The following is a 72089-nucleotide window of genomic DNA, read 5'->3' on the forward strand; positions in this document are numbered from 1 at the left end:
TGGACAGTTTCAAGTACTTAGGATGCATATTCTCACAGGATGGCAACGTAGTGAAAGAACTGGAAGCGAGATGTAGCAAAGCTAATGCAATGAGCGCTCAGCTACGATCCACTCTCTTCTGCAAGAAGGAAGTCAGTACCAAGACTAAGTTATCTCTGCACCGTTCAATCTTTCGACCAACTTTGTTGTATGGGAGCGAAAGCTGGGTGGATTCAGGTTACCTTATCAACAAGGTTGAGGTCACGGATATGAAAGTAGCTAGGATGATTGCAGGTACTAGCAGATGGGAACAATGGCAGGAGGGTGTCCACAATGAGGAAATCAAAGAAAAACTGGGAATGAACTCTATAGATGTAGCAGTCAGGATGAACAGGCTTAGATGGTGGGGTCATGTTACACGCATGGGAGAAGCAAGGTTACCTAAGAGACTCATGGGTTCAGCAGTAGAGGGTAGGAGGAGTCGGGGCAGACCAAGGAGAAGGTATCTGGATTCGGTTAAGAATGATTTTGAAGTAATAGCTTTAACATCAGAAGAGGCACCAATGTTAGCACTGAATATCGGACCATGGAGGAATTTTATAAGGGGGCTATGCTCCAGACTGAACGCTGAAAGGCATAATCAGTCTTAAATGATGATGATGATGATGATAACATAAAGAAGATGACATTGATAACAGTATCAATATCATAAAAATATGTACTTATTACAGAGTAATTATTCATATATCACTTTATATATCATAGTAACACAACTAGGATAAATACTGAGTGGATTACGGATATAATAAATATTTTTTACATACTGTATAAAGTAATCTGCAAGCCTAAAAAGTCTTTCCCGCTTCACAATCCCATGCTTCACAAAGATTTGCTGTTAGAAAAGTAACCATCAGATCGAGAATTGCAAAATATAGGCCTGTAACATGACAGAATCACATAAACTTTTTTAAATTTCGAGATACAGTTAGTTCTATTTAGAGACTGCACCTATAAATCATCTATTATATGAACTGTAGGGTATGTAAGACCATCGCGTCCCTTTCAAAACGCTGTCGGATAATCATAGTTATAAATATAATTTTGATGATTCTGACCATTCCATATTAACATCCACTATTGCAATTATTTACCTACTCCTCCCCAGTATTTAGTAAGAGCTTTTGTCTGTGAAATAGCATTTTCAGGAATGTAACAATATACTGCAATTATATATATTGTACACTCTTGTAAGCGTAATGCAAGTTTTGGAAAAGCATTGTGTATGAAAGTAAAGCTGGGGGCTACCTGATTTTAGATAAATGCTCTCTCAAATATAAGGTTGCGAACCAAGAATAAAACTTAGTAACGCGATATGACTGCAAAGTGTTTTTAGAGTCTCAGAAAGGCAGCGAACACTACTTTTCTTAGTGGGCATAACAAAAGAAAAATTGGATATGAGTGAACATGAGTAAACGTGTGATATATCTTACAAACTGTAAAAGTGTTTAAGCGACATGACTTGTACCCCCATGCAGTGCAGCAGGACAAGTGGACCCAATCTGTTGTAATCATGCACAAATAAACACAAAAAAGTCAAATAAACACACTTTATGTAGACAAAACACACTGTGACTGACAACTATATAACCACCAAGACCTACCTTTTTGGCCAGTAACATGGAAAGAAATGTGAAGTATGAGTTCTTAGTTATTACTTCTCTTCACCTAAATTGCAATAACAAGATTACAACGCTCTACTAGTTGAGGAGGCGGTAAAATGTTTCACTTCAAGTCATTGTATTCCAACTGCTGAGATCAAATAGGCTTAATTCGTTTAAACATGAAAATATCCGGTAATAAAAATTTATTCGAAAGAATACTTTAATATTATTTCATTCAAATGACTTCAATAAAATCAGTAAATCAAAGTGGCACATGTATTACAAAGTCCGAAAAACATGTGAAACACAGAAATCCAAACGTAAGTAAATCAACATATGAGTAGTACAATCCATACAGTTCACTAAGTATTTACTAAGTTTCACTGATAGAGGGCGTGACTAAGTTCACGGCACTGCCATTCGGATGAATTAGTAGCAAACAGATTCTGACCGAGCCTTGAAACATACTCACTTCACAAAGAGACTAAGACACGATATCCACTTGTGAGACACTTGTCCAAAGCGCGAAAGTTACAGCAACTACGAGATGCGAATCAAACACATAGTTCAGCACGAACCACACGCGCGTTGAGAATGAGTGCGTCCCACTACCTCACCGTCCAGAGACCAGCAACTCGCGCAATTCCACTGCAAACACGACCTTCTTCCACTCGGTCGAACACAAAGATTGCTTACTTAAGCTTAAGCCCCAGGACCTACTGTGATATGATTGGTCGACTCACTGAGAGCAAAGAACACTTCCGATCAACCTCACAACTGCCCCAAGGACACCTAAGTTGATCGTAATCGATACAAGATATAGTACTGCAACTTAACAGTAGATCTGTGGTAAATGTTAAGCGAAAATGATTTAGCTGTGAAAATATCACATTACATATTGACAGTTGGCAATGTAACAGACAAATTTCAACCTTTAATCGTGGATAGCGATGCACACGGGCAGTACTGCTCCTTAGATATTTTGCATTAAATGCATTCATCAATACGCACGGGAACCCAAAATATACTGTTTATTTCTAAATCTGTCTGAAAACCCGTCCGTATGAAGTTTCCATTTTCTTTCGGGTAATAAGAGATATAAGTGACTAATAAAACAATGAAAAATGTCACTGTTGTAGAAAAACCAGATATTTTCGGCACGCTTTGTTCGTAACTAATAGGATAGTGTACAACCAATAGAACGACACAGAACGCTCATTACCATATCATATCAGTGTTCACAGTCGAAAAGAACAAACCACTTACTATAACTTACCCCTCCGGTGGATAACTTCCAACGCCTCCTGAAGCCTCTCTACTATTCTTATTGGATGTGTGCGCGTATCTGTTACCGTTTCCCCTGAAGCCGTTCTCTTTCTTTTGTACTGGCACCCATTGTTGGTTGTGGCTGCACTGCAGTTCAGCAGATTGATACTTCTGTGGAAGCACCATTTAACTTTTGTCGTATGAGGTTAAAGCCTCGTAACGTTCACTTATAGCGAAGGCTTCGTTACCTGAGGTGTCTTGAGAGAAAAAAGTTATTTTCCCCTCATTCAAGTATGTCTTGCAACAGATGCTAAAAGTTGATTGAACCAAGGCGACAGATTCTGCTTTTTTACCGGTATTTGAAACGGTGATACTTTGGTTTTCTGTCGATGTTTAGTGATTAAAGTAACCAGAATGGTGTATTTGCTCTCCATTTCTTAAAGCAGTTACTGTTCTTAAAGAATATCACGTGTATCTTTGTCAGACGTAAAAAATATCCCTTATATTTTCACTTCAGCATCTGATTTTTCTACCTTTTTACCATACTATTAATTACCAAACTCGAGGTATTGAAATTTCTACATCTACATCTACATGGTTACTCTGCAATTCACACTTAAGTGCCTGGCAGAGAGTTCGTCGAACCATTTTCACACTACTTCCCTACCATTCCACTTTCGAATGGCGCGTGGGAAAAAGGCACACCTAAATGTTTCCGTTCGAGCTCTAATTTCTTTTATTTTAATATGATGATCACTTCTCCCTATGTTGGTAGTGTCAACAAAATTATTTTCGCATTCGGAAGAGAAAGTAGGTGATTGAAATTTCGTAAATAGACCTCGCCGCAAAGAAAACTGCCTTTGTTTCAGTGACTGCCACTCCAACTCTCGTATCATATCAGTGACATACTGTCCCCTGTTGCACGATAACACGAAACGAGCTGCCCTTCTTTGCACTTTTTAGATGTCCTCCGTCAATCCTACCTGGTAAGGATGCAACACCGTGTAGCAATATTCCGGCAAAGGACGGACAAGTGTAATGTCGGTTGTCTCTTTAGTGGGTTTGTCGCATCTTCTAAGTGTTCTGCCAACAAAGCGCAATCCTTGTTTCGCTTTCCCCACAATATTATGTATGTGGTCTTCCAGTTTGTGTTGCTCGTAATTGTAATTCCTAGGTATTTAGTCGAATTGAAAGCCCTTACATTTGTGAGATTTATCGTATAATCAAAATTTATCGGATTTCTTTTAGTACCCGTGGATGACCTCGCACTTTTCTCTGTTTAGTGCCAATTGCCACTTTTCGCACCATACAGAAATTCTTTCTAGGTTATTTTGTAACTAGAATTGATAGTCTGATGATTTTACTAGACGGTAAATTACATCGTCGTCTGCAAACAATCTGCTCAGATTATCACCTAGATCATTTACGTAAATCAGGAACAGCAGAGGGCCTATGACACTACCTTGCGCAACGCCATATATCAACTTCTGTTCTACTCGATGATTTATCGTCTATCACTACGAACTATGACCTCTCTGAGAGGAAATCACGAATCCAGTCACACAACTCCATATGCACACCGTTTGATTAATGGTCGTCTGTTAGGAACGGTATCAAAAGCCTTCTGGAAATCTAGGAATATGGAATCGATTTGAGATCTCTTGTCGACAGCACTCACTACTTCATGCGAAAAAAAGAGCTAGCTGCGTTGCAGAAGAACGATATTTTCTGAATCCGTGTTGCGTATCAATAAATCATTTTCTTCAAGGTGATTCATAATGTTCGAGTACAGTATATGCTCCAAAATCCTACTGCAAATTTGGGTCAGTGATATGGGTCTGTAATTCAGTGGGTTCCTCCTATTTCCTTTCTTGAAAATTGGTGTGACCTGTGCTACTTTCCAGTCTTTAGAAACAGATCTTCCGTGAATAGAGCGGTTGTGTATGACTGCTAAGAAAGCCGCTATTGTGTCTGCATACTCTCAAAGGAACCTGTTTGGTATACCATCTGGGCCGGAAGACTTGCCTTTCTTAAGTGATTTGAGTTGTTTCACAACACTTAAGATGTCTATTTTTATGTCACTGATGCTAACAGCTGTTCTGGTTTCGAATTCTGGGATATTTACTTCGTCTTCTTTCGTGAAGGAATTATGGAAAACTGTATTTAGTAACTCCGCTTTAGTGGCACCATCATCGGTAACATTTCCATCGCTATTGCGCATTGACGGTATTGACTGTGTACTTTACATACGACCTGAATCTGTTTGGGTTTCCTACCATATTCTGAGACAATTCTTCATTGTGGAAACTATTAAAAGCATCTCGCATTAACGTCATCACTAAATTTCGAGCTTCCGTGAAACTTAGCCAATCTTGGGGATTTTGCGTTCTTCTGAATTTGGCATGCTATTTTCGTTGCTTCTGCAACAGTATTCTGACGTGTTCTGTGTACCATGGTGGATCAGTCCCGTCTCTTATTAACTTATACGGTATGAATCCACCAATTGCTGTCGATACTGTAACTCTGAATTTGAGCCATATCTGGTCTACACTTACATAATTAGCTTGGAAGGAATGGAGACTCTCTCTTAGGAAGGCATCAAGCGAATTTTATCTGCTGTTTTAAATCGATATGTTTTGCGTTTATTTTTAGTGGTTTTGGTTGATATGGTTTTGAGCCTCGCTACAATGACCTTGTGTACACTACTCCCTGTATTCGTCATGACGCTCTCTATTAGGTCAGGATTATTTGTAGATAAGAGGCCAAGTGTGCTTTCGCAACCATTTACAATTCGTGTGGGCTAATGAACTAATTGTTCAAAGTAATTCTCGGAGAAAGCATTTAGTACAATATTGGAAGATGTTTTCTGCCTACCAACGGCTTTGAACTTGTATTTTCGCCAACAAATCGAGGGTAGATTGAAGTCTCCACCAATTGTAACTGTATGAATGTGGTACTTATTTGTAATGAGATTCAAGTTTTCTGTGAACCGCTCAGCTATTATATCATCTGAATCTGTGAAGTCGGTAGAAGGAGCCAATTATTATTTTGGTACCGCTATTGAATATAACCTCTACCCATAGTAATTCGCTGGAACTAACTATTTCAACTTCACTACAAGATAAACTCCTACCAACAGACACAAATATTCCTTTCTGAACACGGTTTGCGCCTCTGTAAATATTCCGGCAGAATTTATATGTGGCTACAGCCAGCTTTCTATTCCTATAATGATTTCAGCTTCAGTGCTTTCTATCAGCCCTTGAAGCTCTGGTACTTTTCCAACACAGCTACGTCAATTTACAACTACGATACCGACTGTTGCTTGGTCGATTCTCGTCGTTAATTTGCCCTGTACCCTTTGAGACTGGAGCCATTTTTGATCGATCCCGAGACTGTCTAACCCCCCTCCCCCCCCCCCTTCAAAAAAAACGCCCAGTCCACGCCACACAGCATCTACCACCCGTGTAGCCGTCTCCTGTGTGTAGTGAACCCGAAACCCCACCACTATATGGCGGAAGTCGAGGAATCTGCAACCTGCATGGTCGCAGAACAGCCTGAGCCTCTGATTCAGACCCTCCACTCGGCTCTGTACCAAAGGTCTGCAATAGGCCCTGTCGACGATGCTGCAGATGGTGATCTCTGCCTTCATCTCACTAGCAAGACTGGCAGCCTTCACCAACTCAGATAGCCGCCTGGAAACCAGAGAGAATCTCTTCCGACCCACAGCGACACATGTCATTAGTGCCGACGTGAGCCACCACTGGCAGTTGGCTGCACCCTGTACCCTTCATGGCATCCGGAAGGACACTTTCCACATCTTGGATGACTCCCCTCTGGTATGCACATGGTGTTCACATTGGATGTTTTCCCGTCCTTAGCTGCCATATCCCCAAGGGGCTCCATCACCCGCCTATTATTGGAGCTCCCAATAACAAACAGTCCCACCCTCTGAGCTTATCCGGAACTCTCAGGAAGACCTGTCACTGCCGCAACAGGCGAGGCCGCCCTCGCTGGCTTAGAAGTACTTTCAGCAGTGGTCAGCACCTCAAACCTGTTACGGAGGAGTAAGGGTACAGCCATGCAGCTAGCACCTACTTTCGCCTTCCGCCCAGAGCTTCGCGATCCCGCCACGGGCAGCCAGTCACCGTCAGGCAAGTGTCAACAGATAGCGACGTCCGAATTCGAGGACGCAGTGGCACCAGAGATCCCAGGCGATGCTACAGGTTCCAGAGGCGTCAAAGCCCTCGCCTCGTGTGTCCCAGTGTCACCGCCGCCCAGGGCAACAGCCTGGAGCCTGTCGACCGCGACCAACACAGCTACCAGCTGTTTAGGGACGGTGGTATTAGGAGTACTACTGTCGACCGTACTATGGCGTCTCAACCGCACCCTTGAGGCATCGCCGATTTTGTGGAACAGTCAGAGCTCAGCGTACCTTTCCCTGCACGAAGCACTGTCTTGCTATTGCGTTCAGTAACGTCCAAGCGTTTCCATCCGCACTCCTTTGTCCTCGGTTAGAGAGTCATTGTTCAGACTTCGCGTGGAACAGCCGGATGCAGCAGAGTTACACCAAAAATTGAATTTCGCAGGTGTTCAGAAAAATATGGTTTTTTAACTTTTCCATGGAATTGTAAGGCAAAGTAAGCGATCAATCGGCTTATTCGCGGAGGGTCGGTCTAATTACACATGGAATAAGTGGGAAAATCCAGTGTTGTCATTCTTAGCCGTTAGCATCCACTGGCGGACTGTATTGTTACTTAAACAATTGTTAAGGCTTCCGCTAACTATTATAGTGTGAGAGCTTAATTTGGAAACCCTATGCAGCAACCGCAAAGATCAGTGCGAAAGTCGAGTGTTATGAGCATAGCGGGGTCTAGCCATTGTTAGGGAGAGTGGTACTTACCGATCTCAATAAACTATGTAAGATGTATGAACTGTTATCCTATCAGAGGCAGCTTTTGACCCAATCCGAAAAACTAATGCCTTTAACGTAGGAAAGAAAAGCCACATTTTATCCCGTTAGGCAACACAGTCCGCTTTCATACAAAACATGTTATCCCTGTTAAACGTCCCTTGCACACGTCCGATCGTTGAAAGAAAAACAGTTTCAGTCAAGAGTCAGGAAAAAAACTGGGAGGGGGGAACAAAGTTTACAGATTATTTGCATTTGAACGTGGGAGGTTCAAGACGAACTACTTTTACCTCTGACAAGGGTATGCGCAGATTTTTTCCGGGAAGGCAAGGTACATATATTGTTAGGTTTTGTGTAACTGACTAGATGACTATGAAAAATGTCGTGCCCCGAAAACTAAATGTGACAAGAAGTACACAAAAAATATCCCGTATTAAAATTTTTATACTTATTTTCTCAGAAATTTGAAAATATATTACTTTGGTACCAGAAAAATAAGCATATTTCAGTAGTGTAAGCGAAGTACACCTTTCTATATTATTATCGTGGATGTGGATGGCACCTTTTGCATTCAGCTATCTTAAACTACATCGTCATATGATTACTTTCAGAACACCTAACGAGTTATGAAATAAAGCTAGAAAATAGTCGAAAAAATAAAGTTTTCAATGTCCATAATGTTTGGTTTAAACTAAAAATTAAAAATTTGCAAAAGGAAAGACAGTGAAAATGAGTGAAAAAATTTTGGGCTGCAGCAAAAATTCCATGTCAATATTCCTCAAAGTGGAGAAACAGAAATCAGGGCCTTACAGGTGCATGAGATTTGAACAAGCAGTTTTTAGTTTTCTTATAAAACTTTAGAACTGTTCATATTTTTTTCAGGTTTTGTATTTTTTAGGATTGAAAGCCATAAATGAACTTGGATAAAATGTGCCGTGATAGCTAAATTTTGTTGTTGTTGGTTACCTAAATTGAGTCCAGGTCCAGTATACGGATAGATTAATGAGGGAAACCGTAAAATCATAATCGAACTAGCCGGCAGGGTCACTTTCAGCATCCCGTGGCTGCGCCGAGGTAATCCTCGTCTCTCCGGTTTGTTAAATTATTGCTCATCGTGCGAAATGGAATGCAGAATTCATAGTTCTGGGACTGCATGTGGTGGTACGCAGCATTCATAGTTTCATAATGTCCCAATTTGGAGAGCAAATTTTTTTCGAACAAGAAATTTCACACTGTTTTCCTTCTATTCTGATGCAGAAAATGGTTTCTATTTTTTAGTATGTTTGGGTTAAAAATGAATGTACACACCTACAATACAACATGTTTATGTTGTTTCGAGTGTAGTTCAATGACTCTCTCGTGTAAAACTGAATGCGGAATCAGCAGTCCATTGTGAATTTTCTTGTCGCGCACGGAAATGGTAAACTAGTGTTGGGATTCCGTTGTGCATCAAGGGGTAGAAGGATTTCATGTGGCATTTTGTCTTGGGAACGGCGACCAAATCCGTACTCCTGAGGTGTTAGATCAGCTCATTTCTACGGTTCAGTAAGGGGTTAAAGAGGAAGCGACACAAAAAGACTGAAGACATTACTTCGACACCGTTATGTTAAGGATCGCATCAGCCTAGACTGCAGATCAGCACCGATATCACTGAGGAATTGGCATAATTTTCTTGGAAAGTGCGACAGTTACAATAACTCAGGATATATAGTTATTGCTAAAGTTGCACATTTCTCGTCAGAGTCGGCAAAAATCTGCAGTTTAGTGGAATCGCAGACAACAATTGCTAGAAATTCGAGAGAATTCTGTAGTAAATGAAAATTCTATACCCAGACTGTTGGAGGGCAAGAACCCGCTCATGTCCCCCTTACGGACGTCTTTCCCTCCGGGAAGGCGGAAACAAATTAGTGAGCTATTTAAATTTTTCTCATACAGACACACAGTCTCAAGATCAGATCCATAATATATAGCATTGCACCCAGCAAGCTTTTCGTTTTGGGCTATCACAATGGACTCGCATTCGAGAGAACGAAGATTCAGATTCCCGTCCGGCCATCCGTAGTTTGGTTTTCCGTGTTTTCTCTAAATCGCTCCAGGCAAATGCCGGAATGGTTTCTTTCAAAGTGAACGAGCGATTTAGATCCTCATCCTTGATCCATTCCGAGATTGTGCTCTGTCTCTATTGTTTTCGATGCCGACAGGACGTACGACCTAATCTTCCTTCCTTGTTCTTATTTTCGTTTTAGCACATCAACCGACGAGCCATCGGATGATTTCCGATCTGTGGTAGCTGCTCTTCAAATTGTACATGGGAGAAGTAGATACTATTAAGCTGCCGAAGGCCACTATTACTGTAGAGTTTCCTTGGCAGCGAGGGAAAGTTGTAGGCCGTATGATGTGAAAAGTAACTTTGTTCAAAATTAATACATCATAGACACAGGTCACAGTGTATTCATAATAGATCTAATCTGCTTGCCTCTTGCGGAGACACTCAAGAGTAGACTATTGGATGCGAAAGAAGTCCCTGGGTCTCAATGTTTGCATCGGTGCCAGCACTGTGCTGACGTTTAGTTGGGCGTCGCGTAAGATCACTATTAGTTCTTATCCAAGATTGAAAGACGACATTGGGCGTGCACAGTGCGCATTGTGTTACAGATCTGTGGATACTGCGTCTTCACACTTGGTAAAACCTGCATCAGAATCGGGAATGTCTGGCGCTCGCTGTCTCACAACTGCCAGAGCAAAGTCACATAAAAGTCTGCTGCCCACGAATAGTTTCAATTGCGAGCTTTCAGCTACAAAAATAGAACAGTTAAGATTTTATCACTTATTGTGAAGCGCGGAGAATCACTAGTCCAGCATCAGGTCGGCTGTATTATTTGATCAAATTAGAGACAGGTCCCAAATGTCTTTCTGTGTGTTGCTCATTTCATTGATCCTCGAATGTAAAGAACTGTTCCCTCATCATTTTTCTTCTTTGCACTACCGGGAGTCTGCACTAACTGATTCGACTGCCGGCTACCTGAAACGACTGAACTTTTCCGTGTTGCAAACTGTTTTCATTTTCTTTCCCTCGGTTGTCATTTTTATGGCGAAGGGTTTACCTGGTTCTGCTATTTGCTGCGGCATTTATTTTTTCTGCAGGGTAATTCGATGTAGGTTTGTCTACAGGTTGGAAAAACTATTCGTGCGCGCGATACGTTATAAAATTCGCAGAGCTTTCCGCATTCTCCACGATGTCGTTCACGTGTACTAGGATGCAGCTCCTAAAAACGCCCAACGAGGAACCCTACGTTCTTGCGTGCTGCACGTTACTGAGAACGTTCGAGGTCACTTGAGCAAAGCTAAAGGAGGCGTGGTCGGTCGCTTAGATATATAGCGTAGGCTGCCTTGGAACTTTTACTGTGAGTGGGGGATTTTAGTAAGTTTTAGAAGCCGTTGCGAAGTTGTTACGCCGGTACGGTAGACGTTACATAAATGGCGCACGTGCCCACGGAATGGCATTCTGTTACCTGCAGGTCAAGTTCCATTTGTAAAGCCGGCCGCGGTGGTCTCGCGGTTCTAGGCGCGCAGTCCGGAACCGTGCGACTGCTACGGTCGCAGGTTCGAATCCTGCCTCGGGCATGGATGTATGTGATGTCCTTAGGTGAGTTAGGTTTAAGTAGTTCTGAGTTCTAGGGGACTAACGACTACAGCAGTTGAGTCCCATAGTGCTCAGAGCCATTTTTAAGTCCCGTCAGAGCCTATTGCCCCCGTGAGTAACGCACTCTCGACAGTTCTCAACATACCATTCCTTTATTGAACTGACAAGGAACTCCTTGAGTGCGAGGTCGCAAATGGCCAATGACGTTTAAGGCATTCAACACTCCACATATTCTCTACCACGTAACCACAATATTGACAGCTAATGGCAAGAGGGGGCGGGAATGAAGGTATAGGTATCCAATGGTTAGCACAGTATGAGGCTAAGTAGCGTAGTTTATCTGCTTAGTCTACGAGTAATTTACAGGAGGACTGTAGCGCTACAGTGTTGACACACAGAAGAGCAATGGCAGTGATAAATAAAGCCAACTTTGAAGTTGGAAAAGAAGAGAGAAAGTAAGTAGCAGATGAAATATCGGTGTTTCTGCAAGACGAGTCAGTGCAATGTGTGGTGTCGTATACGCTCATTTGTGCGGACAGTATATATGAGGGCAACAGTGATGACGATGCGTGCTTCACAAGTGAAAATGATACTGGAGCAGGTGTTGAGCCATCTCGTTCGTCATTTTGTCGGACAGGGAGCCACGAATCCGTGCCAGTGAAACGTCATATAAGACAATCGTTACCCAAGGAGCGGGAACTAAACATAATTATATACTTTGAATATGATCCGCAGCACGGTGAAAGAAAAGAACAGATTTCGGAAAATACTGCAGTAATATAATCGTGTAGTGCATCAGCAAAATTACAGTTATTCAAGGAAACACAAGCTGCACTTGTTAAGAAATAAAACTGGTGTTCGCGCGTTTCAGGAATAGTCGATACGATTTGCAGCATGTGCATGATAGTGACTTATCACGTGATGCACATAAAATTGCGCGCGACGTAGACTACAATGATTTCAATGGAAACGGTGAATGGTTTCATTTCTTCAAACAATACTACAGAGATGTGTGACGTAAATTAACGAAATTTCAAACAAAGGGTCAACACGACGATGCACAGCAAACTGTGGAGTCAGCCCGAAAAAATTAGGTTAGACAAACAAATTTATCATATGTTTCAGTAGGGATTTTGTTTTCCAACTTCGACCAATCGGATTCTGAAGAGGAAATTCAGATGAAAGGAACCGTGGCGATGACAAGGTACCAAGAGAGTTGTATCAAGATCAACACAAATCAGCGCCTGAACGCATTCGTATACAATTATTGCGACTGCTAATCTAGATGGTAAATTGGCTTGAGAGTTATTTATTTTTCTGCGAGAAGTTGGAGCTGCCCTGACCTCAACGATCCTTTCTCACATCCATGATCTTGTAAGAGCAGTAAGAAATATTTACATCATAGCAAGCAAGAGTGGGAAATCGAGCGTAAGACAACTATGATAAGACCACTGCTTTTTGCAAACAGTTGGGTCCTTGGGTGCTTCAGAGCTGCTGAAATATGTGTGACATTGCAACTTATACCGCCTGAAACTACTGGACAAATTCAGCCTCTGAAGCTTTGGTTTTTTCGTGCCTATAAAACATTGTCATATATCTGCCGCTACGCCTCAAAGCGCAGAAAGTTTCACTATAATCTCGAGACAGACTGTTTCGCATTCGGTTGCATGATATCGCATTCCATCAGTTCTCATCACGCCGTCACACCAATACAATTCCATATGCGTTGTTTCAGAGTGGATACCTAGATGACCGTCCAGCACGATTTTTAACTCCCAATGAGTTCCCCTTCGATCTTGATGGTGCCGACTCTTTCTTTATCACTATGTGACGTCATTTTTTATTCGGTGTTCATGGTGCAAGTTAATGGGTTGTCCTTAATGTCGACGATCCACACTATGTGATCAAAAGTATGCGGGCACCCCCAAAAACATACGTTTTTCCTGTTTGCTTTGTGCTGTCTCTTACTGCCAGGTACTCGACCTCAGTAGCCATTAGACATCGTGAGAGAGCAGAATGGCGGTCCGCGGAACTCACGGACTTCGAACGTAGTCTGATGATTGGGTGTCACTTGTGTCACACGTCTGTACGCGAGATTGCCACACTCCTAAACATCCCTAGGTCCGATGTCGTAGTGAATTGAAAACGTGAAGGGACACGTTCAGCACATAAGCGTACGAGCCGACCTCGTCTGTTGACTGATAGAGACCACCGATAGTTGAAAAGAGTCGTAATGTGTAATAGGCAGACGTCTATCCAGACCATCATACAGCAATTCCTATCTGCAGCAGAGTCCACTGCAAGTAGTATAACAGTTAGGCGGAAGATGAGAAAACTTGAATTTCCTCTTCGAGTGGCTGCTCAAAAGCCACACATCACGCCGGTAAATTCCAAACTTGGTATAAGTAGCGTAAAAATTGGACGATTGAACACTGGAAAGACGTTGTGTAGAGTGACGAATCACGGTACACAATGTGGCAATCCGATGGCGGGGTGTGGGTACGGCGAATGCCCGATGAACGTCATCTGCCAGCGTGTGTAGTGCCAACAGTAAAATTCTGAGGTGCTGGTATTGTTGTGTGGTCGCGTTTTTTATGGAGGAGCTTGCACCAGTTGTTGTTTTGCGTGGCACTATGACAGCACATGTCTACATAGATTTTTCAAGCACCTTCTTGCTTCCCAGTGTTGAAGGGCAGTTCGGTGATGGCGACTGCATCTGTCAACACGATCGAGCACCTGTTCATAATGCACGCACGGCCTGTGGCGGGGTGGTTACACGACAATAACATCCCCGTTATGGGCTGGTCTGCACAGAGTCCTGACCTGATTTCTATAGAATAGGCCTCACCGACCAGCATCGTTACCTCTCCTCAGTGCAGCACTCGGTGAAGAATGGGCTGCCATTCCACAAGAAACCTTCCAGCACCTGACAGAACGTATGCCTGCGAGAGTGGAAGCTGTTGTCAAAGCTAAGGGTGAACCAACACCATATTGAATCCCAGGAGGGCGTCACGAACTTGGCTTTTCCGACCACGTGTCCGCATACTTCTGATCACATAGTGTACATTTTGTGAAATGTTATACAGACATCCCATGGAAGGCTGATCTCTGCACCTCCAGGATATATATTTTCCGTCACCCTTCTGATGCTCGATAAGTCCATGGTAGTTTTGTGGAAGTATGTTTCATCAAATGTCTTGCGAACAGATGAGATAATTCTAGTAAATTATGGGCTGCAACCTGGAATCTTATGGTTGGCTGGATGATTCGGGGGAAGGGATCAAATAACATGGATGAGGGAGAGATGGGGTAGGAAATCGGTCGTGCCCTTTCAAAGGAACCATCCCAATGCCTGAAGCGATTTAGGGACATCACGGAAAACCTAAAATAGGATGACCGGATGCGCGTTTGAACCGTCGTCCTCCGGAATGCGAGTCCAGTGTGCTAACCACTGCGCCACCTCGCTCTTAAATTTACGGGCCACTTGTTTGTGCACGCGGAGGTGGTACCCAATATGGTCTCACCCGTGTTCCAAACTTTTCTGCTCATGGGAGCGTGTGGCCAAGGATTCAGAGTAAGTATAGCATCATCCTTCTAAAACCTGTGTAGCACGATTGTGACTTTGTGACACTTAGAGTTATCCTGTTGGAAAATGCCACCGTATTCGGGGAAGATATAAGGCATACAGGGATGCAGGCGGCTGCAATAAGGTTCGTGCAGTTCACATTTTATATCTTGGCTTGGATAACTACCAGACGAGCCATGGAAGCACAGTTGAATGACCACCGCAGCATAATACTGGCACTGTACCCTGCATTCGTGTTGCGGTGCATGATACGAGCGACCGTTATACTGTGGAGGAGGAGGAGATAAGTGTTTAACGTCCCGTCGACAACGAGGTCATTAGAGACGAAGCACAAGCTACGTTTACTACTGAGCTTGTGTACAGAACGGGCGCTGATAACCTCGTTGTTGTGCGCCCTGAAACACTAATCATCATCATCATCTCGTGTATAAAAGGAAACACAGAACATATAACGAACCGCGTGAGAATCGTCTATGTGTGAAAGGATTTCATTCGTTTTCGGTTCCAATTAAAACGAACCGAACGGAGTCAAATGGAACCGCATACGCGTGACAAGATGCCTTTAACGCACCTTTCGCCAGATACTGGCGAGGATGGCTGGCGACGTACAGTCGAATGTATTCTGATGCAGTCTTCTCGAGTCGTGATTTCCTGTCGTCAGACGATTAGTTAAGAGCAGTTTTGCAGATTTTTGATCAAATTGTTTACCTGGCGGTGCATTAGCTGCTGAGGGTTGCTCTGAGGTGAAAATTAAACTATTGGAATACAAAGTCCTCTAGGTTTTATTGTTCGTAAAATTATTTGCAGAGTCGCCATCGGAACTGTTAGTACAATCCCTTCTTCAAAATTTATTTTCAATTCTGTATTTTCCTTTGCCTTTCCTTTTCATGCCTTTTATGAAAATATTAATAAATACAATATAGGGAGCATTATTTTGGTTTATTTTCAATGAAAGTAACGTAAAAACTGCCAGCACAGTAGGAAGGGCTGTGTTTCGCCTCATTCACAAATTATTCCCTAACGCCACTCCAAGTGAACTTTCCTATGATCGGGTTGTAGATTCGCTGGCTAACTATTACGACAAACAAGTGACTGAGGTAACAGGTGGGTACCAATTAAATGTTGAATCCTGCCTTGACTTCAAATATGTGGGGTCTCGGAAGCCTGTCTTCTCGGATCGCTAGACAACAGTCAAAAAAATCGTATTAGTTAGTTTTGTTACGAAATGAACAATGAAAATAGTTATCTCTGACAATAGCACAGAAGTTTCGCAAACAAAGCGAGACATACAGATAAGAAATCTCTTCAGTATATGCAACTGGCTCTGAGCACTATGGTACTTAACATCTGAGGTCATCAGTCCCCTAGAACTTAGAACTACTTAAACCTAACTAAGCTAAGGACATCACACACATCCATGCCCGAGGCAGGATTCGAACCTGCGACCGTAGCGGTTGTGCGGTTCCGGACTGAAGCGCCTATTACCGCTCGGCCACACTGGCCGGCTCAGTATATCCAATTCCTAAGTCTCTGGCGTTGAAGTGCCTAACCTTGGGGCTGCTGTAGTAGTGGGCCGTGACTAGTCGGCACGGCGCATATGTCCTCTTCGCATAGAGGTCTCTGCTGTCTAATGACCTCGTTGCCGATGGGATGTTAAACATTAATCTCTTCCTTCTCCTCCTCCTTCTCCTCTCTCGTCCCTTGTAAGATAGCGAGCCATGAATCTAGGCCCTAGAACAAAACAACATCCGTAACAAATAGACAATAATATGAGGTGGGAAACTCGCGGACAGAGGTAAGATGAGCCAACCATCGCCAATTAACATGAAATCATCATCTTCTTAGGATTTTAGCAAGTAGATCATGCATGTAGCCAAATTTGGCAGCGATACCAGTTTCGTTGAGGAATAGTAACTACGTAACATTGTAAACTATGGTTGTCCTCTTGACAGACATTACGCTACAGAATGAGAATCGTTTGTGACACCATGTCTATTTTCCTTCTGCAGGTAGGATGACCATCTGCTCGATCTTGGGTTAAAAAAGATCACACATGGGCAACGTGAAATAGCTCCACCTTCCACCTAAACTTGGACTCGCTGCACAACAATGCACAGTGTTAACTAATGTGGCCAACAATATATAGTGTCACCAATGGGCAAAGTACTTTTATTTGTATGATTTTTTAAAGTAATCTAGTTTAGTGTACTTCATTCAACGAATAAACTGGTAATGTGCCACCATCAAGACAGAATGAGTAATAACAACGAGAAGTAAATTGTACGCGAGATTCATTAGCAAAAACTGTTTTGAATCCGAAAATGGGAATGTATAGTATATTTGTAGAATCACCACTGAGGATGTTTTGTAAGTAAAGTCGAAATGCGTCTGATCTAAAACGCTGTCAAACCGTAACAGCCCTTAAAACGGAAAAAGCAAGTAATAATCGGTATGCAACAGCTAGTCCACAAAATGGGCATCGAAACAAACTCCTTACTATTCTCTTTGATTTATCGACCGGATGGCTGTCAAGCAAAACATGTCTGTTACTTGAGAATTATTACGACAAGATCAGAAGGTCGTTGAAACATAACTTGATTCACAGTCCTGGCACGGACAATCTCTGCAGTAAGCGTATCATGTGCAATGTTTTCTGAGTGAAATGACCAAATTCGATGGCAGAAATCCACTTTTTTTTGAAGACTTGTCTGCACAGTTTATAATGAAGACAACAACAAAGTCACTTGAAAGTTCTTCACCAGAATTGTTAATGCGTCGCTTGAGGGAAGTACCTTACAAAAAAATGGCTCTGAGCACTATGGGACTCAACTGCTGTGGTCATCAGTCCCCTAGAACTTAGAACTACTTAAACCTAACTAACCTAAGGACATCACATACATCCATGCCCGAGGCAGGATTCGAACCTGCGACTGTAGCAGTCTCCCGGTTCCGGACTGCGCGCCTAGAACCGCGAGACCACCGCGGCCGGCGAAGTAGCTTACAGAATATTGTTACAACTCATTACAAGTAGAGACGAGGCTATTGTCCTTCATATCAGCGTTCCGGCCCCTTAAATTCTATGACAGTTCCTGCTCTCGATCCCCTCCCCTCACGACAGAAAAACAGGAAACTACGGACGAAATTTTAGGAAGGGTTGTTTTGACTCATTATTAAGGTGACGGAAGCAGAAGGAATTTGTTAAAGCAGTTGTGATCTGGTGTACATGAAGTGTGAAAAAGTGACGTAAACTTTCAGACAGCAATGAAAAGGATGAAACTCCAAGATATTTAAGGAACAATGAAGAACTCTCCCTTCATTTTAATTTACTGTGATTTATCTTGGCACTTTTATGTTTTACCGAGGAAGGAGGTTGCAAATTTACATAATCAAATCGTTTCCCCGTGTCAGATTCGACCGCGGAATAAAAATGGTCGAATTCTGATGGCCCGCAAGACCTAACTTATGAACATACCAAATAAAACTTTGCCATTTTCTGTCAAAGTATTTCACATGTACGCAACGTTTTTGACGAACAAACAAATATCCCTTATTATAAGAACTGCGTGTCGTACACAGTCTTAGTGCTATACTTGTCGTCCAAGAGAAAGTGTAACTGTAAATTACTACTATAATTGTTTCTTGTGTTTATCAGTACCCTCACAGATGTTACATGATATCAATTATGGTTACAAAATAAAAAAAAAACAGACATATCAAAAGCTAGTTAAGTTTTAGTGACTCTCACTCACCCTATATCACATTAGCGTACACAGACACTCCGAAAACTGCTAACACAATCTAGATCTTTAACAGCAATATTAAAATGTGAAAAGAGACAAGAACTTTGGCGGAACGGCGAGTTTAGAAATGGTGGCCGGATGATTACTAACGTAATAACTGGATGAGCCAACCAACTTCTTTTCAAATTAAAATCTCCTTCCTTGGTAGAAGGTCAAGCTCGTCACAAAATCTCAAAACGCCTAATGGAGTCATCTCATAGTCATGTAAAACTGAGCGGAGATTTACTAATAAACCAGGTTCTTCCCTCATGTTGTGAAATAAAATTTGCGTAGTTAAAATGTGGTCAAGTGTAATCAGTACTGCACAGGTATACGAAACTGGCGCGTTCATACGTCTTGTGTTATTGGGATGTGTCCTATTCGAAGACAACACCGCATCAAACTGGCCGAAGGATGTGCACCATTGCAGTACCATGAGGTAACTAGATACTTACATATGCATATGGCGACAGTAACACCTACACAGGACAGTCCACTGACGGAGCTGTTACTTGGTCTCCGGTGATTAGTGTCACAAGGTTTCCGACGTGGTTATGGCCGCAAAAGGTGAATTAACAGACTCTGAACGCGGAATGACAGTTGGAGCTGGATGCGTGGGACTTTCCATTTCGGAAATCGTTATGTACTTCCACAGTGTGAATAGCATGCCGAGGATGCCAAATTTCATTACCTGTCACCACGGGCCGTGCAGTGTCCGATGGCCTTCATTTTACGACCCGGAGCAGCAGCGTTTGCGTATTTGTCAGTGCTACTAGACATGCATCACTGTTTAAAACAACCTGAGAAATCAATGTCGAACGTACGGTGAGCGTACCCGTTAGGAAAGTAAAGCGACTTTTGAGCTAATGACTTATTGCACCAGACGGCCGATACAAGTGCCTTTGCGAACACCACTACATTGCCTGCAGCGCCTCCCCTGCACTCGTGACAACATCGGTGGAATGTAAACGACTGGAGATCCGTGGCCTCCGTCAGGAGAGTCCTGAATTAAAAAGAGAATTACCACTACTGGAATGGAGAATCACAGTATTTTGATGGGAGAAATTAAACCCGATGCTAGCAGACGATTCTTCCAGTCCCGTAAGTGTCATTTGTAATTCACGAGAGGAAGTTGTGAGACTAGATGCTGATGAGAAAATGGAAGAGTTTTACACAAATAAAGAGTAGTTCAAAGGACTCATGACTGTGGACGATATGCTATTGATCGCAACTGCAAGAAAAGATGACATTTGAAACAGTCCCCTGAGGGGTAATCTTAACTTGAGGAAACCTATCGGAGAAAGCACTCCTGACTCTATACCTAAACTGACGTTCGGTATGGACGGACCGCAGAAAAACGGAGATTCGCCCGCGAAATCCTGATTGGTGCAACTGATGAATGATACTGTACTCCGAGCAGCGTCTTGCGCATTTTAAATATCTAAAAAGATTGATATTCATTGCTGTTTATATCACGAATGCCTCTAGGATGGCCACCTCCAGTGGGGTTACGTTATGATGAGTGGGAGGATAACTTCTGAACTCACACTGGTAGCAGTGTAGGAGGCTTGTTGATTCTAGAATCCATACGGGGGAGGGTGGGGGGTGGGGTTGGTTATCCGCTCTACCGTGGTTCCCATGCCGCTGGTAAGAGCGATATTAGAATAGCTGCTAGCATGTGCTCAGCCCATCCTTGGTTTACAAAGTAGAATCATTATTGATTCCATCAAAGGGTCGGTATATTGAAACTTCCTGGCAGATAAGAACTGTGTGTCGGACCGAGACTAGAACTCGGGACCTTTGCCTTTGACAGGTAAGTCCTCTACCAAGTGAGCTAACAAAGAACGACTCACGCACAGTCCTCAAAGCCTTACTTCCGCCAGTACCTTGTCTCCTACCTTCCAAACTTCGCAGGAGAACTTCTGTAGGATTTGGGAAGGTAGGAGACAAGGTAAGGCTGTGAAGATGGGCGTGGGTCGTACTTGGGTAGCTGTGTTGGTAGAGCGCTGTCCCACGAAAGGCAAATATCCTGAGTTCGAGTCTCGGTCCGACACGCAGTTTTAATGTGCCAGGAAGTTTCATATCAACGCACACTCCACAGCAAAGTGAAAATCTCATTTTGGGTCGGTATATTGACCACCAGTCCGTATTTTATGTAGAAAATCAGGGAGGATTTACTTAGATACAGGTTTAAGCTGTCACAGCATGCCATAATGCATTAAATACGCCACAGAGCTTCGTATAGCTCTATGTCCAGTTCCCACATCGAGAACAGTGGGTTGTCCTATTCCTTGTTGCAGTTCACATTAATTGGTCCCGTCTCCCTAGCTTCTCGAGAGGTCTGTGAGACTGAAACTATACTCAAGGACGATATTATGCAGTAAAAGTAACGTGCCACGGTCCGCGCTATCTCCACACGAGTAACTTTTAGGACTCTGTAGCCCCTTATGACAGCAAATGGTCATAACATCCGTTTCCCAAAGATATTTCTCAGATATTGGCAGGCTTCAATGTTGGATATCGACCGGTTAATAGACGTACAAAACTCACGCCACGATCGCGTTTTGCTCTCATTAACTGTCTGTCGTGCTTTTGCTCTCGCTAGCCAACAGTCTTCCAGATTCATACGGATTATAATGAAATCTTTGCGCTAAGCACTATCTCGTTAACCCGTTTCCTAGATAACACAGCATGTGAGCGTATTTTTCTGCTGTGCTTCATACATATATTTTTATTTCTTTTCCTTTAATGAATGTGACCTACACTTAATTTGTTTCTATTATGTGCTATACAAGTATATTTTTGTTGGAAGAGTGCTATGTCCAGAAGGATTAATATCTGTTTAAAATCAGAGGAATGGAAAGCAGAATGAAGGTGGAACGAGGGGAAAACATAGGAAGTTTGGCGTGCAATTTTGAGGACATCAGATGTATGAAAATGAGTATTCAGACGGATCAAAAGCTAACAGTTAAAGAAAGAGGTGGAGCAAAGAAACTGTGATTCCATGTTATTAAAACTGCTGAGATTCTCCAATCGCATTATGATAACGGAGAAGATGATATGTGAGCTATAAATGACAGATGAATGTAGCTTTTTAATGAATCACGATGTGTAATGATTGATTACTATGTCACTTTTTGTTGAAGGCAGAGCGCTTCTAATTGCTCTACCTGCGTTTTCTGTTTAACAAAAGATCATTGCCTTACAATTATATATCAGCCATTAAAGATAGTGATGCAGTGACTGCGAATAAACTGAAAATATTTGTCCCACCTGGATATTCTTCCTGCACTGGAATTAACTGTACAGTTGATTTATTTCGTTCTGCTGGAGCACAGATACTAAAAAACTATCACATCACAATTCAGAAACTACACGATACCTTGTAGTTAGCGGTTTTTGAAATCAGTTATAAACTAGTAAACGTCAGGCAATGCTACAATTTTAATTAACAGAAACTATCAAAGTCTGTTAATTATATAGGTGTCGATATTCTGAGTTTGAAAGTTTATGAATGTAATTTTGCCACTGAAGTACAGTTAAACAGGAGGAAAATATTAGTAAGGGAGTAAAATAATACCAAATGTACCGTTAGAGTGTTTAACTTGTTCGATTGCTTCGTTTTTTTTTTAGTTGTTGTATTAACCAGTTCGCCTCCTCATGCCTATTACTTTTCATTGCCTTCATATTTGCTGTGTTATCCGTATGTCAAATTTCGCAATAAGAATGCTTTTCATTCCTTTCAGGAGGTATTTGTGTGGCTTACTTCCTACTTGATGAGCAGTGTCGTATGCGATCTTTAATGTAGGTATCTGCTACACCATGCATTTTTACTGCTACTGCGAAATTTTATTTCACTGCCTTCATTTGATTTTTCGAAGTGAAAGCTGAACAACAACAATCATACGCTGCAGGTTCGTCTTGCACCCTTCCTAAATTGAAATCGTCTCTTTTGACGTCCTACTCAGTCACGTCAATTGGGTCTTCCAGACGTTTTACATTATTCGTCTGTCCATTACCAAACTGATGTCTGAGGTGTTGGAAAATTTTCATTCTATTTTTCTATATACTATTGTGATCAGCGATCTGCAAGAACGACTTTTCCCACTAATGCCCTGACAATTTTTACATGTATTGGTACGACGTGCCATTTTCTAGAATGCGACTATAATACTTTTTGAGGAAACGTCAAGATTTTCATTGATTCTTCTGCAATCGAGTAATCACTTAATAAATAGTACAGCCACGTACCTATCCGCAACATGTTGCATTTGTTTATGCCGACAACTAATCCCTGCACAGAGATTCGATCCTCAGCAGCTCATCTTGAGTTTGGACACAACCTTCCTTACCAAAATCATAAATCTATAGTGAGTATTTATTAACACGATTTCCTTTAATTTACTATATTTCGAAGACCCCATGTTATCCTCAAGATGACTGCTCCTACCAAAGTTTATCCTCACTTAGCCTCATGGTGTTACCGACTTTGTCCATTAGGTTATTTATACTATATGTTCAAACAAAAAGTGTCACATATTCCTACAGGAGATTCTGCTGGTCGGAACTAGACTGCCGACCGTAGTGGCCATGCGGTTCTAGGCGCTACAGTCTGGAGCCGAGCGACCGCTACGGAGGCAGGTTCGAATCCTGCCTCGGGCATGGATGTGTGTGATGTCCTTAGGTTAGTTAGGTTTAATTAGATCTAAGTTCTAGGCGACTGATGACGCCCGACGTTAAGTCACAAAGTGCTTAGAGCCATTTGAACCATTTGAACTAGACTAAAAGTTTCTATAACGACATGTGCGGGATCAATAGTTGTTGAAATATCGGCCATGGTGTCCTGTCATTCCCATCTCTCTGTGACGTAGAAGGGAACATTATAGGCAGTGCTGCGTGGGATTTGGTTCCCAAGGATCCAGAAACATCCTTCAGCATTTCTTCGCAAAGCATCCCGCACTGAATTCAGATACACGTGGCTTGAGTCGGACTGCTTCACATTCATTGGTCACACGCCATTGTAACGTCTGTTCAAGCTGCCTTTAGATGTCCCATAGCCAAAAATTAATCAGATTCGCGTCTACTGATCGAGGAGACCATGTTATGGTACCTCCTCGACCAATACTGTTAATCTATGTTTTAAAGTGCATTACCCTATGAATCTCACTGAAAATCCCTGCCCGTTTCTTGATACCGAAGGTGTGGACGTGTCTTACCTCCGTGACTACTCGAGAATTTACATCTGGGCACAGGTGGGTATTTACTGTACCATCTCTTGCGAACGCTTCCTGATTTGTAAATGGAAATTACTCATCACAAGTAAATCAGTCCATGCCTCAACAGGTATTGGTTTCCGGAGATATACTGGTAGAGGCTTTTCTTCTTGATTATGTTCTTTGGACAGTGGTCGGAGCACGCACTTGGGTGTCGTGAGTGGCGCCATATTTTTGGGCGGACCTCTGTGCGTGTGTGTGTGTGTGAGCCCCCGCTGTAGCGCCGGAGGCTGCTGCGGCCGCCGCTAAAACATGCGCATACTTTATGCGCCAGTTACGGCGGCGAAACTTTGCTTTCAGTAATGGAAATTGCTTAGGTAAGCGCCGCCGAGAGCTGGTGCCCCCCTCCCCCACAGGAGCGCCAGCACAGTGGCCCTATATTAAAATTTTGTGCGCCGGACCGCGCCGCTGCGAGCGCAGGGCCACTTTTTAACAGGGGCCGTCTGGCTGGTGTTGTCGCCAACCGCACCGCTTGTCTGTGCCAATTCTGCGAGTGGCCTGCGGAAACGCGGTCGGTAGGCAGACTTCGAGATACGAAATTGTTTCTTGAGGACGTGTCCACAGTTTTTATTGAGGAAACTGAAAACAGCAGGGGCAGGGAGAAACACTAACATAGGCTTTCTCTTTCTATTACTTTTCTTCGGGCAAATCCTTCCTGAGTTACAGGTATATGCTGTGCTGTGTGAAATCCGCAGCAGGTGCGACTGACGGATGGCATCGAAAAAGTACAAAGAAGGGCAGCTCGTTTTGTATTATCGTGAAATAGGGGAGATAGTGTCACAGACATGATACGTGCATTGGAGTGGCAATCATTAAAACAAAGGGGTTTTTCTCTGTGACGGGATCTTCTCATGAAATTTCAATCACCAATTTTCTGCTCCGATTGCGAAAACATTCTTTTGGCACCCACCTACATAGGGAGAAATGATCATCGCGATAAAATAAATCAGGGCTCGCTCGGAAATATTTAAGTGCTCGTTTTTCCTGCGTGCCGTTCGAGAGTGGAACGGTAGACAGCACGAAGGTGGTTCATTGAATCCTCTGCCAGGCACTTTATTGTGTATAGCAGAGTAATCACGTAGATGATGTATATGTACTAATTGTGGCAATCCGTCCTGACCTACGCACTTCCTTCCATGGTCTTGGTTTTTCTGACGAGTACTAAGTGAGGATAAATGGCTCTGAGCACTATGGGACTAAGCTTCTGCGGTCATCAGTCCCCTAGAACTTAGAACTACTAAAAGCTAACTAACTTAAGGACATCACACACATCCATGCCCGAGGCTGGATTCGAACCTGCGACCGTAGCAATCGCGAGGTTCCAGACTGGAACGCCTAGAGCCGCTCGGCCACCCTGGCCGGCCTAAGTGAGGATAAACTTTGGTAGGAGCAGTCATCTTGCGGATAACATGGGGTCTTCGAAATACAGTAAATTAAAGGAAATCGTGTTAATAAATACTCACTATAGATTTATGATTTTGGTAAGGAAGGTGATACATTCGCACCCCACGACTGCAGCGAAATCGAAAATTATATGAGGACTAGAGGTTTTGAAGGTGCCACAAGTGAAAAGCGAAATTTTTCCCGAATGAAAAAAAGCACATCTTTTGGGAGAAACGAATATTCACGTGTAATTAAACACATTTATTATACTGCTAATGCAGTTTATACATTAGGACCACATAACTGCAACAAAATCGCAAGATACATGAAGACTAGAATTGCTGAAGTTGCTAAGTGCTAAAAGTGAAATTTTTCAGGAAGAAAAGAAATGGCTCGTCTTCATTTCAAATGAATATTTATTTGTAATTAAACATAAATTAACTCTTTACATGATTACCAAAATTATAACCAATATTCTTTTATTCATGTTCTAGAATAAAAAAAAGAAAAGTTATGTGGCTCTTTGAACAGAAAGGTCTAAGTTTAAAAGGGCTTGACATAGGTAATAGATCTAAGTGCACCGAAACAGCACTAACTTTATTGATCTAACAGCTATTGCAAAATGTCTCTTTTGCTTTCATCGATGTAATCAGTACTCGTGGGCAGATCTGTTTCCTCGTTGGGTGGAACTAAAGCTGGAAGTTTTTCCTATTCTACACTTGCAATTTCTGTCATTGTCTTGCTTTTTTTCAGTGCATGAAAATTCCCCCAAACATTTGCAGGACACAATACCACGCTGTTGTTTGCTGATTTTGATCAAAGAAACCTGAGTGGTGTTAATTTTTTTTATCCTTACACGCAATAGCCTTTTTTCTTAAAGTCAAAGAAATGGCCATACGTTTTCAACACATGGAAAGGCTTTGAAGGCCTGTCTCCCTTGATCACATTTCTGAGATCTTCCATTACTTGCATTTTGGCTGTCTTGTTGCTTTTCTTTACAAGAGCGAAATCCCGAACGACAACTAAAATACTGTGCCCAGATATTTAAAATTTATGTTCAACTGACTTTATAATACCAGTTCTATTATCTACACGTACAAAAATATTAACGTTCGATTTTGTATTTGGTCTGAGCAACTGACACTCTGTACAAAAAGATTCGTATTTCTGTTTGTAAGGAAACCGGAGATTAGAGCCTACAAAATTCAAGAGGTTATCTCATTTCCTCCACCTCCTCGTACCTCAATCACATTGTGGGATGGTTACTATCTGTCTTGTCAATGTTGAAGTTCCCGCAAGAGAGCTGACAAATAATACATGTCACTATGCATAAATTTAGGCAAAGCGGAATCGATAACAACACTGCAGTGTTGCCTGCAAGGTAATGTGCTGGATACTGTATCATTTTTAAATGCAGAAAAGCCATTCTCGGCTTTTCTGTAGAATAACTGGAGTGACTTTTTAGCTTTGTCTGATTGCATGGGGTCATTAGATTCTGTTTCTACTTTTAAACAATCAGACTTTTTGCAGTTGTCAGTCCTTGGGCGTCTAAACAATAGCTCAGAGAAGTCCTTTCGCAATACTTTGCAGTAGAACTTGTATGATAAACAACTATAAGGATTTTTCTAATAATTTCCGGGTATGCAGCCGGATCCCGTCGACATTCTGCCACGATATTTCCGCAGTAGCAGAGCACTGTATTTCATTGGGACATTCAATGGAATACAATGGAACAAAAATTTTAGCTCCGGTTTCCGGATTTTGGGATTCCGTAATCAAGGAATCAGTGGAAATACGTCTTGCCGATAATCTTATAAATCGTGACAACGGCTTTCAACTGGATAAAACTTGGAATCCTGTTATTAAAATTATACATTCACAGAGGAATAGACAGCGTCATTCGATACTCAATGACTAGATGATCTTTTACTTTCACCACCGAGGGCAGCACGTACAACTTGGCTATGCCGCGCATGTCAACACGTGCGCGAGAATCGGTATAAATACCGAGACTGCACCTGGGCTCTTCAGTAGTTGTGTACTCACCTGATGATGGCCGGACGTCTCTGGGCCGAAATATCGTGGCAGAATGTCGACGGGATCCGGCTGCATACCCGGAAATTATTAGAAGAACAAATACGCCGGGAAAATTTCAGAAGTCACAACTATAAGGGTACTTTTCCTTAAAAGCAGAAAACACGCGACTTTATGTCGCCAACAAGGTATTCCTTTTTATATTGTAAACGACTATAATGAGGAACATTTCTGGACAATATGTTAATGTGATTACTTGCATTCTGCACCGCTCAGTTAGTTCGAAATTCTTAGACCCCAACAGTTGTCTCTGAAAATTACACAATGTAATTTTTTTCTTGATAACAATTATTTAAGTATTTTTAGCAGAGACTCCAAAGGTATTGAAAAATGTAACTTTTCATTCTGCTCTATGGTATCCCCTCCCATCTGGACGGCCAGCCGCTACGGTCGCAGGTTCGAATCCTGCCTCGGGTATGGATGTGTGTGATGTCTTTAGGTTAGTTAGGTTTAAGTACTTCTACGTTCTAGGGGACTGATGACTTCAGATGTTAAGTCCCTAGTGCTCAGAGCCATTTGAACCCATCTGGATGTTTGTAGTTGAGACTTCCTTCTACGCTCTGTGTCTTCAGTATAGATTCCATGTATTCATCTTTGATTATGAAGGGCCTCTATAATCCTCATCAGGCAACTGCCTTGTTATTAAAATTATAAAGAATGTAGAAACCTGTCGCGAAAACATAATTTACTTATATTTTTGTAAATCGATTTCGACTGGTTTCAGTCATTATCGGTGCTAAAACAAATACAAGAGACAGGGCATAAACAACAATTGCTTTAACAAACCAAACAAATGGACAATGAAACATAGTTTCATCAATTACAACATATAAAGATGTCTGAAATTAAAATTCAGAGTCATAACATACCATTTTTCAAAGCGATACATGTCATAAATAGAAGTACTTCCCTTGGCAGATTTCTGTCATCCAGTGACACATCATAGGTCAACACTACAAGAAAACATGAAGTGGCGCCACGTTGCAATAAGCGTCCTCTATGTAAAATAAAACAGTAATGTAAAATACAAGCAATAAGAAATATATCACGTTACAAAAAATACACAGTGATGGTAATTGATGATACCAATTAAAATAATACCAACAAATTAAAATGTCTGAACATTGTTTGTCAGATGATAATAATAAATTAAATATATACGTCAAAACTACGATCGTCAATATTGTAGCAAGAGATAAACTCACTAAAAATACACTCTTGGAAATTGAAATAAGAACACCGTGAATTCATTGTCCCAGGAAGGGGAAACTTTATTGACAGATTCCTGGGGTCAGATACATCACATGATCACACTGACAGAACCACAGGCACACAGACACAGGCAACAGAGCATGCACAATGTCGGCACTAGTACAGTGTATATCCACCTTTCGCAGCAATGCATGCTGCTATTCTCCCATGGAGACGATCGTAGAGATGCTGGATGTAGTCCTGTGGAACGGCTTGCCAGGCCATTTCCACCTGGCGCCCCAGTTGGACCAGCTTTCGTGCTGGACGTGCAGACCGCGTGAGACGACGCTTTATCCAGTCCCAAACATGCTCAATTGGGGGACAGATCCGGAGATCTTGCTGGCCAGGGTAGTTGACTTACACCTTCTAGAGCACGTTGGGTGGCACGGGATACATGCGGACGTCCATTGTCCTGTTGCACAACAAGTTCCCTTGCCGGTCTAGGAATGGTAGAACGATGGGTTCGATGACGGTTTGGATGTACCGTACACTATTCAGTGTCCCCTCGACGATCACCAGAGGTGTACGGCCAGTGTAAGAGATAGCTCCCCACACCATGATGCCGGGTGTTGGCCCTGTGTGCCGCAGTCGTATGCAGTCCTGATTGTGGCGCTCACCTGCACGGCGCCAAACACGCATACGACCATCATTGGCAGCAAGGCAGAAGCGACTCTCATCGCTGAAGACGACACGTCTCCATTCGTCCCTCCATTCACGCCTGTCGCGACACCACTGTAGGCAGGCTGCACGATGTTGGGGCGTGAGCGGAAGACAGCCTAACGGTGTGCGGGACCGTAGCCGAGCTTCATGGAGACGGTTGCGAATGGTCCTCGCCGATACCCCAGGAGCAACAGTGTCCCTGTTTGGCTGGGAAGTGGCGGTGCGGTCCCCTACGGCACTGCGTAGGATCCTACAGTCTTGGCGTGCATCCGTGCGTCGCTGCGGTCCGGTCCCAGGTCGACGGGCACGTGCACCTTCCGCCGACCACTGGCGACAACATCGATGTACTGTGGAGACCTCACGCCCCACGTGTTGAGCAATTCGGTGGTACGTCCACCCGGCCTCCCGCATGCCCACGATACGCCCTCGCTCAAAGTCCGTTAACTGCACATACGGTTCACGTCCACGCTGTCGCGGCATGCTACCAGTGTTAAAGACTGCGATGGAGCTCCGTATGCCACGGCAAACTGGCTGACACTGACGGCGGCGGTGCACAAATGCTGCCAGCTAGCGCCAATCGACGGCCAACCCCGCGGTTCCTGGTGTGTCCGCTGTGCCGTGCGTGTGATCATTGCTTGTACAGCCCTCTCGCAGTGTCCGGATCAAGTATGGTGGGTCTGACACACTGGTGTCAATGTGTTCTTTTTTCCATTTTCAGGAGTGTATGATTCCATTCACACAGCCGGCCAGGGTGGCCGAGCGGTTCTAAACGCTAAAGTCTGGAACGGCGCGACCGCTCCAGTCGTAGGCTCGAATCCTGCTTCAGGCATGGGTGTTTGTGATGTCCTTAGGTTAGTTTGCTTTAAGTAGTTCTAAGTTCTAGGGGACTGATGACCTCAGAAGTTAAGTCCAGTAGTGTTCAGACACATTTTTGAACCATTCACACAAATTTACGAAATGAATCTTATTTGTCATAATGACGAAACCGAATAGTGGTATCCATCTGCCGTTCTACATACGAACTACAAGTGAATGAAAAGGCACATTTATGTTACTTCCAATAGATGACGCTATGTTACTGAATGCACAAATCCAAACTTCACAAATTTCAGGTAAAAATTACAGTACGAGATAAAAAATCGTATTACTTAAATAATGCAATTAACAAAGTGTTGTGCACATAAACAACCATATACGTGGATAACGACTTTGGATCTACTATGGGAACTATAGCCTCTTAAACAAATGTATCATGCGCCCTTATATTATTCATGCTCAGTTTAGGTACGAAAATTGGTAACTGCATCAAATTTCACAAAATACATATTGCTTCTAAAAGTTAATCCGTATAAGATACAAAACCACTTATAAAACCAAAAGTTAAAATTGTAGAATGGAGCCCAACATTCAAAAATTGCTTTGATGGTTCTGGGCAGGTTGTGGTATTCTCCAAAGAACTGCGTTTTGATATCAAAAATCTCCCTGCAACTCTACTTACAATTGCAAATTACCTTAACACAAAACAAAAACGAATTATATGCATAAACGTCTTAGAATTAATGCGTGAGTACTGTAAGAAAGTATTACAAGAATAATTCGACTGCAGGAAAGCAACAGAACTAACCTGTAAATATGGAGGTTGTTTTTCAGAAATTTCCCTCCTGTTCTGCGTCTTCAGTATGGCGTTCGACTTTCCACTTGCCTTTGTTGTTTTGATCTGAAAGTAACTTTCTCTACACTTCCATTACTATCAAAAGCACTGGCGTTGAAACTAATATTCACATCATCCTCGTCCATCATTTTAAATCACAAGCAACTGCTTCAGTGAGCAAAACGAACGCACGAGACGAACGTTAACGTTTAACCTTGAGTACTGACTAGTGTTTGGCTAGCGGACAGCCGTGACACATAGATCCGTCAGCACAGGAGGTTTGTCTGAACATAAGGCTAGTGCATTGTGTTAGGAACTGTACGAAGTATAAGGAATAGATGGAGCACATACGTCCCTTAGCAAAGCACTGGAGCGAAGACGTAGATTGGTTAGCAGAGAAAAAAGTTAGCAGAGAAAAAACCCTAAGTTAAAAAGTGGCACATAGATTCTTTTGAATTTCCACTCTTCATATAATTGGGAAAGCTTCCAAGGGGTGTCAGTTTCAATAAAATCCTTTCGGGCATTAAGCGCTGCAGGCATTTGCAAACTCCGATGTGTTTACGGTGGCGTGTTTGTTGGCGGAACCGGAAAACCCAATACCTCACGCCTGTCGGAGCGCAAACGTTACCCGTGTCTGGGGCAACACATCATGTCAGTAACAGTTCAGTACCAAGTGTCCTGTGGCTGACCGATCTGTATTCAAGGATTCTGGTTGTTTGCTCGACAGCTGTGGGTGCAGCAGCGGAAAATAACGCCCCACAGCGTGAATGGGGAGGGTGGTTAGGAGTTAACCGCCGACGTGTTTGCCAGCATTCTTAGACCACACGTGCTAGCAGCAGCTACCCAATACTCACATAACCAAGTGGCCGTGAGTTATCATCTTCTTGCTGATGCCCCTAGGTACAAGCTGCAGATTTGCTATTACCTACCAATCACAGAGCAGCACAGGCAAATTCCTTCCATACAGCCAGCTCGCCACGGGATTCCTGACTTTGGACGAGACAGTGACATTCAGGAAAGAGATTGTGCGTGTTGCAGCCACACCAAGAAATCAGCCTTTTGTCGCACTGAAGAGAACTACCGCGAACGCTGTCGAAACATCGATTTCAGCGGTGAATTAGAAAATTACGCCCTCTCTCCTCTCCTGACGTCAACTACAGACTATCTGCGACTCGTTAATTAATAGCTAAGGACATTTATTTCTCGTATAACTACTGTTCTGACGTGACGACGCGCCGCAGGTGCAAATAGTCATATAACAAATGTTAATTGTTTATTTCCTTAATACGCATCATTTACAGGCTCTACAGCTATATTATATTTACACGTGATTGTGGTCGTAATGCAAATATTTCATACAGCAATTGCATTTTTACCGATTTATTTGTATCTGAAGGCTATTAGCTACCACTGACGTAATGCTGCGAACCTGTGCGGCGCCCTCTCTGCTTAAGCAACGGCAACAGCGAGTAATGCAGCAGCCAACTTGGAACAGTTACTGCCACCTACTCCAGCTGTCAGCAAAGGCATCTCTTCATTCGCTTATATTGTAGCTATATAGTTTATTACTATTGTGTTTATCTTCATGTGTCCGCTAATAAGTTTCATTTTACTTCGTTCACAGAATATGTAACGGTCTGAGGATGATGAGCCATTGATCTAAATTGGTCACCGTTTTTCCAAATGAAGTATTCGATGAGGTCCAGACTTTTTATTATAATTTTAATAGTATTTAATAACCGCTGACATTTCCTAAGACTACGTTTCGAAAAATTTTGAAAGTGCATGTTTTATGTGAATTTCCGTGGCGGAGAAGATATATAAAAATAGAAAAAAATAATTTTTAAAGTCTTTCTTAAATTTAAACGCTATGGATAAACATTTATTTATAAAATATTGGTAATTAAGATATTATATTCGCAATGAAAAATGGATTTTTGTGTGTAACATCCAATTAGAAATAATTAGACATTCATTTTCTATAAAAATATCAGTTAGGTGTATTAATTGACATACATATGATGAATTCTATATTTAAATGATGGAGGTATTCGAACTGAACGGAAAAAGCGAAAAAAAATCGAAACTAGACTCGATCCAGCCATTACCAGTCTCGAGCACTACCGATATTTTTTTCAATCTTTATGAATTCTGCCCTTCAAGAAAATCCATGTAGCACACGCACCTTTGCTTCAAAATATGATTCCACAGGGAATCGCATCCACGTCCAGAAATAGCAGGAGAGCACTCTACCGCAACTCAGCGTTCTATATCGAAACAGTAACCTTATTTTAGCGTACTAAGCATAATCATAAAACTTCAAACTGGATTTTCTCGAGAATTTTTGAGAGCTGCATCGAACAGCTTTGGCCGACTGATATTTGAGTTCTAAGCTTTAATTACCATAAAAATAACAAATTCACATAAACCGATTGCTGCGTGGTCTTGTTAGGGATGTGTTCCCACCTCCAGTCTCCTCGGGTACTGCACTCCCTTGACCTCGAAGCTGGGTGGCGGCTCTGACGTTATTAACATGGAAAATTTTTTCCCGAAATTATCAGTAAAAGGACACTTCTCCACATGTCGCCTTTCTACCATCATCATCCACCGTTTTCAACTAGTGATGTAGTAAAATGTGAAATGAAGCGTGAAGCTTGGAATATGTGCTTCAAAATGACCTGTGGTTGAAATTGACTAATTCTGCCAACACGAACAGATTAAAGCCTAACTGGACCATGTTTCCTGTCTCAAAAAGTAACTCACATTTTTCTAACTTTATATTTGAAATGAATATTTTAGAGCGGAATTAAAAAAAAACCGTACTTAACTGGAACTTGTGGGGCGCCGACTATTGCAAATGTTTCTACATTTACATACATACTCCGCAAGCCACTACACGGTCATTACCTTCCTGTTTCGCTCGCACATAGAGAAAGGGAAAGCGACTGTCTATATGTCCCTGTAAGACGTCTAATTTACACTACTGACCATTAAAATTGCTACACCAAGAAGAAATGCAGATGATAAATATATTATACTAGAACTGACCTGTGATTACATTTTCACGCAATTTGGGTGCATAGATCCTGAGAAATCAGTACCCAGAACAACCACCTCTAGCCGTAATAACGGCCTTGATACACCTGGGCATTGTGTCAAACAGAGCTTGGATGGCGTGTACAGGTACAACTGCCCATGCAGCTTCAACGCGATACCACAGTTAATCAAGAGTAGTGACTGGCGTATTGTCGCGAGCCAGTTGCTCGCCCACCATTGACCAGACGTTTTCAATTGGTGAGGGATATGGAGGATGTGCTGACCAGGGCACCACTAGAACATTTTCTGTATCCAGAAAGGCCCGTACAGGAGCTGCAACACGCGGTCGTGCATTATCCTGCTGAAATATAGGGTTTCACAGGGATCGAATGAAGGATAGAGCCACTGGTCGTAACACATCTGTTCAAAGTGCCGTCAATGCGAACGTGAGGTGACCGAGACGTGTAACCAATGGCATCCCATACCATCACGCCGGGTGATACGCCAGTATGGAGATGACGAATACACGCTTACAATGTGCGTTCACCGCGATGTCGCCAAGCACGGATGCGACCATCATGATTCTGTAAACAGAACCTGGATTCTCCGAAAAAATGACGTTTTTCCATTCGTGCACCCAGGTTCGTCGTTGAGTACACCATCGCAGGCGCTCCTGTCTGTGATGCAGCGCCAAAGGTAACCGCAGCCATGGTCCCCGAGCTGATAGTCCATGCTGCTGCAAGCATCGTCGAACTGTTCGTGCAGATGGTTGTTGTCTTGCAAACGTATTATCCTCCTGAACCCACCGATTCCATATTCTGCTAACAGTCATTGGATCTCGACCAACTCGAGGAGCAATGTCGCGATACGATAAACCGCAATCGCGATAGGCTAAGTCGGAAACGCGATGGTACGCATTTCTCCTCCTTAAACGAGGCATCACAGCAACGTTTCACCAGACAACGCCGGTCAACTGCACTTTGTGCATGAGAAATCGGTTGGAATTATTCCACATGTGAGCACGTTGTGGGTGTCGCAAACGGTGCTAACCTTGTATGAATGATCTGAAAAGCTGCATATCACAGCATCGTCTTCCTGTCGGTTAAATTTCGCGTCTGTAGCAAGTCATCTTCTTGGTGTATCAGTTTTAATGGCCAGTAGTGTATACAGAAAATAACAGTGGTTCCAAGGCACTTTTGACGATAGCACTGTCTCTGATGAACACTAGGGTAGCATACTGGGTTGTATAACTTACGAAGTTCGATCCACTCTCATATCGATTCCACATGCTCCTGTCTTCGTTAAGAGCCTACAGTGGGGCACCGTCGGAAATGCTAACCGGAAATCTGGAAATATTAAATCTGCCTGTTGTCCTTCATGCAAAGTTCGACACTAAATCGATAATCCTTCGTCGATGGTGTTGACGGCCATCGATGTTGGATGCCATCATAAAGCGCGGACCTGTCAGAAGACAGGCGGCAGCCGCTGGAGAGTAAGTCGTTATCAGTGTGCAGGTAGCTACGGGGCTCGGAATTCCCCCCACAGCTTCTCATACCGCCGCTTTACCGCCTTACCGCTCGCGAATGCTCCCACCCCAACCCTCCCCCCCCCCGATCCCCGTGAGATTTCCTACCCCTCTCCTGCCATTATAGTCGTTATCTCTAGGGACAACATCCTGCGGAATAATTAATCTTCTGCCACATTCAATTAACTTTTCTAGACTGCAGGCTCTAGGTAAACGGTATTATGGAACCCTTCCTCCTCCGAAATCGTTTCTGTATTATATTTTTAATAAAACTCCAATAAGTAGCACAATTAAAATTTGAACGTAGCCTTCTTAGCCAAATAGCTGACTTCCTTAATGAATTTTGTAATAGGGGACGATATTTACTGCAGAGAGAGATGGCAGTGAGAAGGTACGAGCACCGTTCTGCTAAAGCTGCGTCCTCGTGCAGACAAACAAGAAGCTCCAGTGCAAGGGAAATTCAGCGTGCTGCTTTGGAAACCTTGCCTCTTGACACAAACACAAAGAAACGCACTGTCATCAGCCCTTGCGCAATGCTGTATGTACTTATTCCCTAGAGATATGAAACTCCGTGCATGAAGGATCAATGAGGTGCGATCTTACTGTCAGGCTTGGTGATGTATGTTTATCCAAATTCCATTCGTTCTTGCTATCATGCTTAATCAAATACCTTTCCCCAAATTCTATAGAAGGCGCAGCTTGGGAAGAGAAAGACTGTGATTACACACTAGTGATATAATACGTACACACCAGTTATAGAGCCTCCACACTGTATTCTACTGTCTATTAGTTATAAAAAATATGCATTAATAAATAAGCAGGGCACTCAGTGAGAGTAAATGAGACCAGCAGAAACGCAGATAACTACCGTTAATATCGTAATCGAAACACAGTGAAATAACTGTTTGCCTTTTCTTGTGCGTAACTCGATGGAAGATGGTGGGGGTGGTGGGTGGGGGAGAGAGGAGGGAAGCAGGTGCTCTCTGGAGAGAGAGAAACAAACTAAAGCAGCGAAAAGGTATATCCAATGCAACCGCGGCCTTACCTTACTATTCAGCTAGCCACACCAAGACGAAGGCTTGCGTCAAACGTCATATTAGGACAAATGGTCTCCACGTGATTCATCGGGAAAATCACTATAACACTTATAACCAGAATATAATAGTTTCTAATGATTAATGTCGACTACCAATATGGAGCAATACGTAGAACTAATGCATGCTGCACCCATGCGTCTGACGCTTTTGAACGTTCACAACCAAGCCTAAGCCCTCAACTGTGTAGCTTTCAACCGTCTGCTCAAAATGTGTAACGTAATACTTTATTATATAAACACCATAAAAACCACAACAATTTTGACAAAAACCCTTGTGATGAAGTATCGACACGTGTAAATGTTGTGAATCTGTGGAATCACATTAAGGTGTATTCATAGTTACTATAATAGGTTAAAAATAATGTAAATATTATTGGAAACGAATTTAATGTTACTTGGGAATATATTTTTTCAGTTAAATTTTCGAAACTTTAACCACGAGAGGCAGGAATACACAATGGGCTTTTCTTTTCCCCTTGTTTGGATGACCATGTAGCTCCGCGTGGCTGGCAGAATGGAAGGAGTCACAGACAGAGTAGCATTTAGTGCAGACGTGGACGTGAATTTGTAAAAGTGCCAAAAAGTGTGTCGAATCAGATACAATGTGGTGTGGCTACTGAGAATAGACAAAAACGGTGGACTAATCGCTTCTGCCTTGTATTGGCGGATATGTAAATCCTTCTGCCGATAAGCACCAAAACGCAACATGCCGCGAACACACATACGGTTAAACAATTTTTTGTAAGTTGCCAGAGGTGGAAGACGTGTTGTGAGACAGATAAAACTCTTAAATTTGAACAAACATCGAACTGCAGACATGTGGATTTGCATTTTTTTTCCCAGTTTGGGGTATTAAGGAGGGGGTTATGGGGCAAAATGAGCAGGGGTCGCAACCCGAGCCCAGGCATGGTGTCCCCGTCATACTTTGATAAAAAGAGAGAGAAGAGGAAGTATGTGGCGAACCTAAATACGAAGACAAGTATGGTATATTATACCCATAGAGCAACAATTACCTTATTTTATAGCAATTTGTGTAGCAATCCAGGGGAAAATTTGAGTGAGTCTAAATTAAATGATGTACCTAGTGTTCCAGATATACTCCCATCGGAAGTCAAGTGTGCTCTAGATAGCATGAAGAAGGGAACAGTGCCGGGTGATGAGCTCAGCGTTGACATCCTCAAACTGGCAGGAGAGTTAACAATAAATCACTTGGCAAAAGTATTTACTTCCTGCCTGCACTATGCTTCAGTCCCATTATCGTGGAGCAAGGCTAAGATTATTTTGATACACAAGAAAGAAAGTATTCACAATATTAAAAACTTCCGTTCTATCAGCTTGCTCTCAATTTTGTACAAAATTTTTACAAAGATCTTGTTAAACCGAATTATTTCCACCCTAGACTCAGCCCAGCCTATAGAACAAGCAGGATGCCGAAGCAATTTAGCACTATTGACCTCATTCTGACCGTTAGTGAAGTGATAAGCAGAGCGAATGAATACCAACTGCCTCTCTGCATTGCCTTTATTGACTTTGAAAAGGCATTAGACTCCGTTAGCCATGTAGCTGTACTCCAAGCTTTGAGTGAGCAAGGAGTGGGAGCAGCATACATTGAAGTGCTTATGTTAACATCGGCGAATCAACTCAAGAATTCCGCATTATGAGGGGTATCAAGCAAGGCGATCCCATCTCCCCAAAACTGTTCTCTGCTGTATTGGAAAGGGCTATGTCAAAGCTGAGCTGGGAAGGTAAGGGAATTAGAATTAATGGAAGAAGGCTTACCACTTTGAGAGTTGCTTACTGGCCAAATACTTCGCACAGCTCCAAAACTTAGTTACAGATCTTGCATCGGAATGTCAGCTGGTTGGCTTGAACATGAACCTTTCCAAAACAAAAGTAATATCCAACAAATGGGTCCCAGCTGGAGATGTGAAAGTCAAGAAGAGGTCAGAGAATATGTCTACCTTGGCCAGATTATAAATATGAAGGGAGACATAAGGCCAAAAATCTATCGACGCATCAAGCTTGGCTGGCAAGCAATTGGGAAGAATTCAAAAGTATTGAGATAAAAAATGCCAATAAATCTGAAGAAAGCTGTATTTGATCAATGCATTCTTCCTGTGATGACGTATGGCTGCGACACATGGACACTGAACTCATTTAAAAAAGGGAAACTTAGGACAGCACAGAGGGCCATGGAGAGATCGATGCTGGGCTATAGAAGAAAGGACAGGAAAAGGGCAGATGACATCCGGTCTGTGACGAAGGTTAATGACATCTTAGAGAGAGTAGGTTCCCTGAGATGGCAGTGGACTGGCTACGTCGTAAGAAGAAAAGACAACAGATGGACGAAGGTAGTACTGGAGTGGAGTCTGAGAGGCCTAGAGGAAGACCACCTGACACCAAGAAGAGCGCTGGAAACACGTGGGGACCGTCCCACTTGGAGAAGACTTCTGAAAGCCTACCTGAATCCACGACTAGAAGAGGCCACACCATCTAATGACTGAATTGGCTAATGATGATGATGATGATGATGATGATGATGATGATTTAATTATTATTATTATTATGTGTATATGAAGAACCAAAGGGGAAGACCCGCGGCACGACGTGCTATTTCAGTAAGAGAGAATTAAATGATGCTCCTAGTGCAAGATAAACATTCAGGAGAAAAACGAAAAACAAAATAGTTACAGACACGGCGGAAGTGATGCACTGTGGCACGTGACACCGGGTCACCCAATTTGTCTGGTCCTTTTAGTCCCTGTTGTAACAGATTCGTTCTTTAAAGCACATGATCAGCCATATCAACTGCTCTCGCCAGGGACATTCCACCTAACCGGTGAATGGTGCAAGACGCCCCATAAGTAATTTAAGAAATGATGACCGCATTATGGGTGGCGAACAGTATGGTAGTGGTGCTCACGGAGATAACACCAGAAATGATGAACGTGTTTGATGTGATGGTGAAGATACTTCACTGCCTCGCAGCGAATCCATGATACTGCATTTGTCCTAGCCACGGGGTAGAACGTTTTATCCGGTAGAATAATCATGTGTGGAGCGGCGTTGCACGTAGGTTAGACTCTACGACGTAGCGCACAAGGTACCACACCTACCACGTTTCCCCGCAGATGAGACTGTGTTCATTGGTCTCGACTTCTTGGCGTGTCGGGCAAATGATAAATCCGCCAGGTGTATCTTGTAAAGCCGGTCGTGTATCACATATTTACTGTTGACAGCCACTTACCACGCAGCTTGTGCTTCAGACCCAAGTAAGGAATGACGGACCGTTCTCCCCATCACTCGCTACCGCGTATTAGGATATTTGGATTCGATCACGTTAGGGCCGGCGGTACGGATGTAGTTCACTGTACAGTCGATTCGCTATCACAAAAAGTAGGGTCTTGCTCACCTGACATAGATAACAAGTAGAATCGCCCAAGATGACCGAAGTGAGTCGGGAGGTGGGTTTAGAGGGACCGGTTCAATCTCGATAAGTGACAAGCTCGTAAGGCTCAATGTGCATCTACGCCGCCGCTTTAGGTGGGCTCTTATGTATAGGGTCACAGCCCTGCCAGAGACGTTGACGAACCTAATACCGCCCTGTCCTTCGGTAGGGTGAGGGAGCCGTATTCAGTTTTAAGCAAATAATTTGCATCACATCATCGGCATACGCTGTGCATTGGTAGGCTCGAATGCCAAACTGGAGTCCTGTTAACTGTTAGCGCAGACCACATAGCAAATGTTCCAAAGCTAAAGCATAAAGTACTTTGGATATAGGACATCCCTGACGCACTGAACGGTTAATATGGACGGTACCTGTCACGCTACCATTGACGAATACCCGTGTACGCGCTCTATGTAGGATGCACATGACCGCATCAATAAAAGTACCCAGATATTGAATGTAAGGCGGCAATGAGATAGGTGTGGTCGACACGATCAGACGCGCGACTAAAATAGGAGCTGGAACTGTGCTAGGGGGTTAAGTCCTTCTGTTGGCACAGAGCAGACATGTATATTGTATGGACCTCCTAGGGAAGTTTGGACCGTGAAGATTTCGTGGCGGATTGAACACCGTATGTGGTTTGCCATCAGGCCACGTGAAAATTTTAAGTCACAGTAAAACACCGTCAAAGGTCAGCAGTCTCTTATCCGGTTACCACCTTTAGGTCTGTGTATTGTCAGTATCAGACTTCCGAGGAAAGCCACAGGGGGACAGTCATTCTCTACAAATCTCAGTCCAAGAGGGTATCAAAAGCCACTGGAAAGTACTGTACAACACCAATGGGTGCCCATCGAGTCGTGGCGTTTAGTTGGCAACCCCTTTATAGATAGAGCCGTGAATTTCATCTTCCGTCACGTCCTGCAGTAAAAAGCCCGTTGCCACGTCTGGTGGAGCTATACCATGAAGTAATCTGGAGACGGTAGTTACTATCATAAGATCTGTGCGCTCTCCCTCGTGGAGGTTTGACTAATGTGCGCTGAAGGCTCCTACAATGTTCCATTGCACTTCTGCAGGTTGGCCGTCGTCAGCTCTCTTTCGTTTTGTACGCTCCAAATTAACGATGTGCATCGAAAGTCATTTCTGAGGTACTCTGTCATGAGCTCGCGCGCTTATTACTGCACCGTGTATCAGTAGGTTCACCAGGGCAACGACTTTACTCTTGGGGCTATTGATCAATGTCTGGCGATCTTGTAATGGTGGTATAGCGGAACATTCTCTGAGAACTGCGTAATAAAATTCGACCGTGTGTCGCGTCGGCCGACGGCTTGGCGCCACGTGGTCTCTGTTGCATCCCTACCTACCTGTGGGGCGAGATGATCGTTTTCCAGTTTCCAGGGTAGTAGACTCTTCTACACGTGGAGGGGACAGAGGGCAGTAGCACTGATGTACGCCATGTGATCAGTGAAGGCTGCAGGCCATATTTCCACACCACATACCGCTCCCATTAGGGTACGTGTGACGTAAAACCGATCTATCCTGCTCGACGAGCTGCTGTTAAGGTGGGTGAATCCGAGAGCGTCGTCCTACGTATATCGACATGTGTCAACAAGATGCAAGTCCCATACAAGGGTCTCGAATTCTGGGCAAGGTAAATTGGTGGGGAGGGGGGGGGGGGAGGGAAGGGGTGGCAGCTGGTCTGTAGGCGCCTGCACACAATTGAACTCGCCACCTATCTCCATGTCAGAGTTGCATTATATACTCCGTAAAGGAACACGGGTGTTTTTCCATCGTTCCGAGTCAGAACTAGCGTAGATGTTAACGAGCTGCACAGCGTTGCCTGTAACAACCAGGCCCTTCGCATTTGTATCACACGTCTGTGGCCATCAAACTCTCACTGAGAAGAGTGGCAAGCTCGTTGTTTGTGGAGGCACTTGTGAGACACAAGCCATCTATCCAAAGTAATTGGGGAAGCTTACTGAATGAACTTCTTGTAAGAAGGCAACATCGACATAAGCTGCAGTGAGAATTTGTTGGAGCAAGGTCAGCTTATGCCACATCCAGTTTCTATTCATGGTAAAAGCTGCTAGAAAGAAGGTCTGTTATGTAGGCCCACTGGCTGAAGCTGTTGTCATAGCAGACAAGTGGGACAGAGAAACTCAGTGAACTTCGTGGGTTCAAAATGGTTCAAATGGCTCTGAGCAGTATGGGACTTTACATCTGAGGTCATCAGTCCCCTAGAACTTAGAACTACTCATACCTAAGTAACCTAAGGACATCACACACATCCATGTCCGGGGCAGGATTCGAACCAGCGACCCTAGAAGTTGCGCGGTTCCAGACTGAAGCGGCTAGAACCGCTTGGCCACACCGGCCGGTGAACATCATGGGATTCAAGCCCAGCTAACGGGCTGTTGGTCTAAGGTGGCAAATGAAATACCATGGCCCTTCACCTCCCCCACCACCACATCATCAGCATTTTCAACAGCATCAGCCCACAGGACAAGAATTGGTGTTGGTTTGAGTGCTGGCTCGCCATTCGCTTCATGATGTGCTGCCGTGTCATTGGTCGGCACTACAGAGTCGTCGTTCTGTCCATTCGATGCGGGCGTCTGGATGGGGAGTGATGTAAGGCCAACAGCATAACAGAGGTGGAGAATTGGTCATCTAGTGTCGTCGTTTGATGTGTCATCCTAATCACCATCATTACCGTCGACCTGTTCCAGGACAAACACGCGGAGGAACCGTTTGTCTGAAGGGGCCTACTGCCATTTCTTCTGGAGCTGAGGTGATCTTTGTTTACGGATATGAACATCCGTATTGGTGTGTGGTGGACGTTTCATTGGTACCTCATTATTGGTAAGGAAGGCTGATGTGGACATGTTCAAAGCTTCCACTTCCATCTTCTCCTGAGGTACACCCACACACTACTGGTGATCTATGGACGCAGACGACGTTGTCAGAATTGTCGAAATGTCCCATGTTGTAGCGTCCTGCCCTCCAATTCCTTTTGTTTTTTCTTGTGCGTCGCTCATTTCGCCAATCCCCCATGAGTGGTTTGGGAGGCTTGACGTAACTACTGGAGAGGACAGTGTGACCAGCAGGAACACGTTCGAGGTTGGCCGTCGTACATGATGATAGCACGACATCCATCTATGTTCACGTACGATGGGACATGTTATGAGAGGTCGATTTTCATTTGATGTACTCCGCTGTAGACTGTAGGTTTCGATAGTTTGCAATTTTCGGACATGTGGCTGAAGACTTAAAAAGGGAGCTCAAATGCTCACAGTGCCTGTGGACCACGTCCAACGATGTCCACCGTGAGGGCTTCGTTATGACTGTTGGGGCGTTTGAAAGTCTTAGTGCTTACTGACCACATCAATGAACGCGGCCGCGGATCTCATCTCTACATACACTGTACTGACCGTCATGGATATTCCCACAATAAGTGATGGATCCAATCTTAGTTGGTCTCGAAGGTACTGCTCTGTTTCGGAAGCACGTGGTCGGGCATGTTGAAAAGTGATTTTTATCGTGTCCTGCCTATAGGAATGTGCCACAGTGCGCTGAACGTAAAAACCAACCTAACCCTATAGCAACGAGAAAAGAAACACAAACTACTCTTGCGTGGTTGAAGAAAACTGTTCAATTCTTTGAAAAATTCTTCAGTGCCGAGAAGCCTAAAGAAAAATTAAACTTCACGAAAACAGTACCAAATCTAGATTCGAAACATCACAGAGTGACAGAACTGGAGAATATTATAATACATCTAAAAAGCAACAGAGCCCCAGGAGAAGATGGCACTATCAACGAAATTTGGAAACTCAAAGAGCAAATCATCAATAAGAACAATCGTAAAATTCTCTTATGAATATGGATTACAGATAAAATCCTACTGCAGTGCAAAAGCGTGTTGATTCACAAAGCGTCCGTCAAGACAGACTCTAATAGTGACAAACGTACCTCATTATCATCGTTTCTTGACGAAACTCTGAACAAGACTTTACTTAACAGACTGGAACCACAAGTTGATGCTACAGTTAGGTGATTACGAAGCAGACATCAGAAAGGTAAGATCACGCATTGAAAAAGATGTTGACTATCTGTACACTTCCAAAAGTCGGAAACACGATTAACATTGTGATCACATTCGTGGGCTTTAAGAAAGCTAACGACTCCCTAGAGAAGTAGACTTTGTTTGACTCGTATAAAAGACAGAGAACTTAGGGCACTAGTACAATACACTCTCAAGGGAACCACATTCAGAATATAATTTGTGAAAGGCACCTTAGTACCATTCGAGATAACTACAGTGGATAGACAAGAAGATGTACTCTTTTATCTGTACTGCTTTCTGTAACAGAAACAGCGTTACCACTAAGTGTCAGTTGGCGAAAAAGCTGCAGTGGACTCAGAATGGAGGAAGTGATGCATTCTCACCACACAAATGGCTCCATTTGAATTCCATTCTTAAATTCACTTACAGGACACTTCAAAACGAGTCTTTTAATTATATGTTGTAACAAACTATATTCAAATAATTGTATACATTTCGATACACGTTTAAATTATTTGTAGCCGATGATGTCGTTTGCCTTGTAGGTAGCATACAGACTAAGTCAACAAATTTTCTTAAGAGAAGACCAGTGAGCATTTTCTTGCGTTTGCAATAAAACGTGACTTAAACCTTGTCTTCTTCCTTCCCGTAAGAATAGTTTTTTTTTAAACATGCCTATGCGTACAAGCTGATTACAATGTAAGCGTTATTAAATGTTTTCCAGAACAACTGCGGACGGTGTACCGATCCTGATGAAATACGTGTGTAATAATGGACTTGTAGTGTTTTCCATTGAAAAAAGTAAGATTTCTCCAGTTTCCAGATAATCGACCATTCTGATAGATGCACTGCTTCATATTGAAAATAAATTAATGGACAAGTATTTCAATGCTGAAATACAGCCCGTGAAAGGATGGTCCATATTTTATTCTAGTTTGTTTTGCACAAGATTATAAAAAATGGGAAACAAAAGTCAAAGGGGTTTCAGTTAGGAAGAACATTGACAAAAAAAGTACTCATAAAACGTCTGGAATTCACAGATTACAAGGCACACTTAGCTACAATAGGCATGCAGCAAAAGGAGCTCTGGAATACTTGCAGAAACTCTATGTCGTAAAAGATTTACATAATGTATGAGTAAAGGCAATAAATGGAAGGAAAAGCAACACACAAGTAATGCACACAAAACACGTTAAGGTTAGCAGACCGAAAAAGTTCAAATATCTAGGGGAATATATACAAATAAGAGGATCAGACAAGCCATCTAACGCTGAAGGAATACAAACATTTCAGAAAGCGCACAAACTCACATGGTCGCACTGAATTAAAAGAAACATTTCAAGGCAAGCCAAACTCAGGAACTACAACCCAGTCACCAGAAGCAGTCTAACATTAGAAGCGTTCAGTGTCTGATAAGAGGGAGTGAGAGATAGAACATAAAAGTCTCAGAAATATTTTGGGAGTAATATACGATGTTTTTACGGAGAATCCGACCAATAAATTATAAGAACATGTAGACAGACTTAGAGACACTATCGTAATACGTTTACTGACATTATACGGACACATACATAGAATCAACAGCAACATCCTCACAAAGAGAATTTTTGATGTTGTGAACATCTTAATCGTAAAAAACTATTGCTTTCAACAATTAGAAGAATACCTAAAGCAAACATAAATCAATGGGGAAAGGATAAATGAAATAGTCAAATTCAGAACTAAATTATGAACTCTTAATTTGAAGTAAAATAAAGGAAGAAAAAGGGAAAAATGGACAGCACAAAGGAAACAGAAATACAGTCAAAGAATGAAGAGACTTTGGGAAGAGAAAAAAAGGGACAGACAAGAAAAAATTTAAAAAGTAGTTAGATCATTGTTTTGAGGAAAATTGAGTAATAATTACAATAAATGGAACATTATTCTTAGAAAATGGAAGGATTCTTGATCATGAATTTTTCAGTTTTTACATATGAATACTAATGTTGACTAGTGTAGTGCGACTTGATTTGACATACACTAATTGTGATACTACTATATTCACTTCTCTTTTCTAATTGTTAACGTGTGACTCTGAAACGAGAAACTGTGTAGTACTAGCAGCAGCTCATCGCAGTCAGGCAAACATGTGGACCATGTATTAAGTCAGTTACTTGAAACGTACGTAATTAGACTGAATACTGACAGTCACATCACTAAAATTTTGTATCCTACCGGAATTAGTTGTTTAGGACTGCGTATAAATATAAGAGTAGCAAAAGAAAAGAAAGACAGTGATTTCGAACTAGTATATGGGCAAATTATGACTGTTTCCCTGAAATGTATTTCTGTGGTTTGCGTGAATTATTGAATCTTTACTACGGGTGTGTAAACAAAGACACACGCGCAGTAAAGCTACAAAGACGTCATCACTGACAAGTTCCTTTCGAAGTGGATTTCAGAGCAAAACACTTCGGGTCAGGATGATTTGATGTGTTTCCCACTAGAGGCATGCGTACAAAAGAAGACGTAAAGTATGAATACGACATTTTTATATGAGTGATACTAGATCTGTAGGACTTTCCATTGCTGAGAGTAAAATTTTTCCAGTTTCCAGCTGAGTGAATAGTCCTACCTACCTCCTTCTACACGTGGAACATAATGTGGTGCGCAAGTATTCCGATGCTGGAATGCAGTCCATGGAAACATGTCCCGTAACTTCTGCCTGTAATATTAATATTCGCTTTTAAACTGTTTCTAGTTATTTTTTCCCATCGTCCATTATACCTCTCACCACTTTCAAAATATTGCATGCAATGATATGATTTTGTTCTTACGAATTGCAACATATTTTACGGTAACAGTTACATAAATGATATCCTTGGTTTAATAACTGAGCCTCCAGCAGAAATTGACCAGCTGAATGAAGGTGTAAGCACAGAACACAAAAAGATAAAATTTACACTAGAAAAAGACTATGACAATGAAACAAACTTTTTAGATTATGACACAAAAATGTAGGATAGATATGAACCTACAAAAGACTCACAAAATTATAAATTCGACTTCTGATCATACACACTCTAAAAAATAATTCGCACTCATATGCAAGTTTCGTAGACCGAACACAAGACCGCTCAGCAGAAACATCTACCAGGAAGAACTAGACATCACCACACAAATAACAACAAACAGTGGTAGCAACATTAATCTAGTCACAAAATTGAACAAAAGAGAGAGCCATTAAAAACGACACATACACAGCCACATAACAGCACAACAAAACAAACATGATTTGGCCACCTCGATCACCCGACATGTATTCCATCGAACATTTTTGGGGCATGATCGAGAGGTCAGTTCACGCAGAAAATCCTACTTCTTCAACACTTTCGCAATTATCGACGGCGGTAGGGACAGCAGGGGACATCCGACGACTTTCTGAGTCCATTCCACATCGAGTTGTCGCACGACCCCGCGCAAAAGCATGTCAGACACGATATTAGGAGGAATCCCTTGGCTTTCGTCACCTCAGTCTACAATTCGCGCAATGGAAACTTCCTATTCATTAAGAATTCAAAATATTGCCAGAAATGTGATTTAGCGTTCATTACCAAGTGTGACACATTCCTAGTTATCTGAAAAGCGTCTGACACATTTCAGCGCTGTCCAATAAAATTACAATCCCCACTTTAAACTATTAAACGTCTCACTCACTTTGTGAATACTCGAAAGCATTGCATATATAGCGTCACATATTCAATGAGATTGTTACAAAAATTAAAGCAACAAAGATTTCAGCTGTGTGGAAGTTACCAAGAAGTACTACAAAATAAACACGGGATCAGAGTTTTATCTATCATAGAGAATCCAGTAACCAACCGGGTGTCCGAAACACGCTTCAGCATCCGACAGCAAAGTTTTATTCGCCATCACTAACTTCCTATACAGATAGTGAGACAGAATAATCTACATTATGCTGATTGTAATTACATGTCTCCTGCTACAAGACGAATAAGGAGTGACAGCAAGCCGCTGGATCATACCTGTTATCACTGATGCGTCCCGTGTCCCCAAAGCTGGAGCTGAGACTTCTTGCGAAGCTCACAAGCAGGGAATGAGATTTAAACAGCGGCTGTTGTGCTGTAAAAAAAGCTATATCACTTCAAAAAAGAATATCACTAGTGTCTTCTCGGTTTAAGTAAGCGCACGATTTCGTAACGACACAACGATCGCCTCCGCAGAAAGCGCAGTGATGCTAGGCAACGACTCAGGCCCTTCTCCACCAACCATGCATTGTTGCGAACGTTCCCAGGGATCGTCACTGAAAAAAACGCCTTGAATTACACAGAGAATTCCGCAGTATTTTATGCGGGCGTTTTGTATTCACTGTTGTTTATAAAGATAAAACATATAAGAACCTAAATACAACTATGCATGTATGCTGTGACGTTGGTCCTTAAATTAAGTTCTATAGAAAGACCTCGGGTCGTTAAAGGGTATGTGTATATGCATTAAAATGAGTTAAAAGTAAATAAAGAAATTATTGAACCAACGTGCTACAGGAAATAAATAAATTTACTCTCGTACAGAACAGAGAGACGAAAGCTCATAGAAGTTCGAGAGGCTTATAAATGTCCATACCGAAGCATACAACTATCATCATCACACCTTAGCGAACGATCTTGACAAAAACCCGAGAAAATTATTAACCCAAAATCGCTATGTGTGTCTTATGATTCTATCCAGTCTCTCGTTCACCAGTCTAGTGCGACAACAAAAGATAGCAGAAGCATAGCCAAGTCTTATGTTTCGCGTTTAAGAAACCCTTCACGCGCGAGACTCGTGCAAACATCGCGTAGTTCGGCCACCGCACAGACTCCAGTGTGGAGGACACAGTAATATGCACCCCTTTCGTAGACAAGCAGGAGAAACAACTGGGAGTAATTAGTTTGGCATGTCCGGATGGAATAACGATTAGGTAATGCGAACAGTAGTCTGTGGTATTGCCCTCAGTTAGCTTGTATTTATAGCGAATCTCTACCCAGTGCCGGGTCAAGGAACGGAAAAAAATCGTTGCAGAAAGTCAAAAGAAACGACCAGCAAAGTTACAGACCAATAGCCTTAATATCGTTTTTTTTACAGAGTTCTTGAACTTTTTCTCAATTCTAATGCAGTAAATTCAGTGGAGAACGGAAGGCTTCTGTCCACGAATCATGTTGTTTTAGAAATCATCGCTCGTGCGAAACTCAGCATGCCCTTTTCTCATATGATACCCTTCGAACCATGCATGAAGAGCAACACGCAGATTCCATATTCCTAGTTATCTGAAAAGCGTCTGACACATTGCCCCACGGCAGATTCTTAAGGGCGGTACAAGCATACAGATTACGTTACCTAAAGTAATAGAACCCAGTACGTTGTCTTCGACGGCGAGCATTCGTCAGAGTGAAGGGCTCCTTCAGATGTCCCCTGGAAGTGTGACAGCACAGCTGTTGATTTCGATATACTTAAGTGATCTGGTGGAGAGATTTAGCACAGTCTGCGACTGATTGGTGAAGATGCTGTGATGTAAGGATAGGTGGCGTCGTTGAGCGACTGTGCGAGTATACAGTATGAGTTAGATAAAATTTCTAGTTGTAGCGGATGTCAATAAAGAAAAATGTCAGTTAATACACATCAATAGGAAAAACAAATCCGTAATATTCGAATACAGTGATGCTAGTGTACTACTTGGCACAGTAACGTCGACTGAATATGAAGGTCTAACGTTGAAGAGCGATATAAAATGGAATGGGCATGTCAGGGTGATAGTAGGAAAGACGTAGGATTGACGGGTGTGTCGACAGGGTCGGCAGTTTCAAACGTAGCGCCGGCCGCTCTCTCCACGTGACGTCATCCGGTTCCGTTGGTGGACGTAACCTCTAGTAGCTGTCCAGCTTGCCTCCAACATATGCACCACTCCAGTCCTCTCTGGAAGGCTCCGCACGCTGCTGCTACATCTATATAAGTAGAATAGCGTACCTACACAGGCAGTCATTGATTTCAACTCCTGATGACGATGTCCTAGGAAAATCGAGTGTCTTATTCGAAATGACGTGGCTTGTAAACCGAGTAGATTTTGTAGAAGCATGCTACATGGAAAGACTCCTAGATCATGTCTTATGAAGCTCATTGTGGCTCGAAAGATATGTAAGCCACAATAATCTCATCAAAGTCACTCAATGGTTCACCACGTGCCTCGTGTAAACTAGTTGTTATTAGTGGATCAAAGGACTGCTGTTGATATGTAAAGTGAAGTTCAGCGCCCCCCTCAGGATGTGGTTGTCGACTTTTTCTGTCTTCTTCATTATTATTGGTGTGTATTACTATTACACTATGCATGTGGTTGGTAATAAACGGTCTGCGACAATTTTCACTTCTCTGAATTGTGGTGTGAGGCGACATTGGATATATGAATTTTCAAATATTATATTCCTGGAAGCTTGTTTAGGCATATCAGGTGGTACTGTATACTATTACCAGTCCACTTCTATATGCAATTGTTGGCGAAATAGTTACCTGAATATTATATTATTACCATCTTCTCCATATTAATTCACAAACACCTAGACTTCGCACTGTATGTCTTTCTCTGTCATATCTTCATGAGCACCACTCTAATCCACATTTCCCAAAATTGATTCATCATCACTGGTACTCTTATATATACCTGCTAAAGACTCGTTGAGGTCTTAGCCCTTTTCAGTCATCATTCAATACGAGTAAAATATATCACCTCGTACTTCAACAAAACACAAATCCTGTTTGTGCCTTTATTGTAGGAATGTACGTCTTTTTTTCCTGTGGACTGGTTACAACAATGGACACAAAAAAGTCTGTTGAGAAAGCGTTGATCCCGGATTTTTAACTATCTTAATAAAGTTGAAACATAACATTGAAAATCAAATTTTCTATACTTGATGTGTTTCCAGACCTCAATTAAAGAAATCAAAATTATTGTTGTACACCCCGTAGTATAATATTAAGTAATTTGCTCATTTATAATAAAAATAATAATACATACCTGGAAGACCAAAATCCTATGTCTAGGTTGAAACTGTTTCTTTTAATGTAACAGGGCCTTGGGGTGTAAAGAGACCATACCTATCAAGCAAGGGTTGTTAGGGTGCTGGTATAAACAGATCTGAGCTTACGGTGCCTCTAGCGCCGACTGCCATTAATCTCTGTACACCAACATATTCGTATGCAGTGATGTCGGGGATGTTTGGCCTGGAATCTCATCAGCCTGACAGTCGCCCGCCGTACGGCCCGACAACCCGGAGTGGTACTCTGGGATGCCATTTCATTTCACAGCAGGATCCCTGTAGTTATGATGCGCAGCCGCACAGCGGAACGTTGTCGATAGTCAAGCCCCGAGTTGTTGCTCTTCCTTGGGAAGCATCCAGACTTACATTTCAGCAAAATAACGTCCATCCTATTACTGGAGACTTTCTGCTACTCTTCGTCGTGCATTCCAAACCCCTGCTTGGCCACCAAGGTGGATCTCTCCAGAATTAAAAAGTGTGGGTAATTATGGACAGTGGTCTCAACCAGTCCGGGACTCTGACGAAATAACTCTCCAGTTGCTCAGAATTAGGCAGCTTAATCCTCAGAAGGACAACCAACGACTCTGTCATCAATGCGAAGCCGAATAATTGATTGCGTAATGGCCAGATGTGGATGAAAACGTTATAAACTTCTCCATTTGTGAATGTCTATCTATTGAATAAATCCCTCAATTTTTCTGGAACTATAATTATTAGTTTCTCTGTACATGTACATTACTTCTTCCGATTTTCGTCCTATTCAGATAATTACTTTCGTGATGCGTCAGTTTTCTTGCTTCCTTTCTTTTTTATTTTATTTTACTGTTTTGTTTTTGTTTTGTTTTTGATTTGGAATGTATAAAATGTGTTAAATAAGGACATAACAGGTGGTCAGCCGTAAACGTGTTTAAGGAACAAGACCTGCTTTTGCCTGTAGTGAAATCAACGGAATCCATCCTTCCCAATCTGACGCCGGTGTCTCTCACTACCTCCGTCGTTCATACCTGACGTGCTACGGCCATATGTTTATATACAGCTGGAACAAGTTAGCCTAATAGTGTATAACATTATAGGAAACCATCTCGCTACCGCGATACAGCAGACGCCTCGCCGCTGCTGAAAGAGGACCCTACACTTCGGCTATCCATTCACAGTACCCAGGTCGACCGAAACTTTCTCATCACTCAATGCTCGAAGTATTACTTGGATTCATACGACAGGGTGAATACGGCAACGAGGAATAGAGATCAATGTCGTTACCATTGTGCACCTGTTTAGGCATGTAATAAATGTATGTCTGAAAGTACAGGTTTTGCTGACGAGCCACAGTGTACGAAATAATTCGAAATTAATTAGCTGAATGCCAATTGCCTGACAATATCTGGAAATTGGGACCGCTCTGGGGAGCATACACTAACAGCCAAAGTGGTTTAGGTACCTCTGGCTTTAAGTGAGAAACCTGGATTTGAGTTATGGTCCAGTACAAATTTTCATGTCACTATTGGGCAGTAGGTCTATGCCTAATACAGCTGATGTCGAGGAATGTGCATTCGCTGAATCAGCTTCGTTAAATACATTCGATGTCTTGTGTGAAATACAGTGTGGTCAGAAACATTCTGGAAAGATTTTTGTAAGGATGCTGCTGGGTAGGTTGTGATGAGAAGTAATTGTTAAGAAAAAAATTTGATTCGTTGTGGCATTTCCGAGACAGATAGCACTGAAGTTAGCCAATAAAACCGTTTCATGCACCGATCCAAGTACCCGCCAGAGACGGTCTCACCCAACATTTTCTTTGTTTGGTATCCTAAAACCGAACATAAAGAACGCTACAAAAATTGGACATTGGATGGTAGTAAGGTTCAAATCCGAGCCGAAGGCTGAGAGTCTCATGCGCTGTCACCTACTCTATAATAACAACTGACACTGACTGTATCGTGCAGGGTACTTGAATATGCCTGCACCATGGCCTTATTGGCTAATTTCAATGCTAATTAACTTAGAAATAACCTACACAACCCAAATTATTTTCTTTAGAGTTAGTTTTCAGCACAACGTACCCTAAAACACCCTTGCAAGATTTTCCTACTGTTTCTGACCACCCTGCATATCAAAACCTTTGACGTGTGTAAAATTTCATAAAATTTTCAGTAGCTCAAGAATCTGTTGTTCCACATGTAGCAGTGGCTGTGAGTGGTTTTTGTTTATGAATGGTTAATTTGATTGTAATACTTTTACAGTTTCATGATAATTACTTTCAGTAATTATTCAGTCTTAGAGATTTAAAAACATGGTTCCCACATTGTTACGTTAGAACTATACAGCTTGAATCGATGTTGTTTTCAAATAATTTCAGATCAGTAAAAAGAAATTTCGTTTCTTAATCTTTTCCTGTACAGACTATTACAGAACTTACTGTAGAAGAACTTGACTTGAGGTAGACAGGAAACCAAAATGATGATTTATCGTCAGAAGAGAAGGATGACATATTTCTGGTATTAACAGTCAGTAGAAAGGTATTCCCAGATAATCGAGGCAGGGTTGTGTGATACGAACTTCACTTAGATGTCAGTGACCATATGCCTAATTATGCAACCCCTTTGACGAAAAGTCAGAATTGCAAACGGAGACTCACAGTATGATTTAATCGAGAATTATCGAACATAGTAACGTTTCCTCGAATAATCCGTTGGTTGTTCTAAATGGAATGGATGGAACTGAATGAGTAGTTTTTGATGCTCACATGCTACAAAAATTATTAAAAGAGAAACTGCCTGCGCAGAAAACCTACACGATTTATTTCAAAAGTTTTACGATGTTTGACACATGATCCTAAGTGAAGGTTACTGACGTGTGCTATTGGCGCCAGGTTCGTGGAAGTTCACTGTGTTTTTATTCTCAGAAAGGTGTAATCACTATAAAGTTGTTCGATTTGGTGAATGCTTCTGTGTCCACTTTCAAAAGGACCCTGGTCAGAACAATATACAGGTTCCCAGATCTCCTGAAGACAGACATTGATTATGGATATTGTATCACAGACACAATCCCTTTGACTGTTTAGAGATATCACTAAAAGATGTAAACAACCATCTATGAGCAGCGTCTTTAGATGGAGGTGGTCTGACAGCCGATCAGTTCCATTAATTTCATCAGGATGGAGGTACAATGCTCGTGTTATCTGTAGTTCAACCATGCGTAGACGGTCAATACCGCGGTTCGATCGCATTGTTACTTTGTGCCAGGAAGGGCTCTCAACAAGGTAAGTGTCCAGACGTCTCGGAGTGAACCAAAGCAATGCTGTTCAGACATGGAGGAGACACAGAAGCACAGGAACTGTCGATGACATGCCTCGCTCAGGCCGCCCAAGGACTGCTACTGCAGTGGATGACCGCTACCTACGGATTAAGGCTCGAAGGAACCAAACTGTGCGCAGTAGGCTGCATAATGCGCAACTTCACTCGCGACGGCCATGTCGAGGTCTATCTTTGCAACCACTACACCGTGCAGCGCGGTACAGATGGGCCCAACAACATGCCGAATAGATGGCTGAGGATTGGCATCACGTTCTCTTCACCGATGAATGTCGCACGTGCGTTCAACCAGACAATCGCCAGAGAAGTGTTTGAAGGCTGAACGCCTTAGGCACACTGTCCAGAGAGTGCAGCAAGGTGGAGGTTCCTTGTTGTTTTGGGGTGGCATTATGTGGGGCCGACGTACGCCATTGGTGATCATGGAAGGCGCCATAACGGCTGTACTAAACGTGAATATCCCATCCTCCGACCGATAGTACAACCATATCGGCAGCCTATTGGAGAATCATTCGTCTTCATGGACGACAATTCGGTCACAGACAGTTCAGATTATGGAGTAGTGTTTCAAGAACTAGAAACCAACATAGGCGTTGTTCAAAAAATAATTGATTTTGCTAATCATATCCTCAGCATATTTGAAAAGAATTATAAAGTATTGGGTAAATGTACTTTTAGCCATTATTTGGAAATTCGTAAAAATTATAAGATATATTTGGGGCATAGGGTTTTCAACTTTCTTAAAAGGTTGCCACAGATTACACAACAGACTCAGTAGGCATGTGATGTTTCTTCAAAAGTATGACATGGAGATGAAGTTCATTAAAGGAAATGAAAATTATGTACCAGACACCCTGTCCAGATTTTTGAAAAATGTAGAATTTATTAATAGATCTGGGGATAATGATGGTACTTTCCCATCTAAATTACATTAAAATATTGGAAGTGAAAGAAAAAATTATGGACATGTACCAAAACATGAGGAAACACTATACTGCTGATAAAGATCTGACGTCGGTAAAAGTCAAGACGCCAATCCCGTAAATATAAGAATATCATTCAAAATTTATAAAGGTATATTACACGTAAATAAAGAGAAAAATCCAGGAATACGGAGAGTCTGTTGATCTCCCCATTATTTTTATTTGACCTAAAGTCGTTAGTAGGGACAGCATCACAAAAAATTACATCTTGGGCCATTTGCCAAAAAGAAGAAATGACTAATGCTTCTAATAAAGGGTGAATACAAACTGTCAGATCTGAGGGCTTTGTGAAAGTGGTCACCTTGAGTTTATATGATCCTTTATGAAATACTCCTGATAATTTTACATGATTTTAGTAGTAGCAGAACATTTCTCTAAATTCATAAACTTGTGTTCCTTATGAAAGGCAAGTGCCAAATAAGATGGTTATGGATTATGATAGAAATGTGGGAAATCCTAAAGTGTATTGTCTGACAACGCTCCGCAGTTTTGTTTAGATTGATGGAAAGATGTAATGCATAAAAACAAAATACAGGTTGAACGTATCAGTGTATCAAACATCCACTAATTCTGCTAAAAGGTACATGTGGGAAACAGGCACGATTTAGGTATATGTTTCCAAATTAATTACGAGTTATGTTGCAAGTATGTGATGGCGATTGAGCAAGACATGTATTTTGTAAATCACAAGAGTACAGGGGTCACTTATTGATGAAAAATTGTTAAAAAAAGTATCTAAAAGTTTGGTAATAGCTTTAACAGAACTTCTTCCATGTGTGAGAGAACTATGGATGAGAAGAAACAGTTACATAAAAACAAATGAACAAGCAAGCTGAAGCTAAAATTCATAGATATGGCGACAATTTAAAAATTCCAAAATTAAAAATCGATGAACAGTCTCAGAATTTCAAAAACATGGTGGCCACAGTGCTACGTAATAACTATATTCCTTGTATCCATGTTGTTTTCAACTAACCTGAGTCAGATAAAAGATATTTAGTTTCATAATCGTAAAGTAAATTTCATAACAATTAACCAAAATTTTTCTCATCATGAAATGGCGACTTTTTTTCTTAGTTTAACATTTATTAGGAGTCGATTGTCATAGAAAAGTTGATACCGGTTTTCAAGAAGTCATCTAACAAAACGATTGCTGGTTTAGTGGATAGAGCCAAGATACCTGATGTATAACTAAGGGAGGGAGTGAAGGGAAGTATTTCCGTGCGTTGTAGATTACGAACGAGCCCCATGTCCACGTTATGCATTGGGAGAAATAGTCGATCGCCTTAAAAATAACGCGTTAGTTCGATTTGCGTACGGCAAAAATTCTTCAAACCTGTGATTACTAATATCCTTGTACAGCTTATACTCAACTCGGTTAAGTAACGTAATACAGCTGTAGCGAGGGCAAAATATTACAATACGTTGTGCAGGCACAGCCAAACACAGTTGTCGCGTCATCATAAGGAGCGTTAGTTATGAGTTTAACGGCTGGCAAGCCAGGCCTGTGCATTGTCTATGCTATAAATTTGGTTAAATGTGGCTGTTAACGACAGGACAGAAAGTACATTAGGTCACACACGTGTCACTGTGTTCTTGTATAGCGAAGTGTCGCCCTAACCGCCGTCTGCTTCACGTCTGCTGTGCAGCGAGCTACGTTATTTAAGTATTAACTGTAATTTTCTTACTTGCTACTTCTTCTTCCGTGTGTTTTTGCTTTTAGGAAGCTTTAATTGTCGAGTGCTATTAATAGTGTTCCATAGATTTCGTGTTTGTTTTGAATACAGTGAGAGAGAGTCCCTTTAGTCAGCTATAGTGCCAGTAGTGCTAGTGTTTGTTTTCAATACAGTCCAGAGACAGGTAGTGCTATTTTCATAGTTTTCCACAAGAAGTGGTTAGCAATCACAGTTTAGTCAATAATCAGCCGCCTTTAGTGAATTAGCAGTCTAGTTAAAAGTTGATTAAGTCTCTTCAGTAAATTGATTCCTTAGAATGGATAGGATGTGTGACTTCAGTGTACGGACGCAGGAGGAGCTGGCCACTGTTCGCGAACAGCTGAGCGTGTTGATGGCCGCGGTCAGCCGTCTTCGCCTCGCTCGCGGGGTGGAATCAGAGCTAACTATTTGTAGTATCGTTCCCAGAACCGATCGCGGTCCTCTGGTTTGGAGCCGAGTGGAAGGCTTAAACCAGAGGCTCAGACGATTCTGCGGAGAACTGGGGTGCAAATTTCTCGACCTCCGCTATCGGGTGGAGAAATGTAGGGTCCCCCTGAATAGGTCAGGCGTGCACTACACGCCGGAAGCGGCTACGAGGGTAGAGGAGTACGTGTGGAGTGCACATGGGGGTTTTTTAGGTTAGAGAATTCCCTCCCTAGGCCCGACAAGACGCCTCCTGAGACGTGGCAAGGTAGGAGTAGGCAAAATGCAACAGGGAATGACAATATTAATGTGCTAATAGTAAACTGCAGGAGCGTCTATAGAAAGGTCCTAGAACTGCTCTCATTAATAAACGGTCACAACGCCCATATAGTACTAGGGACAGAAAGTTGGCTGAAACCAGACGTAAACAGTAATGAAATCCTAAACTCAGCTTGGAATGTATACCGCAGAGATAGGCTGGACAGTGAAGGGGGAAGCGTGTTCATAGCGATAAAAAGTGCAATAGTATCGAAGGAAATTGACGGAGATCCTAATTGTGAAATGATTTGGGTGAAGGTCACGGTTAAAGCAGGCTCAGACATGGTAATTGGATGTCTCTATAGGCCCCCAGGCTCAGCAGCTTTTGTGACTGAGCACCTGAAGAATAATTTGGAAAATATTTCGAGTAGATTTCCCCACCATGTTATAGTTCTGGGTGGAGATTTTAATTTGCCGAATATAGACTGGGAGACTCAAATGTTCATAACAGGCGGCAGGGAAAAAGAATCCAGTGAAATTTTTTTAAGTGCTTAATGTGAAAACTACCCTGAGCAGTTAAACAGAGAACCGACTCGTGGCGATAACATATTAGACCTTCTGGTGACAAACAGACCCGTACTATTTTAATCAGTTAATGCAGAACAGGGAATCAGCGATCATAAAGCGGTTATTGCATCGATGATTTCAGCCGTAAATAGAAATATTAAAAATGGTAGGAAGATTTTTCTGTTTAGCAAAAGTGACAAAAAGCAGATTTCAGGGTACTTGATAGCTCAACACAAAAGTTTTGTCTCAAGTACAGATAGTGTTGAGGATCAGTGGACAAAGTTCAAAACCATCGTACAATATGCATTAGATGAGTATGTGCCAAGCAAGATCGTAAGAGATGGAAAAGAGCCACCGTTGTACAACAACCGAGTTAGAAAACTGCTGCGGAAGCAAAGGGTACTTCACAGCAAACATAAACATAGCCAAAGCCTTGCAGACAAACAAAAATTAAGCGAAGCGAAATGTAGTGTGAGGAGGGCTATGCGAGAGGCGTTCAATGAATTCGAAAGTAAAGTTCTATGTACTGACTTGGCAGAAAATCGTAAGAAATTTTGGTCCTATGTCAAAGCGGTAGGTGGATCAAAACAAAATGTCCAGACACTCTGAGACCAAACTGGTACTGAAACAGAGGATGACAGACTAAAGGTCGAAATACTAAATGTCTTCTTCCGAACCTGTTTCACAGAGGAAGACTGCACTGTAGTTCCTTCTCTAGATTGTCGCACAGATGACAAAATGGTAGATATCGAAATAGACGACAGAGGGATAGAGAAACAATTAAAATCGCTCAAAAGAGGAAAGGCCCCTGGACCTGATGGGATACCAATTCGATTTTACACATAGTACGCGAAGGAACTTGCCCCCCTTCTTGCAGCGGTGTACCGTAGGTCTCTAGAAGAGCGAAGCGTTCCAAAGGATTGGAAAAGGGCACAGGTCATCCCCGTTTTCAAGAAGGGACGTCGAACAGATGTGCAGAACTATAGACCTATATCTCTACCGTCGATTAGTTGTAGAATTTTGGAACACGTATTATGTTCGAGTATAATGACTTTTCTGAAGACTAGAAATCTACTCTGTAGGAATCAGCATGGGTTTCGAAAGAGACCGTCGTGTGAAACCCAGCTCGCGCTAATCGTCCACGAGACTCAGAGGGCCATAGACACGGGTTCACAGGTAGATGCCGTGTTTCTTGACTTCCGCAAGGCGTTTGACACAGTTCCCACAGTCGTTTAATGAACAAAGTAAGAGCATACGGACTATCAGACCAATTGTGTGATTGGATTGAGGAGTTCCTAGATAACATAACACAGCATGTCATTCTCAATGGAGAGAAGCCTTCCGAAGTAGGAGTGATTTCAGGTGTGCCGCAGGGGAGTGTCATAGGACATTTGCTATTCACAATATACATAAATGACCTGGTGGATGACATCGGAAGTTCACTGAGGCTTTTTGCAGATGATGTTGTGGTGTATCGAGAGGTTGCAACAATGAAAAATTGTACTAAAATGCAGGAGGATCTGCAGCGAATTGACGCATGGTGCAGGAAATGGCAATTGAATCTCTATGTAGACAAGTGTAATGTGCTGCGAATACATAGAAATATAGATCCCTTATCATTTAGTTACGAAATAGCAGGTCAGCAACTGGAAGCAGTTAATTCCATAAATTATCTGGGAGTACGCATTCGGAGTGATTTAAAACGGAATGATCATATAAAGTTGATCGTCGGTAAAGCAGATGCCAGACTGAGATTCATTGGGAGAATCCTAAGGAAATGCAATCCGAAAACAAAGGAAGTAGGTTACAGTACGCTTGTTCGCCCACTGCTTGAATACTGCTCAACAGTGTGGGATCCGTACCAGATAGGGTTGATAGAAGAGATAGAGAAGATTCAATGGAGAGCAGCGCGCTTCGTTACAGGATTATTTAGTAATCGCGAAAGCGTTACGGAGATGATAGATAAACTCCAGTGGAAGACTCTGCAGGAGAGACGCTCAGTAGCTCGGTACGGGCTTTTGTTAAAGTTTCGAGTACATACCTTCACCGAAGAGTCAAGCAGTATATTGCTCCCTCCTACGTATATCTTGCGAAGAGACCATGAGGATAAAATCAGAGAGGTTAGAGCCCACACGGAAGCATACCAACAATCCTTCTTTCCACGAACGGTACGAGACTGGAATAGAAGGGAAAACCGATAGAGGTACTCAGGGTACCCTCCGCCACACACCTTCAGCTGGCTTGCGGAGTATGGATGTAGATGTAAATGTAGATGTAGAACATTGTTACGGAATAATTAGTTTTGATTACTCCATATTTGCTGCACCAAGAAGTGGCCACTTCAGAACACAAGAAACATGAGGGTTACGATATAAGTTATAGTTCCTTCACCTCACCTTATGTGATCCAGCGAAGTATTTCTAACCCAGAACTCGCTGTTAGCAAGCTTACCTTAAATTATATTGTGGCTAACCCGGCAGCGCTGCACAATTGCTAAATATGTGTGCTAACTGTACACAGCGTGGTCCATTGATCCTCACGAAATAAGAGTCAAACGAAAAAACTACAAACAACGAAACTTGTCTGCCTTGAAGGGGCAAAACAGATGACGCTATGGTTGGCCTGCTAGATAGCGCTGTCATAGATCAAACGGATATCAACCGCGTTTTTTTAAAAATAGGAACCCCCATTTTTATTACATGTTCGTGTATTACGTAAAGAAACATCAATGTTTTAGTTGGACCACTTTTTACGCATTGTGATAGATGGCGCTGTAATAGTCACAGACATATGGCTCACAATTTTAGACGAACAGTTGGTAACAGGTAGGTTTTTAAAATTAAAATGCAGAACGTAGGTACGTTTGAACATTTTATTTCGGTTGTTCCAATGTGATACATGTACAGTCGTGAACTTATCATTTCTGATTACCTGTAAATACCACTTTAATGCAGTATATGCTCAAAATGACGTCCGTCAACCTCAATGGATTTGGCAATACGTTTAACGACATTCCTCTCAACAGCGAGTAGCTCGCCTTTCATAATATTCGCGCATGCATCGACAATGCCCTGACGCATGTTGTCAGGCGTTGTAGGCGGATCACGATAGCAAATATCCTTCAAGTTTCCCCACAGAAAGAAATCCGGGGATGTCAGATCCGGTGCACGTGCGGTCCATGGTATGGTGCTATGACGACAAATCCACCTGTCATCAAATATGCTAGTAATTACTGCTTCAACCGCACGCGAGCTATGTGCCGGACATCCATTATGTTGGAAGTACACCGCCATTCAGTCATGCAGTAAAACATCTTGTGGCTACATCGGTAGAACGTTACGTAGGAAATCAGCATACATTGCACCATTTAGATTGCCATCGATAAAATGGAGGCCAATTATCCTTCTTCCCATAATGCCGCACCATACGTTAACCCACTGAGGCCGCTGATGTTCCAATTGTTGCAATCATCGTGGATTTTCCGTTGACAATAGTACATATTTTACCGGTTTACGCTACCGCTGTTGGTGAAAGAAGCTTCGTCGCTAAACAGAACGCGTGCAAAAAATGTGTCATGGCCCCGCAATTTGTCTTGTGCCCAGTGGCAGAACTGTACACGACGTTCAAAGTCGTCACCATGCAATTCCTGGTGCATAGAAATATGGTACGGATGCAATCGATGTTGACGTTGGATTCTCAACGCTGACGTTTTTCAGATTCCCGATTCTCGCGCAGTTCGCATCCTACTAATGTGCGGATTAGCCGCGACAGAAGCCTAAACACATACTTGGGCATGATCATGTGTTGCAGGTCGTGGTTGACGTTTCACATGTGGCTGAACACTTACTGTTTCCCCAAACAACGTAACTATCTGGCGAACGAACCAGACACTTGGATGATGTCGTCCAGGATTCCGAGCTGCATACATAGCACAAAAATGAGGCTTCCTATTTAAAAAACGCAGTTGATATCCGTTTGACCTGTAGCAGCGCCATCTAGCGGGCCAACCACAGCGCCATCTGGTTTCCCCATTCAAGCTAGACGAGTTTCGTTCTCTGTAGTTTTTTTCGTTTGAGGCTTATTTTGTGAGGTATTGAGCCCAGTCACTATCAGTGGACCACCCTATTTATGCCATGATCTGGGGTATCCCTGTAATTGTGTAGGGACGAAACTTTCGGCTCGTCGTAGAGACTTCCTCGAACGTGAAGGTATGGAAATCGATATTGTAAGTAGCCGTGTAAAACACGAATGACATGATCCGTTCGTTTTCGTTTCCGGTTTTCAATGCTATTAAGATTTTTTAAATCCTTTGTAGGAAATATGTATACAAAACATCAGAATATGCAATATTTTTCGTTTTTTGACTACCGTGTGAAAAGAGGATGGACAGGTTTTCTAAACTGCCAGTTCGTGGAAAGGCAATATACCAGTGATCATGCGAAATATTTGTCTAATTATTTGAATGGCCTACTATCGTACTGTTTTATATATACTTCATGTTTAAAAATAATGGTCTATTTGCTAATAGCGCAGAATACAGTTTTAGTTTTAGTTTTTGGGATACCATATGTTAAAAGTGTGTGAAAGGCTACAAACAGTGGTGAAATATTCTGTTAGTAAATTAGTTCCAAAGTATTTGAGTATGCAGCCTTGAGCGTTACTGCAAATCAAACCTTGATTCGTTCTTAGGTGAATGGGTAAACCGTTAGGATCTTTGGTATACTGACTACCACAGAGACCTGTCCAGCTGAAGGATCTGTAAGTATAGCACTCTCAGTGACATTATTTAGCATAGTTTCAATCTGCGAGCGGGTAGACTGCAAAGTTCCAGTTGATTCATTTCATCGTAGTAGGTCCTATTCTAATGATTACCAGCTAAGCCACATATACCAATTTCCTATTAGATAGCACAATGTTGTGTCTACAATTTTGGTTTAAAATTAGCTATCTTCAACTCCCGAATCAAAACAATCTTCGAAATGAAAACCACAAACAACATAAAGGCAAGGTAATGTAGAGTATAGCCCGTAAGAGGGAAAGGCGTGAGAAAAATGATAGAGAGAAAAGAATGACGTGGGGATTTGGAGGAATATTTTTTTATATTTACACACATGATGAAGAGAAGAGTAAAATAAATATGACGTGACTGATAGAAAAATGTCAATAGAATGAAGCGTAACAGGAACAATACGTGGCCATTTCCTTCATCGCTGGACAGTAAGGAATGGCATTACATACAAATTTTCGTGAGAGAAATTATGACAGAAGAACGAAGGACTCATGCATTGGTCCAGAGCGGACTGTAGCTGACATTCGACATATATTTCGTAAACGGTATCAGTAACACTAAATAATGGCGTAACGTTGAGAAACATTACGTTGCGTAAAGGTTTATTGCTTGTGCCATCACAATAAAAAAATTCTCATATACACAGTTTTCAAAGGGGCGCTGATTGATCTGAGTATGGTAATGGACACTTTTGAATTCCATGTAATTAGAAAGTCATATCTTCTTTCTTCCTGATTGTTCTAGATTCAGTTGTGCGTTTCATACTTTATATGAGAATGAACAGGCTACATGAGCATTCATCAGTTGATGTTGCTATAACTGCATCCCTAGTACACTTAGGAGAAAGAGCTGCAGACACCGTTTCAGCATTGTGTCTGTCCTGAGGTGTTGAAGGGCAGCTCATCCATATTTTTTCCCCACAAAACGATTTACAAAGACTGTTATCTTACGAATAGTAACAGGTGTATGGCATCAATATCGGTGCTGTACTTCAGATCTACTCTGATGGGTTTCTTGAAGTCCCCCAAGTAGTAAGTAGCGTTCCCAATGCAAAAAAGTAAAAAATAAATAAAAATAAAAAAATAAACATATAGATGAATGGAAATGGGCTGGAGCACTTTTGGAAATAAATAAAGAGGATTTTGAAACTAACCTTCCAAGGCGCTTGAAAAATTCATAGGTAGTCTGTATTACAAGTTTGATTGTTGGCATTGAGACCGGACCTATTTTTGTGTGAACCATTAAAAAATTGAGATGCGTATCTCAGGGAGTTACTAGGAGACGAGAGTAAAGGAAGAAACTGTTCATGGAAGAGACTTCAGCTGATGACGTATCTACGTTTTAATTAAAATTATGTAGTGTCTGGCACATGTAGCTAGGCCATTGGGTTGCAGAAGATACAAGTAAGTTTCATGCTCGATTTGAGGAGCTGAAAAATGTTAGAGACGGTGACCTAATGGAAGGTGAGTAAATAACATTGTAAAATATGCAGGTGCGACATATAAGAGCACATCTGAAACCTGCAATACAAGGAAACGTTCCACAGAAAGCCTTTATCCTTCAATGGATGATGAATTGCTGATAACAGCAACATCGACGATGACGTGATAGTTGTGATCGTGATGAAGACTATAATGACGATGATGAAAATGTTGATGCTTGTTACATAATGTGTGTGAAATCTACCGATTCATTCCTCACGAATATAACAGAAATATTTTTTTTATTTATATCACTTTAGTTTTAACGTTGAATGACACAATATGTGCTTAGCTTATCACGTAAAATGCTTACGTAGTAATGGGATATGGTGTTCTGTTACATTGTTCCTCTTCTATGCAACTGTGTCGCATGTCGTAATGCCTCGTAACGCTTTAATTTCGTTAAATTGATTTAAAAATGGCAATGAGCACATGAAATTGTACAACTGTTGGGATTATTGCGAGGTTCTCCAACAGCACGTAAGTACTAGTTTATATGTTTTGAGACACAATCACAGAGTGCTCAGCAATGCTGCAAGTGATTTCGATCAGCCAGCAATGGAAATTGCTCGCAGCGTATGCCTTTAACCTGCCTACGACCATTCTTCAATGTATGCCTGTTACGGCAGCGTCGAATACTGAGTTAATTGTATCGTAAGAATGAAACAATGTAAATCAGTCTCTTAACGTCGAAGACAGTATATCAGTTTTTCCAAAACAACTAAATATTTATGATCACATGGGTCAGTGTGTACCTCTGCTAGATTTAATTAAACGTGATTCTCACTAAATTTTTCCGTTAAATACGTCTCCTATCGTGTCTGATTATTCTGACTATAAACATCTGTGATCGTTTGAGTATTTAGAATCTCGATCTGTTACACTTCTTATCGTAGCTAATGTAACTGCATGTTTTAGTGTACTACGAGCGGTGTTTCCCTTTCAAAACGTATCCCTCTGTTGCGATATATAAGCTTCTGACCTGCTAAATGTTATTGAACATTCGTTTATTAAAATTCGGCCGTTACTCCAATAACTAACGGTTGATAAAGACCTACCTCTTTTCAAATACTCGTTTAATTAATTTCCTCTTGGAATTTCAAGGACTCCGAAGCAGTCACAAAACTTTTTGTGTTGAGGTTACACTTGGACAGAGGCATGTCGTTTGTGCATCTAGAAAATCATTATTGAGTCTACTTGTCTGGCTTCTGGTGTCAATGATATTTCTATACAAAAACGGTTGAAATGACATACTAAATATATTCTGTTGGTTTGCTGATATACTACTCATAATCCAGCGAAATCATGGAAAACTGGACGAATAATCCTTACCTCGCTTACGATACTTCTCGTGCGTGCCGACATGTAACGCTACAGTCGACAGCAAATGTTGCAGACAGCTGATCAACGGTTTATTAATTAAATATTCACAATGTACAGCTCTAGAACAACAAGAAGAAACTAAAAATAAATTCGTTGTCAACATATTCTGGAGCTCTGTAATAAACTAATAGCTTGTATAACGCTTTTGTGCGTTTTCTACACTCTGTAACAGGCAGCTGTTTCTGATAACTTCGGGAATCGTTTCGTCAGATTAGGCCTGCTGGAAGCTGATAAAACGTTGTGAAAACAAATGGGCTTGTCTTGACAAGATAATAACTCAAGGGAAATTTATGCGTAAGGGTCGGGTGCGAGGCAACTAATTAATCGCAGATCCAACTTTGTGAGCACAGAAACTTAAGCTGCTGTCACCAGAATGCAAATCAAGATGCCCACAGAGCCCAGTTATCTTTCAGTTAGGAAACTGCTATCCCACTATTCATATTTGCTTCTTATCACTCCCACAATGAAACTACAGTTGTTGGTACATTGCAGGATTATGTGGTATCTTAAATCAGTAATTGTGGTTGCTGATTCTTTGGCAAGGTAATGTAGTGTCATAAATTTGTCGTTATGTCTTGTTAACTACTTTATGTAAAATCATGGAGCTACGTTTACACCAACTAATACCAAGTAAATTTACATTAGTAAATTACAATTCCTATTGTCTTGAGCGAAGAATGAATGCTTTATGCATGGGAGAAGGTAGCAGTACAGTATATGTTACAAGTTAACTACACAGTCACACAAACTATAATGCATTTCACGCTTGAACTAAGGGTTTTGCAGTTCATTTTCTGAAGCATCTTAAGTGTTGAGATTTCTATTATCTGTAAAGTAAGAAGAAAAAAAATATTGAAAACATCGATTGCAAAACTTCCTCAAAATAATGGAGTTGCAACTTTACCATAAACCGTGAGATCTCGATTACAACGCAATATACTTGCGTCTCTACAAAGTGCTCATGGTCCAGTATTGAGAAGGTAAATGTGTAGCCCAGCGAACAGTTACTTCATCAACTGAAGCCTTCTGCATTCACTCGAATCCCACAGTTTATCTTAGGGTTGCTGGGTATAAAGGAGAGAGCCGGCCGGAGTGGCCGTGCGGTTCTAGGCGCTGCAGTCTAGAGCCGAGTGACCGCTGTGGTCGCAGGTTCGAATCCTGCCTCGGGCATGGATGTGTGAGATGTCCTTAGGTTAGTTAGGTTTAATTAGTTCTAAGTTCTAGGCTACTGATGACCTCAGAAGTTAAGTCGCATAGAACTCAGAGCCACTTGAACCATTTTTATAAAGGAGAGAACCCTGTGCAGATAGTATGTATAATACCGGCAGAGCATTTCGAAATAGCCAGATATCTCACGCAGATGAGTTTCGTAACCAGTGCAATTCCACGACCACATAGCCTGATTGGGCCACCTTTGACGGCTCCTTAGAAAGAGATGGACAGTGAGCATATTGTCTAGGAAACGCTGGTGTCTACACTTTTGGGTGCCAGCATTCTGGGAACTCGTGATGTCAGCACATTCCTGTGTCAGAATTCCAGTACCTGCACCTCCGGTGCACTGACGCAGTTGTTGTATTCAAAGTGACAGCATTTCCCTCCTCTCCCTTCTTCCTCTCCCTAGCTTGCTCTAGGCCCACTGTGTGACATAAACGTCATGACGATTTTGGGGAACTGCAGTAAGGGGCCCACTGCTCTTCCGCAGTGGGGATCATTCACAGACTGCGCTCTGAATTTGTAACTAATAAAAACAAATGAATTTTATTATTATTCTAATCACGTGAATTTCGTCACTTGAAGTCTTTGTGCTGTGGTAAAAAGAATATCAACACCAGAGTTATCCTAATTATAAAAAAAAGGTTGCAAATGTTACCATTATTAATGAGGTAAGGCACTTTGACAGTGTAAATTAATGACTTCACGGCATATGCTGTAAAATGCAGGTAAATATTAAGATAAGGTAGTATGGTATTTCAGTGTGAGTATAATTTAATGACATCATAGTAAATTCTCCAAAACGACGGGAAAAATGGTATTACCCTAGGTAAATTGTATGTTATGGTACAATCGCACCTAAACTTGCTAGCCAATATTGGCATAATTAGTGGGTCTCTTCAAACATGGATCTTAATAAACAGCAGCAAAGATTGTAAGTTTCTGTAATTTTCTATCATTGTAGCTCAATTTTTACACAGATACCCACTCCAAAAACAAGATTGAAAGCAGTGCTCCGAGGAAACACGTGACCTTAATGTTTGCACTGACCCATTCATCCTTCTACACAAAGTTACTTTAGACATTGGAGTACTTCAAAAATACACGACCCATACGACGCGTTGACGATCATGACAGACAAACTGGCGCATTGGCATCTGTATGTTAGAGATGCATGCTACGACTCTGTAGAGTGTTTGTATGGCGTAATACGATACACATTGGGTGGAAGCAAGCCTGAACTCAAGCACAAAGCATTCTTGCAAGCCACAGACTTTCCTGAGAAAAGCACACATTTATTCCTGCAAAGTCAGTGATATGTGGGACACTGCGAAAAAACTTTTGCAGGCTCCAACTTTTCAGGACCTGTCGAGACGATGAAGTACGACATTGCAGAGGACATTAATGTGAGATCCGTCTACTTGTCGGATTGATTGACGTGTGGAACTCTGAAAATTCTAGGGGAATGGAATCTAACAATTTGTATAACACCATACACGAAAAATGCGATCTGTGGTGTATCCTCCATATCTTTGGAGTTGTAATGTGCTCTAAGAATTACATTTCATAATGAAACGAGGGCAAGGCTCGAATACAGTAAGCAGGTACAAAGATATTTGTACTGTTGTTAATAACGAATCTGAAGAATAATACTTTTTACTTATGCTAGCAATGGTGTACTCTTTCCTAGTCACAACAAAGTATTTCTTACTCGTCATCTAACGAGAAATGGGTGCTTAAAGAATGAAGTCGTTGTCTATTAATATCGGCACGTCTTCTGGTCCAGATCATATACCAATTAGGTTTCTAACAATGTTAATAAAAAGTTTCATATTTAATAAACACATGCAATCACTCGCTCAGTAGAAGATTTATGCCTAAAGATCAGTGAACAAGGAAGGAGGCCTGTATGACTAATATCAGTTTACATTAAGACATGGGAACATGTAATGGTTTCGAACGTTGTGAAACACCTCGAAGAAAGCGACACATAGTCAGAACGGATTCAGAAAAGATCGTTCTTGTAACCTGTCATTCAGATGAAGTAATGAGTGCTGTCGGCAGGAGACCTAACTGTGCATGGATGTGATGAACTTTATTTCACGCGATGAAATACAGTAAGATGTGTAGTCATTGTATCCTCTTGTCATTTAATCCCGATCGTAAAAGTAGCGGTAATTTGACTAACGTATAAAGAGATATTATAAATCTGCATAATATGTAAGAAGTGCTATCTTCAGACAACCGTGGTTTCACACTGTCGTGCATTACCATACGACACGTGCTGGCGCTGCGCTTTTAAAACCACGCCTATCAGCAGACCTCAAGTAACACACATCGTAACCGCCTCCCCACTCCCCCCCCCCTCCCCCCGCCCTCACACACACACACACACACACACACGCACACACATTGCACAGCAGCGAAGTATCATAAACGTGGCTCTTATTGTACGAGTTCTACGATTCAGTTCAGAGATCTGTCGACCTTTATGTGAGTTTCGATTATAAAGAGTGAAACAGAAAAAAATTATCAGCGGCCTAGAAGCTGTTAGATTGGAGAATAAACGTAATGTACCAGGTAAAAAAAAAAGTGGTGTGTGAGTGTCGTGGTGAAAGTTATTCTAAGTAGAAAGTTATTCCTAAAATATTTCTTGAATAGAGAACAGAGAGTTTTCCAACACGTGTACAAATCCGTTAATGCAGATTTTTAGCCATGGTGTATGAATTCCGTGTGTGGTGTGGATCAGTAAGTTTGACATATTTCGCTTTTCATCACGTCTGTTTCCAGTTTAATTTTAGAGTGTCGCCCTTATCACAATATAAAGTGTTACACAAAACTCACGTAACAATTCTATCTGCGACAAGCGCTATACACTAATCTCACTGAATAGCTATTTCTAACAGACAAGCGTACGTCTCTACGTTTTCAATACTTCTTCATTTAATATTGAATCGCTGTATGTCGGTCACGAGGCAGTTTTTTTCGATATTAATTCAGAATTTCACAGCAACGTTTCCTCATTAGAACTCAAAAGAGCTGCAAACGTGTTGGGCTTGACAGGGAGAGCCAACACCGTGCGACTAAAGGAGGCCTAAATGCACGCGTCTCAGCTCACGCAGGCTGGCGTGAGGCCTGGAGCATGACAAGGGAACTAGAATTGAGAAAAACGGACGTAGCTGGTGCAGTACTTAACTCTAAACCATTAATGAAGAACGTCGATCGTGGCAGTAAATGATTCACAATATCAATGGTAACTGAATATGGCGCCTTGCTAGGTCGTAGCAGATAACTTAGCTGAAGGCTATGCTAACTATCGCCCCGGCAAATGAGAGCGTAGAAGCCAGTGAACCATCGCTAGCAAAGTCGGCTGTACAACTGGGGCCAGTGCTAGGAAGTCTCTCTAGACCTGCCGTGTGGCGGCGCTCGGTCTGCAACCACTGATAGTGGCGACACGCGGGTCCGACGTATACTACCGGACCGAGGCCGATTTAAAGGCTACCACCTAGCAAGTATGGTGTCTGGCGGTGACACCACAAAACGATGTGAGATGTCACTTATAGTTGAGCAGTTCATCCCACCCCGAAAACCTTGTAGGAGAGCAGAAGTAAGATAAAAAAAATTGAAAAATAAGGAAAACTTAGATAAAATTTGGAAAATAGAATATTCCGTATTTATACGGATGGAGTATGCAGAATTTGTGGACTTCAATGCAACCGATTGGTGTACATAACAGAGTCGTGACACTAAAGATATATATTTTAATAACATAAAGACTGTACATTCCACAGACAAATTGTGTCAAGACAAACTTTTTATCTTCCTATAAGTTGATCATATTGCATGAACAATAGTAATATCGGGAAAAAATTAGCAGGGAAGGGATGGATGATTTTAGAGGAGAATATATTAACAAACACCTATCGATTACATGGTGATCTTATCACTTTCTTCGAAAAACGGCCAACATTAAAAAATTATGGGTTCAGAGTCAAATTGAAGAATAGGCAGACAATACCAGCGTTTTTCGACATTGATGTTATTCTGCCGGATTAAAGAGACGTCATGTTTTTCCTCTCAACTTTCAGGTTTGTATCATCTGGTAACAGTACTTCGTGTGATAATGACGTGTGGCTCTTTCTGTTGTTCAGTGTTTTGCTTGTTTTGAAACCAGACATGTGTAAAATATGGAACATGTAGAAAAATTCAGATTGGAAACGGGACTATCGAATACTCTGCTATTTATGGCTAAGTAATGGAAATTTGAGGCTTTTGATGTAATCACTAGATAGAATAGGCGAGGGGTGACACCACATATGAGTGTATTAACAGACTTCATTAGCAACATAAAAATTTAGTATGGAAGCGCCGGAAACCATATAGAGCAAAATATATGTATAAAAATCTGTTTAACATGTAGTGATCTTAACACCTCCTAATAAAAACTGGTCAAAATTTAAAAGATATCATTTTAGTGATAAAACGTAGAACTAACAGACAGTAGCAGTGTTTGTTGATATGGATGTTATTCTGCACACCTGTTGCCTGTGTGGCATGGCGCAGACCAGAGGCTTCATGGCAGATCCCGTCAGCGTGCTACTGGCTC

Source organism: Schistocerca gregaria, chromosome 4 (genome assembly GCF_023897955.1).
Source record: "Schistocerca gregaria isolate iqSchGreg1 chromosome 4, iqSchGreg1.2, whole genome shotgun sequence".
Taxonomy (NCBI): Eukaryota; Metazoa; Arthropoda; class Insecta; order Orthoptera; family Acrididae; genus Schistocerca; species Schistocerca gregaria.